Here is a 72,089-nt window from a genome sequence, read left to right on the forward strand (position 1 = left end):
GCTTACTCCTTTTTTTGAGTTCACAGCTAACAGTAATGATGGTGTGTGATAACCCGGAGTTGAATTGTTTTAAGCATTTGAAATAACCTGGAGACAGCCTGAAGTTAAAAGGTTTGTCTCAAACATTGTAAGCAAGCACATTGCCGCAAATGCTGACTCTGTGGTAACAAGTGCTGGGGAAAGTGGGAAGCAATGCAGATCAGTGCACTGTAACAGCCTCCTTAAGCTGCAGCTTGTGTAAAGTTGGTTGTTTGCTAATCTGAGCATGTGCAAAACAAAGCTCACATTTCGGTACCACCACGAACCCCCATTGAGCCCACTGACTCAAATGGGGAAGCTTCTAGAACTCTAAATTGCGCAAGTCCAAGTGAGTGACAGCCAGAGGCGGAGCCATCATGAGGGAAGAAGATAAAAGGCGGACAGGAAAAACGTGCACTCATCGACCCATCACCCACGGATCAAGAAAGAAACACCAGCGACAGAGACATGCGCCGACAATGCAGGATCCATGGGTGGTGATCTCTCTCTCTCTCTTTTTCTCTCTTTCTCTCTTTTCTCTTTTTCTCTCAAGTTCTCCTTCCTTCTCCTTGCCTCATGTGAATGTTTCTAGTAATGAATCTTGACCAAGGGTTTTAATGTTATTATAGAGTTAACCAAAATAAAACAGTAAATTGTTTACTTTGAGAGTGTTGCCTAACCACGCTGCACAGAGGATTGCAAAAGCACCTCTCCCTTCACCCCACTGAGTGGGATGGGACATGGTGGCAGCATGACCCACATTTTATGTAGTAGCTTGGATATTAAAGTACTTGACTAGAAAGGTGACAGATCTGAGTTTTAGCCACCCCCCCCCAATATCCCAATACTGAGGGGACTCAAAGTCATCTTCCAGGCAAATACTGTAATCCCCAGACTAGTCCTCCATACCTAAGTTTAGATATTAACTCTTCTATCCCTTTGGTTAAAAATATGCCACCATCTAGAAATGAATGCAAAATTCATGGATCCAGAGAGAGACCAAGCAAAAAAGGACATGATGCTGTTACCTAGAACTCAATTTTGAGTGTATGGGGGAAGTCTTATATTGATGTCATATATCTTGACTTCAAAAAAGCTTTTGCTCTGGTATCCCATGATCACCTCTTGGCCAAACTGCCCAGTTGTGGCCTTGGCTCCACCACGATCCGCTGGCTGGGAAACTGGCTCCATGGTCAGACACAGAGGGTTGTAATTGATGGCAGTCACTCATCGTGGTGCCCTGTGACCAGTGGGGTCCCTCAAGGCTCTGTCCTGGGACCCATCCTGTTCAACATCTTCATTAACGATGTGGACATTGGAGTCAGGAGTGGACTGGCCAAGTTTGCCGATGACACCAAACTTTGGGGCAAAGCATCCACGCCAGAAGATAGGCGGATGATCCAGGCTGACCTGGACAAGCTCAGCAAATGGGTGGATGAGAACCTGATGGTGTTTAACACCAAAAAATGCAAGGTTCTCCACCTTGGGAGGAAAAACCTGCAGCTTCTTTATAGGCTCGGCAGTGCTACGTTGGATAGCACTACAGAAGAAAGAGACTTGGGGATTGTCATTGACCACAAGATGAACATGAGCCTGAAACGCGATGCTGCGGCTAGTAAAGCGACCAAAACGCTGGCTTGCATCCATAGATGCTTCTCGAGCAAATCCCGGGACGTCATTCTCCCCTTATACTCAGCCTTGGTGAGGCCGCAGCTGGAGTACTGCGTCCAGTTTTGGGCTCCACAATTCAAAAAGGATGTGGAGAAGCTTGAGAGAGTCCAGAGGAGAGCCACGCGCATAATCAGGGGTCAGGAAAACAGATCTTACGATGACAGGCTGAGAGACATGGGACTCTTTAGCCTGGAAAAGCGCAGGCTCAGGGGTGATCTGATGGCCACCTATAAGTTTATCAGGGGTGACCACCAGGATCTGGGGGAACGTCTGTTCACCAGAGCGCCCCAAGGGATGACGAGGTCGAACGGTCACAAACTCTTGCAAGACCGTTTCAGGCTGGACATAAGGAAGAATTTCACTACTGTCCGAGCCCCCAAGGTCTGGAACAGTCTGCCAGCGGAGGTGGTTCAAGCACCTACATTAAACACCTTCAAGTGTAAATTGGATGCTTATCTTGCTGGGATCCTATGACCCCAGCTGACTTCCTGCCCTTTGGGCAGGGGGCTGGACTCGATGAGCTCCTGAGGTCCCTTCCAGCCCTGGTGTCTATGAAATCTATGAAATCTTATGTTTTATTTCCTGCTCATGCCAATATAAACTTTCAGTCAAGGACACCATGGGGGCAGCAGCCAGGGACTTTTAAAAAAATCTCTGAAGTGAATAAGAACTTTCTCTCTCTTTCTCTCAATGATTAGCATTCGGCACTACTTCCCTCCCCTCCTGTCTCTTCCCCTGCCCAGTGCAGCTGGAGGAGGGCTCCAGAGCCACTCCTGACTTCTCTAATGGTGCTCTGTGTGGAGCTGAGCTTAGCTAGGGACAGTGGCATCAGTGAGCAGGTCCTTCATCCCTTCCCAGTCCCTCTGGTGTTCTCTGTCAACCCTGGAGCAGGTGGGGAGAAAGGGAACCATCCTGGTGCCACCACTGTCTCTAGCTGACCCTGGTTCCATCTGCAGCCCAGCTCTAGTGGGGCAGAAATGGCTTTGGGGCCCCTCCCTTCTCCCCCATGTCAGTTAAGGATAGTGGCTATGCCAGCAGTAGATGGGAGCCGGGGAAATCAGGGGGGAGGGGAGAGAACACATGAGCATGGAAGGAAGGGGAGAGGGGAGGGAAGGTTCTTACCTGCTTGAGGGACATAAAAAAATCCTGTGCTGCTCCTCCAGCATGATCTGCCCAACCTGTGTACCATCTTTCTGAAATCCTGGATCCACCCATAAATCCTAACAATGTTACAGCAATATAGTTGCTAGAATTAAGGTGTTTCTGTAAATATATAATGATGGATATAACTTGTCCTCTTCTAAAGCCATGACTTGCACGGTTCCACAGAGATGCTTTTGATCCTCTATTCTTTTCAATATCTACATCAGATTATGTGCTCAGCTATTAAAGAGTATGCTCAAATATGTATTCCATTCTTAAGTGATGCAGTCATCACTTTGAATATGTCAGAATATTTTCAAGAAATAAGATATTGCATGAAAATCAACTGGTTCAAGCTGAATTTCAGGGAAACCAAAGTGATACTTCTGAGAAAGGGAAAATGCTTTCAACAGAAAACTGAAATGCTGGATCCACATTCCATCAAACTGTTTGTAGCACTGCTGTGGACCCTTTACTGGCTCTGAGACAACTGCTGATGTTCCATAAAGGTTTGGGTTCTAATTTTTAAAACAGTTAATTGATCAAACTGCAAATGCATAAGCAATTGTGATAGCTGAGTTCTGAGATCATCACAAAGCTTAGGACAAAGGATGGAGGACAAAACATATAGGGTCCAGCTATGGAACAAATTCAGGTAAAACCAGCCCCTGACCACCTTTGAAAAACCTGCTTTGAAAATGCCTTTCCACCATAAAAATGGTGACTGCATATACTAAAATCCTCTGCCAATCACTGAACCCCTACCAACAAATATAAAATGCCATATCTCCTCCAGAAATTTTGCCTCAAAAAATGAGAAGAGCTCAATTCCATGAAATTAACCTGAAACTTGGTCCTTACAATTATTACATGTAAGTTGCTTAGATACTATAAGAATGGGTGATGAGTTTGATATAAAATCCAAAGACAGATAAATGGATAGACCAGGGGTTCCCACATTGTGATATGCATGGCTTGGGGGGTACACAAGACCTCTCTGGGGGGTATGTGGGAGAAATTGTGTAATGGCAGATTTATTTTTTGTTTAATAATAATTGGCATTTAAGGGGTTAGAATATAAAATGCATGCTGGTAGGAGTACACAGTATGGCTGTACAAAACAGCACTGTTTCATTTTGATTTCTGTTTCACTGTTTCCATGGGACAGTGTTTCATTTTGAGTTTCGTTTCCTTTCAAAAGCACTGTTCCATCTCATTTAGTTGAAACTGTTTTGTTGTTTTGATGGTGTTTTGACATTTTGCCCATAGGCTATAATGGGGAAACAGAACTGCCTACAACTTTGTCATTTTTTGGCATATTTGGGTGAAAACAGCTGAATGGTAGTCCCTACTGAGGGCATGAAGCCTGCACTGTTTCGAGTGCGGGGGTTCTGGGAAACTGTACCTCGAAAGCTTGAAAGCAAAACTTGTAAGTGTATAGGCATGGGGGGAGGGGGAGGGTGAAAACAGAAGGCTTGGTAGCCTCTACTGAGCCCACAAAGCCTGTCAAGTTTCAAGATGATAGGTGCAGGGGTTTCCGTGACTTGTGTCACATGTGTGTGTTAAGGCACAGCAGGATGAAAACCGCAGGGATGATAGCCCCTTCTGAGGCTATGAAACCTGCCAGCTTTCAAGGAAATAGATGCATGGGTTTCTGGGAAACCACACCTCAAACTACTGAGAAGCAAAAATCATGACATGTTTGACTTTGTGTGTGTGTTAAGGTGCACACTCACTGGCGCTGGGGCCTCTACACAACATGGTAGTGTGTCCTAATGATGTCTCCTCCTCCCCTACAGCCTCATCTTAGTCCACCACTTTAAATGACAACAGGTAATACTAATAATAATGTAGTGAGCAGCACAGTAGCACCAGCGGCATATTAGGCTGCCGAACTGTGATGTAGCTTCTTCTCCAGCAGCTGCCAGAGAACTCTCTCTGCAGCCCCAGCCCTGGGGCTTAGATGTGCCCCCTTTGGTTCACACTGGGGCTGATTCCCTCTGAGCTCAGAGGATTGTCTCCTTAAGGAACAACCACCTGCCCTGGACTCCCATCTCATTGAGGCTCTGAGTCCCCATTGTGACTCTTACTAATCTCCTTAGCTCATTGAAGTTGGCCCTCGTGAAGTTGAGGACTTTTGCCTTACTACTTGTTTTCCCCACCCTGCACCAGTTAGTAAATTCCAGCAGATGATGGTCACTAATGCCTAGGTAGTCGAGCACCCTCAGATGCCTCACCAGGTCATCGCCTGTGGCAAGGATCAAGTCCAGCAAGGCATTTCCTCTGTTGGGATTGTGTACCTCCTGGGTTAGGTGTAGGTTCTGTATGCAGGCTAAAAACCTATGTGAGCATTCAGACCTGGCTGACTTATCCTCCAGAGCAGATGTCTGGGTAGTTTAGGTCACCCATGACAACCACATCCCTTGTCCTTACAGCCTCTGTGAACTGACTTGAAAATTCCAGGTCCAGCTCATCCCCCTGGTGAGGTGGTCTGTAGTAGATGCCCACAATTAAGTCCCTTTCTCCATGACCCCTTGCATTCTTACCCAGAGTACTTCAGTTTGCCCCTCTTCTGAACCCATCCTGATCATTGAGGTTGTGTACTGCTCTTTAGCATAGAGCTGTACCCCACTCTCCCTTTTTTCCCTACTCTATCCCATCTATACAACTTATAACCCTCGATGTCTACTGCCCAGTCATGGGTAGAATCCCACCAGGTTTCTGTAAGCCCAACCAGGTCTGGGTTTTTTCTAGCTAGCAGGAGGGCAAGTTCCTCCTGCTTATTCCTCATACTTCTGCATTTGTCTGGAGGCAATTGAGATCTCCTATGGGTGTTTATGCTGTCCTCTTGGTCCCAAGCTTGCCCAGGCCCTTGTCACCTACCTGGGTTATTCCCACTTCCATCACCTGGCTTGATGTCAAAGTGTCCTCCTGCACCACTGCATCTCCATCCCCCAGTGAACCTAGTTTAAAGCTTGCCATACAAGATAAGCCAACCTAGAAGAGAAAACACGCTTACCTTTCAGGGAGAGATGTAGTCCTTTCTGCCCTAGCATGTCTCCTGCATGGAAGTGTGGGTTGTGGTCGAAGAATCTGAAACCCTCCTGGTAACCAGATCCAAAGCTGCCAGTTGACCTCTCTGATGCAGGCCTCATAGCACTGTCCGTGTCTGCTCACTGGAAGAACCGATGAGAAAACCACCTGTCTCTCATGACACGGTCTGGACTACTCCCAGCTGTGACATTAGTGCCATTAGAGGACCGAGGGGTAGTGGATCAGAGTGCCAGATGGTAGTAGTAGCCTTTGTTGTCTAACACTCCTGAGCTTCTGAAAGACAGCTCAGTAACTGACCCCAAGGCAGAAAGCAGGCTACTTCAAACGATGCTGCCTTTTCTCCTGTTTTTCCATTCCTCCCCTAGAGCACTGGGACTGGAAGGGACCTCAGGAAAGGATGACAGTCACTGGTCAGCTACACAGTCAATATGGGAGTGGTCCTTCCCCTCTCTTCCCCCTCCCTCTCCTTACTTTCTGTTTCCCTGCAGGCAAGCCCAGCTTCAGCTTTGACACTTGGAACATTTTAAAACTTTTAAAACATTTCGTCTGGCCTCATTTGATTTTGAGGCTGTTTCAAAGCCCTTCATTTCATTTCGATTTTGCTTTTTCGAGCTCAAAACAAGTCAAAACAGCATGGAAATGAAACAGGCAGTGAAACTTCACACAGCCCTAGTACACAGGCAGCTGGTAAATCTGGAAGAGGGTATGCAAAAGGAAAAAGTTTAGGTACCTCTGGGATAGACAAAATGAGGAAAAACGCAATATATGAAGAAAAACTCATTTTAGCTGTACTTCTCCTTAAGAACACAGTGCAACAAGGTGAGTTTTATTTTTATATTTTTGTGTCCCAGCTCTTAAAAAACTTTTGGAACATCTTATGAAAATGAGTGAAAGGAATATAATTATTTTCCCATTTTTTTCAGAACTCATAAAAGAAGCAGATTTATGGAACCAGTCTGCTACTAATGTTGAAGAATTTATTGGAATTTCAGGTTACCTTCCAGTAGAGACTGGGGACAGTTAAACCAGGATCTTAGCATCTCTGCACTTCCAAATTATTCTAGACTATCATATGAACAGTGCTCTTGTTGCAAAAAAAAGGCAACAGCACATTGGGTTATATTAGCAGGAGTGTCATTAGCAAATTCAAGGAAGTGATTCTTCTACTCTATTCTGTTGAGGCCTCACCTAGAGTATTGTGTCCATGTTTGGGCTCCACATTTCTAGAAGCATGTGGATAGCTTTGAAAAGTCCAGGAGATGAACTTACTTTGAAGGGTAAAGGATTAGGAGCACTGGCCTCAAGCTGCAGCGGGGGAAACTGAGGTTGGAAATTAAGGGTACCTTTCTGATGATGAGCCTGGTTGAGCATTGGAACAGGCTATCTAGAGAAACTGTGGAATCTCCTTTCTTAGAAGTATTCAAAAGCTGTTCAAGGTTCCTGAAAAAGATAGAGACTTGAATCCTATCCATAAATGTGAATCAACTTAATCCCCTTCCACCTCTCAGAAAGAAGCAATATGGGGCTTTTCCACCAGTCAGCAGAAGAATATCCAGGGAATACAAGGATGGAAGGGGCCATGTAGGATTTTGCAAGTCATGGTGTGGGGGGAGAGTGGTAATTAAAACTAATGAAGTCAGTTCTTAGTTGGACACTTAGATGGATGGGAATGAAATAGAGTTATCTGAGGATAACTGAAATGTGATGTATAGATTTTAGGGTCAGAATGGATCATTAGATCTTCTCATTCTGACCTTCTGTGTACCTCCAATTATTAACTTTCACCAGCTTACCCTTGTATGCAGCTCAGCAACTTGTATTTGGCTACAATGCATCCCCCAGAATGGCATCTGGTATTGAATGAGGACAATAAGAGAAGGGAAAAACACCACTTCTCTTGATGATTTATTTTAGGGATTAAAAATGTGCGATTAAAATTTTAGAGGTTAAAAATGTGTGTCCTTATTTTCAGTTTGCATATCTCAGGATTCAGCTCTTAGTCACTGATTCTTGTTTTGCCTTTACCTCCTAATACAAAGAGCCATTTAGTAGATGGTCTTAACGCTTTATAAATGTACTTATACACATGGAAATCAAGTCTGATCTTCATCTACTTTTGACAAATGAAACAGATTGAGCTCTTTAAAATATCTCACCATGACTGACACATTTTCTCCAGTTCTCAGTTTTTTTGCGACCTTTTTCTGCACCTTCTCCAATTTTTGAACATCATTTTGAACTGTATACTGTATCCCACTATCATTTTCACTAGTGCCAGGTACAGGGATACAATTACCTCTCTATGCCTACTCACTGCAGTCTTGTTTATCAATCCAAGGATTTCTGTAATAGCCTTTTTACTGCAGCATCATACTGAGAACTCTTTAGCTGCTTGCCCCTCATGATTCTGAAATCCTTTTTAAAATCATTTCCATGCTATACATATGGCCTTCATTATTTATTCCTAAATGCATGACCTTACATTTTCCAGTGCTCAAATGGTTTTGGTTGTGCTTCTTTCAAATACACAAGAAGTGGAGAGTTGCACCTGTACATGCTGTAGTTTGGAGACCTGGGACTGAAGTCAGAGAGGAGCCCCAATAGGGAAATTGGACAGAACATTATTTTTACCTGAATAGCATGTTTGAGGGGGAATAAATATTTCTTGCCTCTAGGGGTTGGATTTTCAAAACAGGGAAAAGTCAGCAAGTTTCTGTTTCAGTGACACTGCAGCACTGGCACTAATTGAGTTTTCAGTGCAGTTAGCCAGGCTGCCACTGATGTTTTATTATGAAGATGCCCTAAATCTGATTTGAATCCCATTTGTCGAAATTAGATAATCTAATAGATTGCTCATATTTGTTACGCATTGTGAATATTCCCCCTCACTTGCTCATCATCGCCTCGTGTAACAATGACTAATTAAGTCCCTTTGATCAGATTAAAAAGAGAGTCAGCAGTTTAAGTCAATTTTCCAAATATTTTAGCAAGGGGCATTTCATCTTTTCCTTGCCAGGTTTTGTTCAATAAAAATGCATGCTCCTCTGAATACAGAGGACCAGTATGTATTTCCACAGGAGCATTTTATAATGCAGTAAGGTTCAACTTATTTTTCCCTTTGCTAGTATTTTATAATAGATAGATTATAAACAAGAAAGCTCCAAGATGACTCTGATACTATATACTGTAGTTATCTTCCCCTTTCATCGAAACATTAGAAATAGGACTGATAGTGTCAACCTGGATTACTGAATCAAGTCTTCTACTTTCAGAAATAACCACATCCACATCATAGAACGTCTTTCAAAATGGCCTTTTACTTGTTTTCAATTAATGTTAATAGCAATCGCCTATTGTGAGCAATATGAATTTTGCTAAAATTATGCTACTTTGTTTTTGGGGCGTTGGAGAAGATTATCAGCAGCTGTGTTTTAACAACATCTTTAGAGAAATTAGGGAGATCAGCATTGCTGTTGCCAGAGGGAAATTGTCCTCTTGTAACAAACAGAGGACAGAAGAGACTGAGAGAGAAGACAAATGTCCATGAAATTCTGAGCATTTAGCAGATTTTATTTTTTTTAGTGTCTGCAGTTTTTTCCTCTTTCCAGCTTGTTTCACTCTGTGCCCAGGAGGGATAAGCCGATTCATGATTAGAGGGAATGATCAGAATTATTCTGTTATGAATACTGCAGCTCCACCATTGGATGATAGAATGCGATACAGTATAGGGCCTTCACTGCTTTGGCACAATTATTCTGGAAGGTGTTCAGTCACTCACAGAGATCTGAATGGACCTGCATAATCCAAGAGAGAGCTGAAAATGCTACAGCTGCATGGACAAAGTATAAAGTGGATGAGAGTGTTTATTGACATGTACAAATGCAAATATAGCTCAGGAATAATATAATGGTTCAAACTTTGCCTATTATGTTGTGAGAGGCTTTTCCTTTGCAGGAATGTCTGTCTTTCCAGAACTTTATGCCTCATTGTTCTTATGTATGAATCACCACCTCAAAACACGCAGCGAACAAGCTCAAAGAAATACTTCGAGTCACTGATTGATCTGGAAAGGTTACAGCAGTGTATGGATATTACGCAAATGTGGTAACCTTTGTGAGCTATTTGCAAGCTGGAAGAGATGTCATTCAGTAGGACAGTCTAATTGCTTCAAAACTGTTTGATGCATTTCTGTGGCAAAGAAAGAACAAAGAGGGAGCTAATGGAAACTTCATTCTTTGAACAGTCCCACCCCCCTCCCGCAACACACACAACCAAGTAATAGAATTTTTAAGGTACTACTGAGAACATGCACTAAGCCCACTGCCGGATGTGACGGTGAAGCACTGCAGCAATGTTTATCCATGGGCACAGGAACTTCAATGTGAAAGAGAAAACTAGGGAGTACAGAGCCAATCCTATTTTTTCCTAGACAGCCTAATTATTGTTCTTTGTGGAAAAGGCAACATTAACTCCAAAGATTTTTTAAAGATAGTCTATTGTGTAATGAAATTAATACAGAGATTGCATATCAACCAAGAGGAGTCAATGCTTTGACAAGTATGTTACTTAATTCCATCTGGTGGCAGAAGCTCTTTAAAATTCCATGGCTTAAGGGAACTGGGAGATTTCAGATAGTGCAGCATTTTCTAATGATGATAGCAGTAGGGAATTCATTTTCAATATATTCTTGTGAAGAATTTACTGCATGGTGTCTTTATGCACTCTTATTCCCACTGCATATATGTTTCCTTTTCAATGGCAACCAAAGGAAACCATTAACTACAGTTATATTCCTGGACGTACATTTACTTCTGCATAAACACCTCACCCCCATTGCTGCTGAAGCAGATATATGTATAAAACCAAGTTTTTAAAAACATTTCCCAAAACATAGTCTCTTCACTTATTCATGAACTCGGGCAGGGAAGGAAGCAGAAATATAAATAAACTTGCAAATTTATCGGCATAACCACTATGTTTGTTGCTAAGAGAAATGTGAAAAGGAGATGGGTATTCTACAAAGATTGAGAGGGTGTGGGCTGATATCTTTTGTAATGACTTGGTGGAGGAGTCTGTTCTCCACTTAATGTGCTTTTTCCTGTATTGCACAGGGAAATAAATCAGCATGTGCATGCTCAGGCTGGGACAAACATAATAACAAGCACAAACCTATATATAAAAAGAAAGTATTTGGGGGTATTAAGGAATTTGTATATGAGCAATGCCTGCAGACATCTTATTAGGAAGAGCACATATCCTTTTTGGCAATCAGAATCAAGGTCTGGTTTTTGTCACTTTAGCAGAGCCACATGAGGAAGTCAGTAGAATGCAGCCAGGTATAGGTGATCGGAAACTGGCCTATACCCAAAGCAGAACAGAAGTTCAGCACACAGAAACTAATTTAAAAATTGCAGGACTCAGTCTGAAATTTGCGTCCCTATCCCCACCAAAGGGCAAATGTGTGTCCTGTTCACTTCCAATCTACACTATGCCATTCACAGAAAACCATGCAATGTAGATCGATTCTGCCTTGGGCTGTTTGAATGTCTGTTCATAGCCTGTATTTCCATATTGCTGACTAAGACCTGCCCTCAACTCAGCTGACTGCAAAAAGGAAAGAAAAGTGTGAGGGTGAATTTAGAGTGAGACTCCAAACCAAACTAATATGTGATTATTTTGGGCAAAATTCTGTTTGGCCTGTTATTCATATACACAGTTCTTGAATGTCTAAAAACAGCCAAATTCTATCCCGTCACCCCAGGGGCATAAGTGGTAATTTTTGTGCAGATTTTCACTTGGCACGTCTATGCGTTCATTAATGTGCCCTAATTACTGCACATTTAGTTTGGTACTTTCTTAATGAAGTGCTAATTGAATGTGTAGTATCTAGAGTTACTACGCTATAGCGCTGGTGCATGGTTCTTTTGTGACATTTATTGTGCATTAACCTAATAGGCTACTAGCATGGTTTTTAACCACCACGCTACTGTGCAGTGTTATTATGCTAATGCACAGTAAGTGTCTCATGTAGACATGCCCACTGTGTCTAAGAAATTTTCTTACTCTGAATCTGCTTGGAAAAGCACATCAATTGTACATCAGTCTCTGAAACTCTAGTTGGAAACACACCACGGAGAAGGAGGAGGATCTGTTCAGCTGCCTAGTGTTTAGGAACCCTCCAAAGAATCTGGACACCCAGATTCCAGGTTGCCTCTCAGCCAGAAGTGGTTTGACTTCCATGCAAAATATCCTAATCACCAGGCTGTGGGATATGCAAAAATAAAAGACTCTCTTAATGAAGCTAGCCCACCGATCAGCCAAGAGAACAAAGTATATGGAACCAGAAGGAGAGGAAGCCAGATTGATCAGAGTGAAGTGGACATTGTCTTGCCCCCCAGTGATGTTTATGCTTTTTATCCAATCACTAAACTTGATGCGTAATGTTTGAACAGTACTGGGAGCAGAAGGACCAGGGTACCCATGTTTCCAGACCACTGGCTTAAATGTATCTCCCAATTTGAAAACATTTTGAAAAAGTTTTAAAATTCTCAAAACATCCCATTTTGACATTTGCAAAATGCAAACATTCTTTTTCCTTTTTGAAACAACTTTTGTTTTGAAATTTCAATTCAGTTTTTCCAGAATCCCAGTGGACTAATCAAAATTGTATCCAGCTTGTAAGAGCTAAGAGCACTGGCTATCAGAGCCAGTCAGATCTAAAGATACATATCTTTAAAATTGAATTATGTATTTAGCATCTATAGATTATAGATATTCTATAGATCAAAAAGGATTCTATAGATCAAAAGTAATTATTTACTTCAGGCACAAGGATGATTAAAGGTGTACATGAATATCTAGAGGGATTTTTTAAAATAGTTTAAGCACTTGCTTAGTTGCTTTGGAAAAATATTAGTGGGCACTTCTGTGTCTTTAAGTGTAAATATCTTTAAAAATCTGGCCCTAATTGCTTAAGATTTTCTTTAAGAACTAGGTTGGTGTTGTAATACCTAGACTTTGTTAAAAGATGACAGATATCATGTTTTAATTTTTCTTAGACTGCTCATGGATAAAATGGCCCTGCCTAAATAATTATATATAGCCTTACATATTAAAGGTAGAAGTAGTTTTTGACACTAGTACTAAACAAGATTTAACTCATGCCTAAGGAAACTAGCAAGATACCATAACTATACTGTTATAAGACCCCTCAAAAATGTTTATAGGAATAAAATGTAGAAGGGGAGCTGATGAATCAAAATGGTTCTATAAAGCCTCTTAATTTTCTGATGTTAAAGCGCAAGATGCAGGGAAAGGATATCTCTAGTAAAGTTATATAGGAATAACTTCCTAATTCATTGCTTCTGAACTTCTTTGTCTTTCATGTCCTCTATGTCAGCAGCTGCACAGATGAGTGCTTTCAGTCAGACTGGGCACACAAAGCAGAAAAGGCAAACAAAAGTGGCAGGGCAGGTGCTACTGAAAGTCAATATAGTCCTGATTATTATTGTGATGACATAACCAGTTGCTTTGGTAGACAGAATGTAGAAACAGAAAGAGGATCCATCTGTCTCCCTGCATCAGCTGAGTGTTGCACTAGGCCAGGGGTGAGCTGTTGCTATTTTTAGTGTTTTTGCTGCTCAGCTCAGTTTGCCTGTGATTCACCTAATTTTTATGATTAGCAAATTAAATTACTTCTGTATTACAGGCTGCATGCATAGCTCTTCAGAACATATCAAGTGCCAGCTGTGAACTGAAATAGTTTATACTGACGCATCATTATTATTTATAGGGTGGCATAGGTGTATATGGTAACAGAACATTAGGAGAAAGGTGGCAGACAGATGTCTGACTGCAACAGGACTACTTTCACAGGGGAGACTTAAGCATTGCAACACTAAGCACTGGAACAGCTACCTCTCTGGCACTGTTGTGCCTAGTGCATTCAAAAACCTTATACAATGTATATGAGAGCTGGGCCATGCCAGTACAGTAAATTTTCCATGGGCAACAGCAGCATCCTGAAACAAATTATGTTGCTCTGCGCCAGCTGCCTCCTAAACTGGTAACAGTGTGACCACCTCCACCTAGTACCGGGGGCAGGGTACTCATCACTGCTGAATGTACCAGTTTGCCAGTTCCTGAGCTAACTAACCCACCTATGCAGGTTAACTGCTTCTGATTTAGGAGGCAACCCACCCAAAGCAATGCATGTGGGCAGTGCTGAAGGGGATGATAAGTTACCATAAAAGCATGGCCTCACACACTTAATGAATGAAATCCACCACAGTCAACACTCCAAGCAGGGAAATGTCTTTAAATTTAGCTTTGTGTTTCATTCTGGGAACTTTTGGTAGAGTGATTTTTTTTCAGTGAGTCCAGAATAGACTGCAGACTCCCTATTTCATGGAAGATGACCACTTACTTGGGAAACAACACTGTTGCTGGCCTTGAGGATCTATAGAATACTTTTTTTGGTTAGGAGATTAAGAGATGTTTGGAAGAGAACTGAAAGGCTCCTTACTCTCCTCTAAATGACACGTGGAGTTGATGCCACATTGCAGATTGTTAATTCATGTCTGGTAAAGGAAAGGAGGGGAGTGTATATCTCAGGTGCACTGAAACTAAGATAACAGCAACAATATACATATGGGAAAACACCATTAGCATCATCATGAAATAATTGTTCAAGGAAAACTTTTTCCCCCCAGATACTAGAAATGCTGATTCTTCCTCCCTCATTTTGTCTTTTAGTCCCACTCAACTGTCTTGGGACTTGCTGCTTCATTTATTTCTCTCACTGGCATCTTCTGTTTACAACCCAAGTTTGCTCATATCTTTTCTGACTGCTTCTGCCCATCTCATCCTTGGCCTTTCTCTTTTCCTTTTACCTTTAATTTTCATCTCCATCTCTCTTCCCACGATATTCAGTGTACAAGATATGTCCCTAGCCATCTCAGTGGGAGCATCTACATGTGCATTTGGCACAATGCAATAAACTCCAGTCCGGTTCATACTGCAGTTTATTCAGCCCAGGCACTATGTTTATGCATGCAACTAGGACCACAACACATTGAGCTAGAGTGAAGTGGCGGCCTGCTGGCAGAGGGCACTGGGGGTTCAGCCTGCCAGCCTAGGGCTGCTCCAACACAGCCAGTCATCTTCTAATGTCATTGTTTCTATGTCTGTTTCTCAGTTAAATGACCAATATCAGCCTTAGCATCCTCAACTCAGTTTGCTTAAGCACCTTTTCATTTTTCCCACTCCTCATTCAAATTTCCTCTCTGTAGTAACATCAGCCTTACCACTGTCGGGTAGATCTTTATCTTAATGTTCCATGACATATTATATCTTGCAGAAAATGAAGCTTCTTTCCATTTTCTTTCACCCTATTTTAATCTTCTTTCTTCTGCTTCACAGCTGCCTTTGTCATTTAATGACAATCACATGTACTTTAATGTCCCTACCTTGTTTAAGGTATTTTCTTTTCTATCCTTCACTATCATGTCTTCTCGTCTCCCTCTGCCACTCACCTTTACTTTAACTTGTCTTTTAATTTAGTTTTAGGTTTATGCTTCATCAGAGAAGGAGGCTGAGATGCAGCTGAAAATAACAGGAGTATTACAGAGTACACACAATTTTACCTGAGCAGCCCCCTACCTCATTACATTAAACTTACTGAAATGGGGCTGCATGACTTTGACTATTAGTAATGGAATATTTCTTTTATTTCTAGATCACTGATTTGGATCCACCTGTATTCACCAGCAGCCAAAAGTCATTATCTTTTGATTGCTGTTCACTGTATGTGAAATGAGTTGGTTGCCAGAGACCTGTTTCCAAAGGGCAGGTGTTCATATCACAAAATGATCACCATGGTCATTGCAATTGGCAGAAAGGCCAATGATTACCTCCCAGGCAGGGTTGTACATTAAAAGAAGATTGCAGGCAACTTTGCACTGTTACGGAAGTGTGAGTTTTAATGGCCCAATCTTCCACCACTGCTCTTTGGGTAGAACTTTGGTCTCCCAGGTTGTCAATCCAACACTTACTGAATATTAAGTTCATTTTAGAATAGAGGAAAAAAAAAATCTTTGGAGCTGAAAATATAAACTCTCCATTGCATGAAAGGCTAATGTAACCTAGAATTCATCTTTGACGTGGGACTGACAAAGGTAACCTAGTTAGTAAACTATTCCTCAAAGCATCAATTCATGTGTCTCTTTCTTTCATATTAACTCCCAAGTAAAAAAACAAAACAAAACAAAAGATACCAAGGGATTTTGTTGTTGTAAATTTGGGCAGCTGAACTGAGGTGTCAATGCTATTGTAATTTTGTGCTCAAAATACTTTTTTCTAACGTCCCTCATTCCAAACCAGAAGCATGTACCATATTGCTTCTTTTCTCTCTTGGCACATCTACACGTGCACCCGGCTGCATAATTCCAGCACTGTACAGGTTGTTTCCAACCCTACTGTGCAGTAGCAATGAGCAACTGCACAGTATAGCACTGCTAATGTGCAGTAATGGCGGAATTCACCTCCAAGGAGGATTATTCTGCACTGGTCCGGTCCTGCAGGGAGCAAACCAGGAAAGCCAAGGCTGCAACTGAACTCCAACTAGCTTCAAGCATCAAGGACAACAAAAAGTCCTTTTTCAGATATGTGGGGAGCCGGAGGTAAAGCAAGGGCAACGTTGAACCCCTGCTAAACCAGATGGGGCAACTGGCAACTGACACCCAGGAAAAAGCCAACCTATTAAATAGGTATTTTGCATCAGACTTTCATCAGTCCCATGGGACGCCCATGCCTGCTATGGGACAGGGAGATCCTGGTGATGGGAATCCCCTACCCTCCATCAATGCTGACCTCCTGAAGGAACACCTTGAGAAGCTGGATACCTTCAAGTCAGCCGGCCCTGACAATCTGCACCCCAGGGTACTCAAGGAGCTGGCGAGCATCATAGCCCAGCCCCTGGCACGGATCTTTGAAAACTCCTGGCGCTCTGGTGTAGTGCCCAAAGACTGGAAGAAGGCCAATGTGGTACCGATCTTCAAGAAAGGGAGGAGAGTGGATCCGGCTAACTACAGGCCCATTAGCCTGACTTCTGTCCTGGGGAAGATCTTAGAAAAGTTTATTAAGGAGGCCATCCTTGATGGACTGGCCCAGGCTAACATCCTAAGGGATAGCCAGCATGGGTTTGTTGCGGGTAGGTCTTGTTTGAGCAATCTCATTTCCTTCTATGACCAGGTGACCTATCACCTGGACAAGGGAGAAGAGATTGATGTCATATATCTTGACTTCAAAAAAGCTTTTGATCTGGTATCCCATGATCACCTCTTGGCCAAACTGGCCAGTTGTGACCTTGGCTCCACCATGATCCGCTGGCTGGGAAACTGGCTCTGTGGTCAGACACAGAGGGTTGTAATTGATGGCAGTCACTCATCGTGGTGCCCTGTGACCAGTGGGGTCCCTCAAGGCTCTGTCCTGGGACCCATCCTGTTCAACATCTTCATTAATGATGTGGACATTGGAGTCAGGAGTGGACTGGCCAAGTTCGCCGATGACACCAAACTTTGGGGCAAAGCATCCACGCCAGAAGATAGGCGGGTGATCCAGGCTGACCTGGACAAGCTCAGCAAATGGGCAGATGAGAACCTGATGGTGTTTAACACCGAAAAATGCAAGGTTCTCCACCTTGGGAGGAAAAACCTGCAGCATCCTTGTAGGCTCAGCAGTGCTACGTTGGATAGCACTACAGAAGAAAGAGACTTGGGGGTCATCATTGACCACAAGATGAACATGAGACTGCAACGCGACGCTGCGGCTAGTAAAGCGACCAAAACGCTGGCTTGCATCCATAGATACTTCTTGAGCAAATCCCGGGATGTCTTTCTCCCCTTGTACTCGGCCTTGGTGAGGCCGCAGCTGGAGTACTGCGTCCAGTTTTGGGCTCCACAATTCAAAAAGGATGTGGAGAAGCTTGAGAGAGTCCAGAGAAGAGCCACGCGCATGATCAGAGGTCAGGAAAACAGATCTTACGATGACAGGCTGAGAGCCATGGGACTCTTTAGCCTGGAAAAGCGCAGGCTCAGGGGTGATCTGATGGCCACCTATAAGTTTATCAGGGGTGACCACCAGGATCTGGAGGAACGTTTGTTCACCAGAGCGCCCCAAGGGATGACGAGGTCGAACGGTCACAAACTCCTGCAAGACCGTTTCAGGCTGGACATAAGGAAGAATTTCACTACTGTCCGAGCCCCCAAGGTCTGGAACAGTCTGCCGTCGGAGGTGGTTCAAGCACCTACATTGAACACCTTCAAGAGTAAATTGGATGCTTATCTTGCTGGGATCCTATGACCCCAGCTGACTTCCTGCCCTTTGGGCAGGGGGCTGGACTCGATGATCTCCCGAGGTCCCTTCCAGCCCTAATGTCTATGAAATCTATGAAATCACCGTTTGTGCCCACTGATGTTACATCACCATAGTGATGAGCTACATCAGTGCAGTTCATGACTAGGGCTGTGTGAAGCTTTGGTCGCTGATTCGATTCAGAGGAGTTCTGGCCTGATTCAGTGACTGAATCTTCAAATCTGAATTGAATTAGGAGACCCATTAATCTCTCCGAATCAAATCAGAAGCCTCTGACTTGATTTAGAAAGATTCAGAGAGATTAGACGATTCGGCCATAGACACAGTTTTATACGTTTTTTCTACATACCTCAAGATATCAGGTGGCTTGTGAATGCTGAGATGGTGAGGTGAATGGAGCATCCCTCAGGAGCATGGAGGGGGGGTCCCTAGTGCGCTCGGCGGTGGAAGTGCAAGTGAATCAGAAGGACTTCTGGTCCACTTATGGGTCTGTTGTGGGCCATGTGGGGGACCCTCCCGCACCCCATGGCTCAGTGACTGGTGCCTACTGGGTCTGGGGGGACACCCTAGGTTCTCCCATGGCTGATCACTGACCCGCGCTCCTGTGGGACACTCCATGTGCTTTACCATCTCAACATTCATGAGCCATGCCTGGTACCTTAGTCTATGATCGAATCGCTGACTCTCTGAATCAGATTCAAATCTTCAGATTTAGATTTGGCCAAATTGAATTGGCACAGTGATCCAAATCAGTGAATTGAATCACTGTCCCCCGAATTGGGCCAAATCTGAATCCCAATCAAATTGAATACGGCCCGCTTTGTACACCCCTACTTGTCACTACAGTGACATAACTTCTCATGTAGATGTACCCTCTGTACCTCATTTCTTGTGTATATGTGTCTTTTTCTCTGTGGGCATGTCTACATGTTCATTAATATGCTGTAGTTATTGTGCATTTATATTAGTGCTTCTACAGCAAAGTACTAAATCAATGTTCAGTAACTGGTGCTACTGAGCAGTAGAGCTGGTTCATGGCTCTTTAGTGATGCTAACTTCATAGTAGCCTAATACTATTGCACAATGGCATATTAGCATTTTTTTCTGTGACATGCTACTGCAGTATTATTAGGCTACTGAGCTGTGTTATTAAGTTAATGTAAACATGCTCTGTATGTAATATTCTTATTTTGTTTTCTGAAACAATAAATACGTTTTAAGTATAAAGGCTGGAGGGGGGAAGGAATCTTCCTCTGTAGCCTCCAAATTTTGCGTGCAAATTTCAAGTATAAAAGACAGGAAAATATTAATTCAGTTACCCTAAAGGGAGGTAAAGGGAAAGACCTGCACATTCTTCTCTAGATTGTCTCACACAGCCTGCTATGATATATTCTTTCAAAGAAAATGGAAAGCTAGTTATCACTGAAACCCTGCTGATCCACGACCTGTTGTTAGGCTATTCTTCTTCAATTCTAGCAGTAATAGGGGCACATTTAAGAATTCTACCTCTGTCAGATTCTGTGTGTGAGCTTTTCACACACATGGCAACAGAAATCCCAAGAAATCACATGCTGATATTGCTTCTACTTTCTGCAAAGAAACAACAGAATAAATTATCCCTATTTTCCATTAACAGAACAAGACCAAACAAAGGGAAGGTTTCTGTATGATGTGTATGACTGTTTCTGCAATAGGCTACACTGAAATACAAAGCAGCAGCTGCCTCTTGCAGCAAGGCAGAGGACTTCACATTGTCTAAAGGTACTGGATGTAAAAAATACAAATAAGAAGAGAAAAGCTATACACTTAAATTATAATCCTATTGCTAATATTTTTTTATCCAATAGAAAGAGTAAGATTGCAAAGTCAAGCACTTGAATTCAAACAATTCTGGTATTAAGATTATCTTTGTAACTAACATTAATTCCCTGTTGTGCATATATATTTTAAAATTATATTTAATTAATTAGCCACACACCCCACCAAACATTACCTGCTTATATTGTTGGATCATGGAGGAACAGACTCCATGAGACAGTTTATATTAAGTCCCATTGGGTGCGTCTATACCAGGGGTAGGCAATGTTTTTTGGCTGGAGTGCTGAAAAAACCACAATGTCTACCTTGGGGGATCCTGGTGTGCTGACATGCCAGAGCTGGGAGCAGCCATTTGCAGCCTCCCGGCTGGAGCCAGCCCATGGAGTCCAGTCTGCCTGCTGCGGGGTTTACCACCTCCCCGCTTGCTGGGAGCAGCCTTGGCTCTGTGGCTGGCAGTAGCTCTTTAAGAGTCCGGGCTGGTGGTAGTGTGCTGAGCAAAATGGCCTTGCATGCCATGCTCTACATGCGTGCTGGGGGTTGCTAACCCCTGGTTTACACATTCATGAATTCATAGTAATTACTTCGCATTTAGTTTAGTATTTGCTTAATGAAGTACTAACTAAATGAAGTGCTAACTAAATACTAACTAACTACAGTTACTACACAGTAGTGCCAGAACACAATTTTTTTTTGTGATGCTTACTGTGCAGTAGCATATTAGCATAGTTTTTGACCAGCACACTACTGCGCAGTGTTATGAGGCTACTGCACATTAAGCATCTCATGTAGATGCGCCCATTATCTAGATAAATTAGTATGAACAAGAACATTTCATGTATTACCAGCTCTCCAACAAAACTCCAGCTGAATGTTGTGCTTTGAATGTGGCTGTAAAATGGGTTGAACTGGAGCATTCAATGTGTATGCTGGCTATGGTCAGCTGTGCATCTGAATCAATGTGGGCTTGGTGACATGGGCTTAATCTCTTATTATTTCCTTTTTGTTTTATAATCACTCTCCAAAATAGATAGACTTTGTGTAGCCTATGGCTACACAGACTCTTCAGACATTTCCTGAGGATAAATGAGTTAGTGACAAGTCATTTCATATGCAGCATTTTTATTTATTTGCAAAATGAACTGCATAATAATCATCTCACACATGATTTATGCAGCTTTGCAATGACTGCCTAGTGAGTTGGAGTTCATTGTCTTAATGAAGCTTACCCCACATTTTAACCAAAAATATAAGATTTAATATTTTTTTAAAACATTCCTTTCCTACAAAAGTAAAGCCAGCCCTTCACTAAATCAGAAAGAAGAGACTTCAGTAGGAAACAATAGGAGAAACATACCTATAAATAAGAGACAGTTAACTGATATATCAACCATAACCCATAGCTGTTCCTAATCAATATTCATACACCAATATTCAAAACTCACAATGAAATCTCAAGAAACTGACTCTGGGCTATGTATGTCTGTAATAGCAGTGATGTGCTGCCAATATTTTAATAAGGGGAACTCACAAACGTGCACATTAGTTTTAACTATCTGTGTACTTGGGGCATGTGCACCATTTGCTGAAATCTGGTTCATGCCAGGGCATTTAGAGCTGCAGGGAAGAGTCATCTCTGGCGGAGATGCGTTAGCAATATCTGTAGTGGGCATGAATGCCATCTGAGGCACAGCTATCATCCCATTCTATCCTTCAATTTACTTAAGGAATATTAACAAAGCTGCTCAGGAGCCCCTGCAAGCTTCTTCCATCAATGCATAATAAGATTCGGAAACATCTTTCTCTGGTGGCCAGAAGCACCATGTAAAATTTATGTCTGAAGATTTTCCATTTTAATTCAGTGACACTGTTACATGTGAGTTAAGGAGCTAGTTTGTTTTGTGGAAGCAGAAAATATTTGACAACTTAGTTTTTATCTTTACATATATACTTTGGTTCCCAAATGTTTCTGTAGGCAATTACATTTTTGGCTCAGAACCCCATTTCCAAGTGCAGCCTTTTGTTGGTAAATCACTGAATTAGGATAAAACATTCTCAAAATAGGAAACCTTTGATTTAGATAATATTACAGATACAACAGGTTTTTTCTCATTTACTTTTTAGGGCTCATGAAAGCACATTCCAAATGCCTCTTAATGTCATCACAGCTTTCACTAATTTAAATGTGTTTGTCCTGTTAATGTAAATGTTATTTGCTAGGGACAGACATTATGCATAAACTAGTGTAAGTGATCAGAAATTGGTTTAATCCTGTAACAGAACAGACATGCAGTGCACATAAACCAGTTTGAAAATGGCTGAAACTGGTTTGAGATAAACCTAGTTGAATGTAGTATCAGACTTAAATGATTTGTGTCAAAGCAGCTTATGCAATGTCTGCCTCAGACCCCTTCCTGGTTTAAGTTTAATCAGATTCCCCCGACATCCCAGCATGCTCTTTGGGCTAGACCCTCCCCTCCACTTCCTGGCTAGAGCTCTGGCAGAGACTTGCAGGCACAGCAAGGTCTGCCTAGCTTCCCTGTGCCCCCTCCACCCCCCCACCCACTGCTTAAGCAGGGATCCCTTCCTCCTCTCTCCCTCCACACGGGTCATAGCCATCATGTCTTATGCTAGCTAATGCTGAGCGATGTCTGTGTAAGGAAGACAGGACAGTGTCCATATAGGGCTTTTTGGAGCTAATCAACAGGTCAGCTGGTAATGTCCATGTGTTCTTTCCTTTGAAAAAAGCTGTTTAAGAAGAGCTTGAACTAATGAGAAGGGCTTTGTTTCTGATGGGGTGCTAATAACAAAGCTGATAAATATTCTATTATCAAGGAAGGAGGGAAAACCCCTCCCTAATCAGAGCATCCTGCCGGGGGTTGGCCATGCTCCCCTCAGCTCATCCTTGAGGAAGGGAAGGGAGGGCTGCTCTAGCATTCCCCAGCTTCTAGCCTGAGCCACTGCAGGCACATGCAGTGAATTTCCTCAGTCCAGAGGGGATGTCTCTGTGGTCACAAACTGGTTTAGCCTAGACAGGTTAGACTAACCTACAAAGAATGAACCAATTCAGGCTCAAGCTTTTTGAATGTCTGCCCCTAGCCATTGGGATTAGACCCTTTAATTTCAAGTAAAGAGGTTAGCTATTGTTTCTTAAAATAAGTAATTCTTTATATGAAAAGGCCAGCTATAAATCATACAACTGTAATTTCTACAGATTCCAAACCATTTTTTAAAACTAAGTTAAATTACTAATCTCAAAATCAACACTGCTAAATTATATGATAAGCAGTGCCATAAATAATTGGCAACTCCCCTTTGCTGGTGAGTGTCTGATCAACTTTGTGAAATATGTAAGCTTTTAAAGTTGTAAACTATAAGGGTCAGGGATCAGTTGATACCTCTTGGTGCAACCGTAATATATTTACGTTAAATAATAATGAAGGCATGTATACAGTACAGATATTTGATTCCAACTCTGATTTTGTTTTATGCCCCAAATCCCAAAATGTTTTAATGAAAACATTTCAAATGCTTAGCTAGTAATAGAATGTGAAAGCTTCATTCCGTTTACACAAATAATTCTGTAATATAGTTTCTTCCAACTCCTGGTGACCAGTGCTGTGAAGTACATTTAGGAAATGTTAGGCAGTACTAGAAGGTGTAGTGCTTTGTTCATGTCTGTGTGTATGAGCATGTTTTTAAACACTTGCGTCAAAATTAAAGAGTAGAAACACACAAGCACACAGAATTTTCTGGCCTCACTTTACCCTTTTTATTTTACTATTTGATTGTTATGCTCATGAGAATGAATAAGTCTGGTCCCTTCTGCTCTGCTGCATAGAAATTCTATGAGGATGGAGCTGCAGGGAAATGTATGCCATTTCCTGAACCGAGAGGAAGATTAGGCAGGCTTGTTTCATCAATAATTCTGTGAAGGATCTCATTCCTAATTTCAAAGGAACTGGATGTCTGCTTGCTGTGTTGAATCCTTAGTGAAAAAGATGCTTTAAGGTCTGTAATACGAGAGAGTTTGATGGCTGATGAGCCCCTTAAGGGTACTTTGTAATGTCACAACAAATTTGTGAAGCTTTCCTGAGACCACTGAATTACTTACCTACTTAAATAATAACTTGTTTTCAAGTGCTTGGTGAACTTCCATGGAAAGCCATGCACAAGAGTTTGTTAAGCTTCTCTAGTGGGGACAGATATTGTGACATCACTAAAGCAGCTATTCCAGTCATAGATTGACAAAAGAATGCCTGTAGGTCTCACCTTGAGGTCTGAAAGGCAGAGATCATAAAATACTGATGGATTTTTCACTAGATCAAAGGGCAGGATACCTAACCTGATCTCAGGATACAGTTGTCAGTATCTTAAGTCCCCTAATGGGTCCCCTATGGATCCTATAGTGAACGGGGAGAAAGGATTAAGAGGAACATATTTATGTAATGCAGTAATTTTCATTCTTTTTTCATTTGCAGACCCCTAAAAATTTTTGAATGGAGGTGTGGACCCCTTCAGAAAATTTGAAGGGAGGTGTGGACCCCTTTGAATTGTAAATATGGGTATTCACATATTTTTTATTGATCATAGTCATCATTTTTGGAGCCCTTAGACATAGTCTGAAGACCTTCAGGGGCCCGTGGACTGACCACAGGTTGAAAACCCTGGTGTAAAGACAATTTTTGTTACATGCTTTACAGTACTTACACATATGAAGTGATATGTTCAGTTACTAATGGTTTATAATTAACCCATTAAAGTAACTTTATAGTGAAGTGAACGTGAAAATGTCATAGATCTCTTTATCTCATTCCTTTCTTCCTGTTTACTTTAAAGTGATGAAAACCCTTTTTGCCTACATAAATATTAATCATGTTTAAACTATACAAAATGATTCTTTTACATCAATTTTTGTCATGGTGTTATTACATTACTGATACTGATATAATATCAGAATCAGACACATGAACAAATGCCTCTACTCTCTCACTTGGCTGGGAAATGCTAACCCTCTACAGCAGCGGTGAGTAACTATACCAAGCTTGAAGTCTTAGACTTCAAAAACACAAATATTAATAAACTCAGGTCACTAGTAGAGAATGCCCTGAGAGACCAAGGACCACAGGTAAAGGGAGCATGAGAAGAAGGGTTGTTCCTTGAGGATACAATCCTTAAGGCTCAGATAAAATCCATTCTCTTATGGAGAAAAAGTAACAAAAGGGTCAAAAAACCCTCTTGGCTAAGCAGGAATGTTGCAGCCCTCCTAAAGAAAAAGAAAGAGGCATACAAACAATGGAAGCTTGGGACAGCCTCTAAGGAAGACTACTTGACAGTGACCTGCACTTGTAGAAAACAGATTAGGCAAGCTAGGGCAGAAACCAAACTAAAACTAGCTACAAGGATCAAGGGCAACAAGAAGTCCTTCTTTAGCTACATGGGGAGTAAAAGGAAAACTAATGGGAGTGTGGGGCTGCTGCTCAATGCCTCAGGATACCTGGTCACTACCACTCGGGAAAAAATGAAACTCCTCAAAGACTAATTTGCCTTGGACTTTCACAAGACCAAGGGGAACAACATGCCAGGTAGGGCACAGAACAAGCAGGGTGGGACTGACACCATTTCCACCATTACCATAGAACTGCTGTATGATCAATTAAAGGAATTAGATGTATATAAATAAGCAGGACCGGATGAACTCCACTCAAGAGTACTGAAAGAATTGGCTGAAGTAATTGCAAAACCCCTGGCAAAGGTCTTTCAAAAATCATGGGCCTCTAGAGAAATCCCAGAAGACTGGAAGAGGACCAATGTTGTGCCCATTTTCAAGAAGGGGAAGCAAGAAGACCCAGGAAACTACAGGGCAATTAGCTTAACTTGTATTCCAGGGAAAATCCTAGAGATATTTATCGAAGAGGCTATATGTGACAAACTTGCAGAAGTCATGATACTGAATGACAACCAGCATGGCTTTGTTGTGGGCAAGTCCTGTCTGACCAACCTCATTTTTTTTCTATGATCAGGTGACTCATCACATGGAAGAGAGAAAAGTGGTTTACATCATATACCTCGACTTCCAGAAAACCTTTGACCTGGTATCCCATGAGGTACTGATCAGAAAACTGGAAGCTATCGGTCTCAACTGCAGGACCATAAGGGGATGTGAAACTGGTTGCAGGGTAGGACACAGAGAGTCCAAATGAATTAATCAGTGTCATCCTGGTGAGATGTGGGCAGCAGCATACCCCAGGGGTTGGTACTTGGCCCAGTGTTGTTCGATATCTTCATCAATGACCTGGATGAGGGGGTGAAAAGCCCATTGGCCAAGTTCACAGATGACACCAAGATATGGGGTTCTGCAGACACACCCACAGATAGGCTGCAGATACAATCAGACCTAGACAGGATGGCATGTTGGGCAGAATGGAACCAGATGAGGTTCAACATAGAGAAATGCAAAGTGCTGCACCTGGGAAGGAAGAACCTCCAGCACACTTACAGGCTGGGCATCACTAACTTGACCAGCACTACAAATGAAAGGGACCTGGGGTAACAAGAGACCCCAGCATGAATATGAGCTGGCAATGTGATGTAGTAGCCACTAGGGCCAATAAAACTCTGGCATGCATCAATCGATGCATCTCCAGTAAATCCAAAGAAGTGATTCTCCCACTTTACTCAACATTGGTACAGCCACAGCTGGAGTATTGTGTCCAGTTCTGAGTGCTGCACTTCAACAAGGATGTGCTAAAGAGAGGGTCCAGAGAAGGGCGACCCACATGATCAGGAACTTGCATGGTGAGCCATATGAGGAGAGGCTGAGGGACCTGAATTTCCTGGACATCTGCTGGGAAGAGCAGTCAGCCAGGTCTGAATGCTCCCGCAGGTTCTTGGCCAGAGTGCAGGACCTCCATCTAAACCAGGAGGTGCACAGCTCCACCAGAGGGGACGCCTTTTTGGACTTAGTGCTGGCCACGGGTGATGACCTGGTGAGGGGGCTGCGAGTGCTGGACCACCTGGGTGACAGCGATCATTGCCTGCTGGAATTCACCATCCAGCACAAGGTGGCAAAGACATGCAGTAAGGCAGCGGCCCTAGATTTTAGGAGGGCAGACTTCAACGAGCTAAAGAGGATAGTTGGAGAAGCGCTGAGGTCCCGGTGGGGAAGGGAGCCAGGTGTCCAAGGAGAGTGGTTGCTCCTTAAGGAGACGATCCTCCAAGCCCAAAGGAAGGTAATCCCAACGAGGATCAAAGGGAGCAGGAGGGCACACAAGCCTCCGTGGCTCACCAGAAGCATCCGGGAATGTCTCCTTGCTAAAAAGGAGGCTTATACCCAGTGGAAAGAAGGGGTCATCACCAGGGAGGACTATTCTGTAGTTGCTCGGGGATGTAGGGGGGTAGTTAGGAAGGCCAAGGCAGAGATGGAACTGGGACTAGCTTCCCAGACTAAGGACAATAAGAAGTCTTTTTTTAAATACATAGCAGGTAAAAAGAAGGTCCCGGGTAATGTGGGGCCCTTGCAGGATGACATGGGTAACTTGGTCATCACACCAGACGGCAAAGCTAACATGTTTAATGATTTCTTTGCCTCTGTCTTCCTAAGTAGGGACCAGAACAGCCACCTCCCTGCTGGGCCCCCCTCGGGCCCCAGGGGAGGCACACATGGGCCACGGGTTAGCGAGGATTTAGTTAGGGAGCTTCTGGAGGGGTTGGACGTATTCAAGTCAGCCGGCCCGGATGATCTCCACCCTAGAGTTCTAAAGGAACTGGCCGGGGTCATTGCAAGTCCCCTGGCACAACTTTATGAGCACTCGTGGTGCTCTGGTGAGGTACCGGAGGACTGGAAGAGGGCCAACGTGGTCCCCATGTTCAAAAAAGGCAGGAAGGAGGATCTGGGAAACTATAGGCTGGTTAGTCTCACCTTGATCCTAGGCAAGCTGTTTGAGAAAATTACGCTGGCACACATCCAGGAGGGGCCAGCAGGGGACTGCATGCTTAGGGGCAACCAACATGGGTTCATCAGTGGTAGGTCCTGTCAGACCAACCTGGTGGCCTTTTATGATCAGATCACCAGATCGTTAGACGCAGGGGTAGCAGTAGATATAATCTTCCTGGACTTCCGGAAGGCTTTTGACACTGTCTCTCACCCGTTCTTATTAAGAAACTGGGGGGCTGTGGTGTAGACACCCACACAGTCAAATGGGTCACCAACTAGCTGGAGGGCCGCACCCAGAGGGTGGTAGTGGATGGGTCCTTCTCAACCTGGAAGGACGTGGGCAGTGGGGTTCCGCAGGGCTTGGTCCTCGGGCCCACACTGTTCAACATCTTCATCAGTGATTTGGATGAGGGGGTAAAAAGCACCCTGTTCAAATTTGCTTATGACACTAAGATGTGGGGGGACGTGGGTACATTGGAAGGATGCAACAGGCTACAATCAGACCTTGACAGGTTACAAGGGTGGGCGGACGAGAATAGGATGGGTTTCAACACAGACAAATGCAAGGTGATGCACCTCGGGAGGAACAACCAGCACCATACCTACAGGTTGGGGAACTCCCCTCTTGTCAGCACGGAGGCGGAAAGGGATCTGGAGGTCATCATTGACTCCAAGATGAACATGGGCCGGCAGTGTGGAGAGGCAGTCAGGAAGGCCAACCGCACCTTGGCATGCATCCACAGATGCATCTCGAGCAGGTCCAAGGAGGTGATCCTCCCCCTCTATGCAGCACTGGTCAGGCCGCAGCTGGAGTATTGCGTCCAATTCTGGGTGCCGCACTTCAAGAGGGATGTCGACAGCATGGAGAGGGTCCAGAGGAGGGCCACTCGTATGAACAGGGGACAACAGGGCAGGCCCTATGAGGACAGGTTGCGGGACCTGAACCTGTTCAGCGTCCAAAAGAGAAGGCTGAGGGGGGATCTTGTGGCCTGTTATAAACTAGTCAGGGGGGATCAGCAGGTATTGGGGAAGTCACTGTTTCCCCAAGTACCACCAGGAGTGACCAGGAATAACGGTCACAAGCTGGCAGAGGGCAGGTTTAGGTTAGATATCAGGAGGCGCTACTTCACAGTCAGGGCGGCTAGGGTTTGGAACCAGCTTCCAAGAGAAGTGGTGCAGGCTCCTACCCTGGGGGTGTTTAAGAGGAGGTTAGATGAACATCTTGCTGGGGTCATTTGACCCCAGTATTCTTTCCTGCCATGGCAGGGGGTCGGACTAGATGATCTGCTCAGGTCCCTTCCGACCCTACAAACTATGAAACTATGAAACCTTGCACTTTTCAGCCTAAAGAAAAGAAGTCTGAGAGGGGACCTGATTGTGGCTTACCGTTATATCAGAGGCATACATCAGGGGCTCGGTGAACAACTGTTCACCAGGATGCCCTGCGGGAAAACTAGAAACAACAGCCACAAACTCCTGGAAGATAGTTTCAGGCTGAACATTAGGAAAAACTTCTTTACAACTAGGGTGTCTAGAATATGCTCCCCTCAGAGGTAATGCAATCATCTACCCTAGAGGTCTTCAAGAGGAGACTGGATGGTTACCTGGCTGGGGTTGTCTGACCCCAGATGTCTGTCCTGCTCATGCAGAGGGCTGGACCCAATGATCCTTCAGGGTCCCTTTCATCCTTGTGATTCTATGATTTGGGCCTGTGGGCCACATAGGCAGTTTTGGGGAGCCCCGCCCCCTACAAGAGCCTCCTCCTCATCATTGCTACCACCACCATTGCCCAGAAACAGCTGATCACGCAACCACAGCCCACCTTGTGCCTGCTCTGGACTCACCCCAGCCAGTGAAGACCAGCTCTGGATCAGCTACGACCCGTGTGCACAGTCACAACCCCAGGCTGCCCCGTTCCAGCTCTGGTGCAGTGGTAGCAGCGGCTGGCCAGAAATTGCTGTTAGCCATGGGGGAAAAGCGGTTGTCTCCCCTTTGCCACTGCTGGGCCCTTCTTGCTGTAGCCTGCCAGAACCTCTGCCCGGGCTTTCCTGCAGCTCCTCTCCATTGTGACTGCTGCCCTCCTGGGCAGAATGGAGGTGGTGCTGGTGGCAGAGAGGAGCCACAGGACAGCCTGGATGCAGGCTCTGGGTGGCCACAGCAAGAAAGGATGGCAGCAGCAAGGGGGAGAAAGCTGCTTTTCCCCAGTGCCCAACAACCTCTTCTGCCCAGCCACTGCCACCACCATGCATCATGGGCAGGCCGTCCAACCATATGCACTGTTTTTACCATAACAGGGTAATAAGTCCTAGGTACAGCAGTCTGTAGGGTCAAGAAAGTCTAAAGGTCTTAAAGCAAACCAAAGGAACATTTCAGATTAGGTAAAATAGCAGAGTATAATTATCATATCATCATTTACTGCAATTCACCAAAGGATTCCAAGGAGCTATGAAAGAAGAAAGATCAAAGAAAGAGAGGAAAATTATTTTTTTTCCTGATTTGATCGAAAATCACTTCCCCTCCCTAATGCTGAAGAATATGGGAAGATGAATTTTTCTGCTCTGGTCAAAAGTACTGCTAAAATATTTATATCTTAACTGGTGAGAAGGAAATGATATTTCAATCAGATGGATACTTCTTAGCACCTGTTAAAACTTCCCACTGAAGGTCTTCTTTGTTTCTGGCAGAGCACCCCCCTGCAGCACAGGGCAGGGGGGTGAAGAGGGGATCACCTCCCCCTGCCTACCTGGCAGCAGATGGTGAGTGTGGGGTTTTGGGGTTTTTTTGTAAGAGCCGGGATGCTGGGGCCAGGTGGGGCAGCCATTGATGTGGCTGGGAGAGCGGGAGGGGGATGGGGGCTCATGGCAGAACCATTGTGCAGTGGGGGGCAGTGGAGGCAGCAGGGATCTCCCCCCAACACACACTTGGCAGGAGCTGGTGAGTGCGGGGCTTTTTTTTTTAAAAGAGCTGGGACATTGGGGCCAAGTGGGGCATGGTCATTGATGGGGCTGGGAGAGCAGGTGCGGGGAGAGGGCACGTTTGATTTGGAGACTGAGCTGATTTGGCAGTGGTCAAATCTCCAAATCAGATTCGGCCAAATCAATTCAGGACAGTGATTCAGTCACCAAATCAAATCACTGTCCCCTGCATCAGCCAAATCTGAATCCAAAGCTAATACTAACTGCTTCACACAGGCCTAACATAAAATGCTGTTTTGTGACTTAAATACTTAAATTCTACAGAAATGGCATATGGAAACCTTCATGAAAAGGTTGAATGTTTTGCACTAGGCATTAACAGTGTGTTAAAGTATTATAATCATCAGTTACTACATGAGTAGAAGTTTCTTTATCAAGATCAATTCTATATAAAAGTGAACGCGACTTTTTTGCAAGTGAGCTGTTACAAAAACATGCACTATAACAAATAGAAAAAAACATGCACTGTAACAAATAGAAAAAAACACCCATTGATTTCACTTTCTTGCTTAGAATTTAGGACCTTTTCTGGGTTCTAGCTAAGAGAAAAATTGTTTTCATGTTCTTTATTTTTAGGAGTTGCTGCTAGATCTAAAGCTTTCTCTTTAAGTTTTACTAAATTGTTCTTTTGTCCAGCTTACCTGCATGGGAAAGCAACAATTGCTGAGTCATCATTATCTAGCAATTGTTGAGACTTTGAAAATAAGAAAGTAAGGACTTCATTCTTTCTTTGGTTTCATATCTTATTTTGTGGGTGGATAATTTTGGAAATTATAGTGGAGGCTTGTTGTTTTCAAAATGCCAGGAGTCACCTGTTTCCATTTACTTCCTCATATAAATTGTGTTTAAAGCTACAGTATTGCTCATCTATATTACAATTCAGGATTTGTTTCTTTAGAAATACCTGTAACTTTTTTAGGTCTTTACTACATTGTCCTGCATCATGTATAGATCCTGAGGCCCCAGGTGTGTCCAAAAACAATCACAGGAAAAGGGAAGCAAAATTCTTCTAAAAGAAATATGAAGTAACAGTGTTTTATAATTCAGTTAGCAAAGCACGATCTCATAGAAATCTGGAGAAATAAGGATGTTTTGAATGCAGCCTGTATCCTGTATAGCATCCAAAATTTAGGTGCAGGCTAAATAATTGTTTGTGCCAGCTGTTCCCGCCACATTTCTTTTAGCCTTGTTCATTAATTATTAATGCATTTATTTTTCTTTGCCTTTGAGGGCAAAGAGGGCAGCACAGGTAGTGGTGGGAGTGGGAACATAGAGGATAGGGAACTCCATCAGGTATTTGTGATGGTCTTCCCTGAAGTCATCTTCCACAGACTGAACAGGTTGGCAATAGACTTGTGACAGTTGAGGTTTGCCAATTTCCAGATGGCTGTTACCACCTGCTTCTCCACTGTCAAGGGAACCAGGGAAACCAACCCGTTGGTACATCACTCTTGTTAACAGCTTTGCTTTCATAAAGAAGTAAGAGAAAAGCATTAACGATAAAATAAACCACTGTTTTGATATCCTTACATCATACTGGCCTTTAACTAAATAGTTTCAATATTTTAGCAAGGGAGAAGGAAAATGCTGAAGATGTATTTCTTACTTTCTCAATAAAAAGATAAAATGTGTGTATGCTAGTAAAGCTTTACAGTTAAATATAAATATAGGTACAAACACAGACATGCACACGTAAAACACTATAGCATGTATCAAATTAAAACTGATAGAAAATATTTATAGGATGGTGTCCTTTTCAGTCAAGAGATGCTTCCTTCTGTTTTATTGAATGCCTTTGTACATTGGTGCTTAATTAATAGTAGTACCCTACATATTCATGCTTTTATTGAAAATTGTTTTATATTATTAAATGTATTTGTTATTTTCATTCCACTGAATCGGGTATACATATACAAGACTTTCAGTTAAGACAGTTATATCAGGATGACTTATTTATTTATCTTACCTGTTCAGCAGTACATAATACTATGTTTTTATGTATTTAGTCTATATTATTTGATTTATTTGCTCTTGTAATATTTGTCCTTGCATGAAGAGACTGTCTCCTGGTTTCTCTTGTGAAAAAACGAGTTCTTATATCTAGAAAAATACTTCCTCTAAATTCAAAGTTTCATTCAAGAATTAATGGTATGTTGACTTTATTTGTATTTTATGGACTTCAGTAAATTCTCTCAGTCATCACCTATAATACTTGAATTGCATTCTTTGCATAACAGAAAAGGGAGACTGCTGTCTGTCTCATTCAATATTCAGTTTCTTAGGCCATGTATAATGAGAGGCATGTGTGCACAAGACTTTAAACTGGCTAAATGTTTTTGCACTGCTTTAATAGTGTCGGTGTTTGGATGCATCAGCAGCCTATTGCACATTAATTTCAGCCACTATAGGAAATTTGGTGGCAAAATGCACCTTAAATGACTTGGGGGCAGCAAACTAAAACTCCTTTAAAGAGTTTTAGTTTGCTGCCCCTAGAGCCAGGCTCCATGCAGCTCCACAGATCTGCAGGAAGTCCTGCAGGCAGCCTGGCAGCAGCCTGGGAAAGCAGGCTCTGCCCAAGAAAAGCTGTGAACCTGATTTTTTTTTCCACCTGGAGCCTGCCTGACTACCTGAGCTGCATGGGGGCCCAGTTCTTCTCTCTGCTCCAGTGCTCCCTGGGACCACCTGAGCTGGGTGCCTACACGCAAGGGCTTCCTGGGGGGGGGGGAGGTACTGCTGCTGCCATGGAGGGAAGCACCCCCCGCAGCCCAGGGACCACTGTGCTGGCTGGCAGCTTGCCCTCTCCTCCCTGCTGGAGCAGCAGGTTAAGTCAATGGGTTGTGTACATGACACGGGGGGGAGGGGGATGGTAATCAGCCCTAAAATGAAAAAGTGTTTATTAAAACCCACTTCTTCAATTTAGGCTTCCATTTCATCTACACAAGCCCTTATTCTTTTTCCTGTGACACTTCTTTTTTTTTTTCAGTGGCAGCTCTTTCCACCAACCTATCTATTGCTCTGTTTAATTTTTTTAATGCTCTTCTTATTTCCTGACAGTATTCCTGGAAATCCTTTCTGAAGTGTTTCATGTACAGACGGTAGCCACTTACCTTGTTAAAGTTCTTCATGCTTGCTTGCAGAGTTGGAACTAAATGCCTGGAATACCACAACAGGCAAAAAGGAATAAGACACCAATTCAGCAAAGCATTTAAGCATGATATTATCTTTAAGCCATGTGAAGCAACTGCTTCTTAAGATTATTTAGTGTTGTCAATTTATTTGCATTTCCTGCATATTTAAACCAGCATTTAAGCATCTACAGATTGATTAGGTGGGTGTGGTCTTTGGCATGAGTCCACAGCCCATGGCTTGATATCTCACTGCTTGACCTCACACCTCTGTAGTAAGATACCTTAACTCAGGAGTAGGCAATATTTTTGGCTAGAGTGCCCCAAAAGCCACAATATCTGTTTTGTAAGATGCCAGAGTGCTGACATGCCAGAAAAAGAAAACCGGGGTGAGGGGTACGTAGCAGGATGTCCTGCATATTAATACAGTTATTAAACATAAAAGTTGCCCTTTTAATTTTTTTACAGTAAATACCAGATTTTCTAAAAATTTGAAACCTGTTGACAATAAATAAAACTTCATATACTACCTTTGTTGTTATGTATTCTTTTTTTGTTAAGCACATTGCAATGAGAGAGAGAGAAAAAAGAAAGAAGAGAAAAAGAAAACAGAGAGAAAAAGAAAGAGGGAAAGAAAGAAAGAAAAAGAAAGAGAAAGAAAAAAGAGGAGAGACTTTTGACTTTTAAGAGATGCTTATTCTGGGGATGATGACAAATGGGGGGCAGTAGAGATCATGTACAGGCCACAAGGAGGAAGCATCGCATGATCATCATTGGCGACTCCATCCTGAGAGGTACGGAAGGCCCCATCTGTCGCCGGGACCCCTCGGCACGTGAGGTCTACTGCCTACCTGGAGCAAGGATTCAGGACATGAAATGGATGCTTCAGACCGTAATCTGGCCCACCGATTATTACCCCATGGTCCTAGTCCATGTGGGCACTAATGATGCAGCCAGGAGCACCCCTGATCACCTGATGGAGGACTACCATGCTCTGGGGCGTGTGCTGAGAGAGATGGGCGCACAGGTGGTTTTCTCTTCTATCCTGCCAGTGAGCGGATGAGGCAGACAGCATGAAATGTGCATCACGGAGACCAACTGGAGGCTACAGAAATGGTGCTTCAAGGCGGGCTTTGGCTTCCTCAGCCATGACTGGCACATCACGATGAGAGACATGCTTGGATGGGATGGGCTCCACCTTTCCCCTAAAGGTAAGCATGTGTTCTCTTCTAGGTTGGCAGAGCTCCTCTGGTGGGCTTTAAACTAGGCTCGTCGGGGGAAGGGGAAGATGAGGGTGGAGGAAACATCAGAGTGCCAGACCAACAACACCCACAACTACACCTCAGCCCAGAAGAACAAGCAAAATGAGCAAACAGGTAAGCAATGGGGGCCAGGGCAATGCTGGGACTAGGGGGGCAGTACACACATCCATGGGAGGCCTCAAATGCCTCTACACAAATGCTCATAGCATGAGAAACAAGCAGGAGGAACTCACCCTCCTGATGGCTGACACCAGCCTGGACATAGTGGGGATCACAGAAACGTGGTGGGACTCTATGCATGATTGGGCGGTGAATGTCAAGGGCTATAGGTTGTACAGAAGGGATAGGATAGGAAGGAGAGGTGGGGGTGTGGCACTCTATATCAAGGAGGAATACACATCCTCATTAATTAGCAAGGTGTCAGAGGAGGGGCACTCTGAGATGCTTTGGGTTAGAGTTGAGGGGTGAGAGATTTAATGGTGGGGGTCTACTACAGACCTCCCAACCAGGGAGAAGAGCTTGACCAGGAATTCTTAGGTCAACTCACAGAGGTAGTGAAGGCTAAAGATGTGGTAGTCATGGGGGACCTGAACTTCCTGGATATCTGCTGGGAGGAGCAGTCAGCCGGGTCTGACCCCTCACGTAGGTTCTTAGAGTGCAGGACCTCCATCTAACCCAGGAGGTGCACAGCCCCACCAGGGGGGATGCCGTGTTGGACCTAGTGCTGGCCACGGGTGATGACCTGGTGAGGGGGCTGCGAGTGCTCGACAACCTGGGCGACAGTGATCATTACCTGCTGGAATTTACCATCCAGCGCAAGGTGGCAAGGGAATGCAGTAAGGCAGCAGCCCTAGACTTTAGAAGGGCAAACTTCAGTGAGCTAAGGAGGATACTTGAGGATGCACTGAGGTCCCAGAGGGGAGGGGAGCCAGATGTCCAAGGCACAAAGGAAGGTAATTCCAATGAGGATCAAAGGGAGCAGGAGAGCACACAAGCTTCCGTGGCTCACCAGAAGCATCTGAGAATGTCTCCTTGCTAAAAAGCAGGCATATACCCAATGGAAGGAAGGAGTCATCATCAGGGATGACTATTCTGCAGTCGCTCGGAGTTGTAGGGGGGCAGTTAGGAAGGCCAAGGCAAAAATGGAACTGGGACTAGCTTCCCAGATTAAGGACAATAAGAAGTCCTTTTTTAAATACATAGGGGGGAAAAAGAAGGTCCTGGGTAATGTGGGGCCCTTGCAGGATGCATTGGGAAATTTGGTTGTGACACCATACGACAAAGCTAACATGTTTAACGATTTCTTTGCCTCTGTCTTCCTAAGTAGGGACCAGAACAGCCACCTCCCTCCTGGGTCCCCCTCGGGCCCCAGGGGAGGCACACCTGGGCCAAAGGTTAGCATGGAACTAGTTAGAAGGCTTCTGGAGGGGCTGGACTTGTTTAAGTCAGCCGGCCCAGACTATCTCCACCCTAGAGTCCTTAAGGAATTGGCCGAGGTCGTTGCAGGACAACTGGCACGGCTCTATGAGCACTCATGGTGCTCTGGTGTGGTCCCAGAGGACTGGAAGAGGGCCAACGTGGTTCCAATCTTCAAAAAGGGGAGGAAGGAGGACCCAGGAAACTATGGACCAGTCAGTCTTACCTCGATCCTAGACAAGCTGTTTGAGAAAATTATGTTGCCACAGACCCATGAGGGGCCAGGTGGGGACTGCATGCTTAGGGGCAACCAACACGGGTTCATCAGTGGCAGGTCCTGTCACACCAACCTGGTGGCCTTCTATGATCAGGTTACCAGATCATTAGATGTGGGAGTAGCAGTGGACATAGTCTTCCTGGACTTCTAGAAAGCATTCGACACTGTCTCTCACCCTGTTCTCATTAAGAAACTGGGGGGCTGTGGTGTCGATGCCCACACAGTCAATTGGGTCACCAATTGGCTGGAGGGCCACACCCAGAGGGTGGTAGTGGATGGGTCCTTCTCAACCTGGAAGGACGTGGGCAGTGGGGTCCCGCAGGGCTCAGTCCTCGGGCCCGCACTGTTCAACATCTTCATCAGTGATTTGGATGATGGGGTAAAAAGCACTGTGTTCTAATTTGCTGATGACACTAAGATGTGGGGGGATTAGGGCATGCTAGAAGGTAGCATCAGGCTTCAATCAGACCTAGACAGGCTATAAGGGTGGGGGAATGTGAATAGGATGGGATTCAAAACAGACAAGAGCAAGGTGATGCACCTGGGGAGGAAAAACTGGCACCATACCTACAGGTTGGGGAACTCCCCTCTTGTCAGCATGGAGGCGGAAAAGGATCTTGGAATCATAATTGACTCCAAAATGAACATGGGCCGGCAGTGTGGGGAGGCAGTCAGGAAGGCCAACCACACCTTGTCATGCATCCACAGATGCATCTCGAGCAGGTCCAAAGAGGTGATCCTCCCCCTCTATGCGGCACTGGTCAGGCCGCAACTGGAGCACTGCATCCACTTCTGGGCGCTGCACTTCAAGAGGGATGTGGACAGCATGGAGAGGGTCCAGAGGGGCCACTCGCATGATCAGGGGACAGCAGGGCGGGCCCTATGAGGAGAGGCTACGGGACCTGAACCTGTTCAGCGTCCAAAAGAGAAGGCTGAGGGGGGACCTTGTGGCCTGTTATAAACTAGTCAGGGGGGATCAGCAGGCATTGGGGAAGTCACTGTTCCCCCGAGCACCGCCAGGAGTGACCAGGAATAACGGTCACAAGCTGGCAGAGGGCAGGTTTAGGCTAGATATCAGGAAGCACTACTTCATGGTCATGGTGGCTAGGATCTGGAACCAACTTCCAAGACAGGTGGTCCTGGCTTCTACCGTGGGGGTTTTTAAGAGGAGGTTGGATGAACATCTTGCTGGTGTTGTTTGACCCCAGTATTATTTCCTGCCATGGCGGGGGGTCGGACTAGATGATCTACTCAGGTCCCTTCCAACCCTAGAAACTATGAAACTATGAAACTGTGGTCTGAGGATCTGAGCCTTAAGGACAAGGCCTGAGCTCACGGCCTGTAAGGCCTGCCTGCACACTCTAGACAAAAAAACCAAAAAAGACACAAAAAACAAAAGAAGTATTTACACATATACATATATACAGTTTTTGCCAGTGGAGACGCCCAGGGGGTCTCAGGACATCATGGGTCAGCCCACCTTGACAAAGCCCGAGGTCTCAGCTCACTGGATGTGCCTCTGCACCTTGAGAGGAGAGAGAGAGAAAAAAGAAAGAAGAGAGAGAGCCAGGTACATACACACACAGAGAGAACCATACGCAAACACATGCATGCACACAGAACCACATGTGCACAAACACAAAGAACCAGACACACACATACACAGAACAGACACATGCACACACACACAGTGAACCAGATACCTGTGTGCACACAAAGACACACAGAACCAGGAAGAGGCAGATAAGCACACAGAACCAGATGCGTGCATGCATGAAGCCAGGCTGGTGGGACACCAGAAAACTCCAAACCAACAATGCCCTGGGCCCATTGCAGCCCCTGTGTTTTTCCAGAGTGCCAGCTCCTGGGCCATAGCATGGCCTGCCCAGGCCCCATCCCACAGCCCATTCATCAGCCATCTGCAGGGGCAGCACTAAGGGGGGGCTTTGGGAAGGCTATTGCCATTCCAAAATTCACCTTAGCAACCTGTAGCCACCCCTCCCAGCACTGCCACCATCCACCCACACGGCACAGCTAAGCCCACAAAGGTATGGTGCTCCTGGCAGGGGCAGTGCAAGCCTATTCCCAGTGGAGGAGGGCACAGAGGCTGCGGGCTGGGCTCGAAGGGGGTGGGAGTAGGGCAGGCTCTGCTGTGCAGGGTGGGCAGGTGGCAGTGGTAGTGCTGGGAGGGGTGGAGTCTCCTGGCCCAGCCCCACCACTGGGACGCTTGCTCTGGAGCCCCAGTATCAGCTTCGTATTGGAGGGTGCATGCATGCCTCTGAATGGATGGTGTGGGAGGGGCCTGAGGCAGTGTAACCCTGGCTTCTCCCCCACTGTCCACTCAGTTGCTGACAGCACAGAGCTGATGATGGGGCTCCAGAGCCCAGCCCAGTCGTCTGTAGCTAGCCTGGGCTCAGGGCAGCTGCAGCAGGCAGTGGGCAGGCTGCAAACAGCTGCAGCAGGCTCCAAGGCCCTTGGCATCAGCTCCATGCTGGCAGTGACTGCACATGTACCTCAGAGTGGACACTGGTGGAGGGCTGCACTGCCTCAGACCCTATCCTCACTATCTGCTCTGAGGCTCATGTGCACCTGCTGGCAGAACAGAGCTGATGCAGGGGCTCCAGAGCCTGGAATAGCTGTTTGCATCCTCCCGGCTGCAGCTGCCCCAGGCTTCAGATAGCTGCTGCCAGCCGCAGAGCCCAGGCTGCTTGCAGCAGGGCTTGTAGCTTCCCAGCTTTCTTCTGGGAACAGCCCGGGCTCCGTGGCTGGTAGCAGCTGCCTAAAGCCTGGGCTGGGGGTGGCATGTCGAGCAAAATGGCCTTATGTGTCATGCTCGGTATGCATGCTAGTGGATGCTGACCTCTGTCTTAACTACTCTGCCATTAGGCCTTGTTTGGCCTTTTATTACTGTGGCCAGTTGCAACGCGTAGGGGGTACACCCCTGAGAGTGCTGTTGCACCCCCTGTCAGGCAGCATTCCCTGCTTAGGCAATGGGCAGAGGGGGCAGGCAGAAGCACTGGTGCCCCCCCAAGTGTGTCAGCTGGGGAGTGGGGCCACCAGGAGAAGCACCACTGGCACTTCCAGTCATGCCCCTGGCCCTTCCAGGCATGCTGCTGGCACTTCTGTGTCAGTGCAATTTGACGCAGGGGGACTCCCCCCGTCACTGACTGGCTGCTGTGGGGGCAAGTGCCCCCCTGACTCAGGAGGCATGAGTCACCCATGACCGTGTCAAAAATTCCAAAATATCACTCAGATTTCTTCCAGGACATGATTTCTCCACTGGTATACACTGTTTGTGTAATCATGACTTTCAAAGATAATTCCTAATTCCAACCTGAATTACTGACTGTGGCTGATTTTATACTGGGAGAGAATAAAATCAAGCAAATTTAAGAAATATATGGAATCTTAATGTTTCCTCTTTCAAACTGAGAGAAAGGAATCATGTCCTGTAATATTCCTATTAGATTCAAATTTTGTCCATTTTATGGAATTTTTTTTCAGTTTGTGTACAGACAACTTCAGTCCCATGTCACAAACAACATTCCAAAGTGTATATAAGGTATATGCAGAGCTACAGTGAGAAATAGGATAGAAAGAAACTTGCAAAAGAAACCAAAGAATGACCAAAAGCAAATTATTCAGATAAGGCTAGAAAGCCCACAATGTATTATTAACCCCTGCAAGTATAGTTTTTTACTTTCTGCATGAAATTACTGCCTTTATATTCAGCTTAAAGGGTGGCTTTTTTGATGCAATGTGTTATCCTAGAGGTTGCCAGTTGTCAGCAAACCCTTTCATAGATTTCGTAGATTTCATAGACATTAGGGCTGGAAGGGACCTCGGAAGATAGAGTCCAGCCACCGCCCGAAGGCCAGGAAGTCAGCTGGGGTCATAGGATCCCAGCAAAATAAGCATCCAATTTGCTCTTGAAGGTGTTCAATGTAGGTGCTTGAACCACCTCCGATGGCAGGCTGTTCCAGACCTTGGGGGCTCAGACAGTAAAGAAATTCTTCCTTATGTCCAGCCTGAAATGGTCTTGCAGGAGTTTATAACTGTTCAGCTTCACCTTCCCTTGGGGCACTCTGGTGATCAAACGTTCCTCCAGATCCTGGTGGTCATCCCTGATAAACTTATAAGTGGCCATCAGGTCACCTGCACTTTTCCAGGCTAAAGAGCCCCATGGCTCTCAGCCTGTCGTCATAAGGTCTGTTTTCCTGACCTCTGATCATGCACGTGGCTCTCCTCTGGACTCTCTCAAGCTTCTCCACATCCTTTTTGAATTGTGGGGCCCAAAACTGGACACAGTACTTCAGCTGCGGCCTCACCAAGGCCGAGTACAAGGGGAGAATGACATGCCGGGATTTGCTTGAGAAGCAAGCCAGTGTTTTGGTCACTTTACTTGCTGCAGCATCGCACTATGGGCTTATGTTCATCTTGTGGTCAATGATGAACCTCAAGTCTCTTTCTTCCGTAGTGCTAGCCAGCATAGCACTGCCGAGCCTATAAGGATGCTGCAGATTTTTCCTCCCAAGGTGGAGAACTTTGCATTTTTCAGCATTAAACACCATCAAGTTCTCGTCCACCCATTTGCTGAGCCTGTCCAGCTCAGCCTGGATCACCCACCTGTCTTCTGGTGTGGATGCTTTGCCCCAAAGTTTGGTTTCATCGGCGAACTTGGCCAGTCCACTTCTGACTCCAATGTCCAAATCATTAATGAAGATGTTGAACAATATGGGTCCAAGGACAGAGCCTTCAGGGACCCCACTGGTTACAGGGCACCATGATGATTGACTTTCATAAATTACTACTCTCTTGGTCTGACCATGGAGCCAATTTCCCAGCCAGCAGATCATGCTGGACCCAAGGTCACAGTCAACCAGTTTTGCCAAGAGGTGATCATGGGATACCAGATCGAAGGCTTTTTTGAAGTCAAGGTATATGACATCAACCTCTTCTCCCTTGTCCAGGTGATACGTGAATGCCACAAATTAACCCCCCCCCTAAGATTCAGAGATTCATAGATGTTTGGGTTGTGAGGGACCTCAGTAGATCATCAAGTCTGACCCCCTGCCCTGGGCAGGAAAGAGCACTGGGGTCAGATGACCCCAGCCAGATGCATGTCTAGCCTCCTCTTAAAGACCCCCAAGGTAGGGGAGACCACCACCTCCCTTGGAAGCCCATTCCAGATTCTGGCAACCCTTACCATAAAGTCATTATTCCTGATGTCTAATCTAAATCTGCTCTCCATCAGTTTGTGGCCATTGTTCCTAGTTACTCCAAGTGGTGCCTTGGTAAACAGAACACCTCCTATTCCTTGCTGCCCTCTCGCCTGCCCCACCCCCGAAGAATTTGTAGGTGGCCACAAGATCACCTCTCAGCCTTCTCTTGTGGAACCTGAAGTGATCCAGGTCCCTCAATCTCTCCTTGTAGGGCTTTGCCTGCAGGCCTCTAATCATACCAGTGGCCCTCCTCTCACCCTCTTGAGGTTGTCCACATCCTTCTTGAAGCACAGCACCCAAAACTGGATGCAGTACTCCAACTCCAGCCTGACCAGTGCTGCATAAAGGGGAAGTATTATCTCCTTGGACCTGTTTGTTATGCACTTGCTAATGCATGGTAAAGTGCAGTTAGCTTTACTGATCACTTTGTCACATTGACAACCCATGCTCATCTTGGAGTCAACTATGACTCTGAGATCCCTTTCCACTGCTGTGCTACTGAGAATGTCCTCCCGAAGCCTGTAAATGTGTTGATGATTCTTTCTCCCTAGATGCAGCACTTTGCACTTGTCTTTGTTGAACTGCATCCTATTTTGTTCTGCCCACTTTTCCAACCTGTCCAGATCCACCTGGATTCATTCCCTACCCTCTAGTGTGTTAACTTCACCCCATAATTTGGTATCATCCATAAATTTGGACAGAGTGCTTTCCACACTGTCATCTAAGTCACTGATGAGGACATTGAACAGCACAGGTCCAAGGACCAAGCCTTGTGGGACTCCAATGCCCACCTCTTTCCAGATCAATACTGACCCATCCACCACTACTCTCTGGGTGAGACCCCTAAGCCAATTTGCTACCCACCTGACCGCATAGTCATCTATGCCACAGCCACTCAGTTTATTTATAAGAATAGGATTAAGTTCTATTCCAGTGCCCATCCCTTATGCAATCTGCTTTTCTGCTTTCTTCTACCAGCCCAGTGTTCCCGCCCTGATGTGCTTTCTGCTTCCATCCCTGTACTCTCTCCCCATTTGTTACTTTCTGCTTCTTGCTCTATCTGTTGCTGTGCCGTGTATTTCTTTCCCAGTCTGCCACATGCCACACACAGAGGTTGCCTATGCCACTTGTGGCACCCATGCTGCAGGTTGGCCACCCTTGATCTAAAGCATCCCCTCCAGAAATTCATCTAGCCTTGATCTGACAAAACAAGAGATGGAAGGCCCATCAGATTCTTGATTTATTCCAGTGGTTATTCATTCTTACTGTGAAAAAATTGGGACTAACTTGGAACTACTGCCTTTCTCTACTAGATTAAAGAGCCTGAAATACTCTCATGTTTATAAATCCCAGGATTGCATTAGCCCTTTCTGCCATAGCACAACAACACTGATTAATCCTTTTCTGAAATATTGCTTTTCAGAATCCAGTTGCCCATTCTGTAAAGACAACCTTCATTCTTAAAGTTAGATGGCTGACTTGTGAATATATTGAAATAAATTTTGTTTTACTCTTCCAGGTTTGGCAAGCAATACAGATTGCTCTATATTGGGGTGGACAATTATTTTGGCTGGAGGGCTGTTTAATGAGTTTTACTGAGCTGTTGAGGGCTGTAAGGGTAGCCCCACCCCTTGACAGGTGCCCCACCCTCTGGTCACCATCTTTGGACCCGAAGTCCAACACCTGGCTGTAACACCTGGCCTTTGCCACTGGAAGTACCTCCCCTTGGCCCCAGAAGTACTCCTTTTGGGAGGTGGGGTTGTCATCTGAACCAGAAAGAAACCAAATCATATAGCAAAAGTTAAACATTTATTATAACATATTTTAATTGTATTGTAAAAAAAAAATTGTTTTGATTTCTATTTGTGTAGTGTATATAGAGGGGACTGCATAAGTCAAAATAAATTTTTACTCTTATATTTTGTGGGGGGGAGTGTGTGGGGTGTGGTTAGGTTCTGTGTCTGTGTATGTTGGGGTGGATGGAGCATCCCACAGGAGCATGGGGGGGCCTGCCACATGCTCAGCAGTGAACCTGAAAGTGTGTATAGTGGGGTGTGAGTGTGGGGCGGGCTGTGAGGGGGTTTGGCTGTGTGTGGGGGGGCAAAGGATATGTTGCAGGGGGGTATACATTTAGGGAGTGGGGGCACGGGGTGAGTTTGTGAGGTATGAGAAAAGGTGAGAGGTGTGGGGGCCCCCCCCATACACTCCTCCCTATGGCCCACAGCTCCTGCTGCTGGTGGCAGCAGCAGGCTTGGGGCACTCATGGCATTGCTGCCCAGCAGTGCATGGCTCCAGCCAGAGCAGCATATGTAAGCAAGAAGCGCAGCTTGCCCAGCCCCTCTCTATCATGAAAGGCTCCCCATGGCACACTTGTATCTCCTGGCACTTGTGCACCACTGATGGAAGCCCTGCATGATGGAGCTGGCCGCTGCCATGGACGTGGAAGGCAGGGCTCCCCACCACTTCTGACAGACTCCTGGCAGCTGCATGTAGTGGGGAAGGCAGCCGGATCCATTGCTCAGGGTTTTCCCTGGTAGTGCATGAAAGGCAGGTGCTGTAGGTGCATGTTGGGTGGCCCTGTGTGATAGAGGTAGGCCAGGCAGGCTTCATTTCTTGTTGCTATGTGCAGCTATGGCCAGAGCTGTGTGCTGTCCCCACACTCCCCACCCTCCCTCATACACACAGCCTGCCCACTCAAGCTATAACCGCCTGGGAATGGGCTCCACGTTCCAGCCCCAGTCCCATGCTCCCTGCCCCCACCCAGCTGCAGCTCCACCTTGCCACAGCTCTCCTCACACCCACTGCTTCTGTACCTCTTTCCTGGAGCAAGTGCTCAAGAAGGGAGACAAGGAGGAGCTGGTGGAGCTGGGGAAGCTGAGCAGGTCCCCTGGCAGCTGCAGTAGTGCCATCAGCAGCCCTGCCCAGAAGCTGCATGCTGGCTGGGCTGGGCCCTTCTACGCATCAGGATGGGAGTGAGATGCATAGGCTGGGTGGGGTGCAATTAATTGGTGGGTGCCTGTGGGCAATTGCCTGGCAGGCCACATCTGGCTCATAAGCCATATTTTGCCTGCCCCTGGTCTACAGGAATATTTCATAGATTTCATAGACATTTGGGCTGGAAGGGACCTCGGAAGTTCATCGAGTCCAGCCCCCCCGTCCAAAGGGCAGGAAATCAGTATCCCAGCAAGATAAGCATCCAATTTGCTCTTGAAGGTGTTCAGTATAGGTGCTCGAACCACCTCCGATGGCAGGCTGTTCCAGACCTTGGGGGTTCAGACAGTAAAGAAATTCTTCCTTATGTACAGCCTGAAATGGTCTCACAGTAGTTTATGACTGTTTGACCTCATCATCCCTTGGGGCACTCTGGTGATCAAACGTTCCCCCAGATCCTGGTGGTCACCCCTGATAAACTTATAGGTGGCCATCAGGTTACCCCTGAGCCTGCACTTTTCCAGGCTAAAGAGCCCTATGGCTCTCAGCCTGATGTCATAAGGTCTGTTTTCCTGACCTCTGATCAAACAGGGTCTTCCTTGTGCAAGGACCGGGACTTCACCGCTGTGATGCCAGACGGACTCGAGGGGAATGCCTCCAGAGCTCCGGTTGGGGAGGACCGGGTTAGAGAGCTTCTGGAGGGGCTGGACGTGTTCAAGTCAGTGGATCCAGATGCTCTCCAACCCAGGGTGTTGAGGGAGCTAGCAGGGGATATTGCAGGGCCCTTGGCATGGCTTTATGAGCACTTGTGGTGCTCAGGCCAGGTGCCAGATGACTGGAAGATAGCTAATGTGGTCCCCATCTTCAAAAAAGGGAAGAGAGAGGACCCGGGCAACTATAGGCCCGTCAGTCTTACCTCAATCCTAGGGAAACTCTTTGAGAAGATCCTCAAGAAGCACCTCTATGATGGGCCGGCTTCAGGGATGATGCTCAAGGGCAACTAGCACGGTTTCATTATGGGTAGGTCATGTCAGACCAACCTGATTGCCTTTTATGATCAGGTCACAAAGGCAATGGATGCAAATGTCGCCAAGGACGTAGTCTTTCTGGACTTCAGCAAGGCCTTTGACACCGTCTCCCACCCCATCCTCATTAAAAAATTAGGCGACTGTGGCATTGATGCCTACATAGTCAGATGGATTGCAGATTGGCTCAAGGGTTGTATTCAGAGGGTGGTGGTGGATGAGTCATATTCAACCTGGGGGGAAGTGGGCAGCAGAGTCCCCCAGGGCTCGGTCCTTGGGCCTGCACTGTTCAATTTCTTTATCAGCGATTTGGATGACAGGGTGAAAAGCAACCTGTTTAAATTTGCTGATGATACCAAAATGTGGGGTGAGGTGAGCTCACTCATAGGGAGGGAAAGATTGCAGCAAGATCTGGATAGGTTACAGGAGTGGGCTAACATAAACAGGATGTGTTTCAATACTGACAAATGCAAGCTGCTGCACTTAGGCAGTAGAAACCAGCAGCACACTTACAAAATGGGAAACTCCCTTCTTGAGAGCACGGAGGCAGAAAGGGATCTTGGAGTCATTATTGACACCAAGACGAACATGGGCCGACAATGCGAGGTCACTGTTGGCAGCGCTAACTGGACCTTGTCGTGCATCCACAGGTGCATCTCAAGTAGAGCCAGGGAGGTGATCCTCCCCCTCTATGTGATGCTGGTCAGGCCACAGCTGGAGTACTGTGTCCAGTTCTGTGTGCCTCATTTCAGGAGGGATGTGGACAGCATTGAAAGGGTCCAGAGGAGGGCCACCCGTATGATCCAGGGACAACAGGGCAGACCCTACAATGAAAGACTGCGGGACCTAAACCTGTTCAGCCTTCACAAGACAAGGCTGAGGGGAGACCTGGTGACTGTCTATAAACTCATGAGGGGGGACCAGAAGGATTTGGGGGATACACTGTTTCCCCTAGCGCCCCCTGGTATAACAAGGAATAATGGACACAAATTATTGGAGAATAGGTTTAGAATAGACATCCTCAAGAACTACTTCATAGTTAGGGCAGCTAGGAGCTGGAACCAACTTCCAAGGGAAGTAGTGCTGCCTTCTACCCTGGGGATCTTTAAGAACAGGCTTGATGCCTACCTGCCTGGACTCATTTGAGTCCAGTTTTTCTCCCACCCAGGCGGGGGGTCAGACTTGAAGATCTACAAGGTCCCTTCTGACCCTACTTCTATGATTCTATGATTCTATGCACGTGGCTCTTCTCTGGACTTTCTCAAGCTTCTCCATATCCTTTTTAATTGTGGAGCCCAAAACTGGACGCAGTACTCCAGCTGCGGCCTCACCATGGCCGAGTACAAGGGGAGAATGACGTCCCGGGATTTGCTTGAGAAGCATCTATAGATGCAAGGCACCATTTTGGTCGCTTTACTAGCCGCAGCATCGCATTGCAGGCTCATGTTCATCTTGTGGTCAATGATGACCCCCAGGTCTCTTTCTTCTGTAGTGCTAGCCTTATCATTATTAACCACTCTGTCAACCTTTGGGTCATTCACAAAGTTTACCTGTGTGTGGGCTTTGTTTCTATTACTTCTGTAGTGATTTTATGGCTACTTCTTTATTGTTAACGAAAAATTATCAGGCATAATAATGATTGTGGCAGAATCCCAGTAGAAGTGTCTCCATCCAGATATAAATTCCCACTGACAACTACTTGTGCGATCTATCAGTTAGACAGTTCTTAATCCATCTTATATTTTCTATTAATATCATATAATGCTAAATTTTAATCAGTATTCCATACAATGGCAAATAAAATGCTTTACAAAGGTCCATGTTTATTATATCTACACAGTCACCTTTATTGGCCAAACATATAATCTCCTCAAAGAATGAAATCGGATTTATTTTACAATACCTATTTTCCTTTAAAACCGTGTTAACTAGCATTAATTATATTTTGTTCCTTTAATCCATTATTAGCTTTATCCTGCATGAGCTTCTCCACTGTTTTTCCTGTAAGCAATGTCAGACTAAGCATCCTATATTATCTGGGTAATCCCTACTTGCTCTTTACCAATACTGATACAACATCAATCTTCCAGGCTCTGTAATTTCCCCATTATTCCACGATGATTACATGTTAATGTCAGTGAACCTGGGATCTCCTAAGAACATGCCTATGTTGCAAAATTTACTGTAATAGGCAGCACTCTCAAGCATAGTCCACTGCTCTGCAGTACATTCACATTTGTTAGTCCACATACCATGATGACTGACCACAGGTACCTGGCTTTCAGTTCAAGTGGTAGCCTGGGTATAGCAGATAGTATGGAGTGATAATGCACTGCCTGGCCTAGTAAGTCTATGGTGTAGACATGCCCTTTATCACTTCATTTAGGACTTATATTCAAGTCCAAAGATTTAAAAATGCTTATCTAGTTGATGCTGTCTAATATTTTCCTGACTTACTGAATGACTTCATTGTATTCTTGGTATGACTTTAATATATTATCCTGCTTCTTTCCTAATTAGTAGAGAAACATTTTTAACATGGCTGCATTTTCTGCATAAAAAAGCTATCTAAGAACTACAATTTGTATCCTCAATGCAGAGCCATCCTTAGGGAAAATGGTGCCCTGGGAGAAATTGTATTTTGGCACCTACTCAGGTGTTCTCCCCGAGACAATGGCACTGCTGCAGGCACAGGCAGACAGGGAAGCTGGAGTTGGGGGCAGTTGCTAAGAAGTGGGGGAAGCATGGCTGCCCGGGCAAGTGGCCCCATCCCTGGCTCATCAGCGTTCTAGCCACAGTGCTGTAGCCACCCGGCAGCAGTCAGCCCAGCCCACCACTGCCCGAGCATCACATGAAGCCACTGCTGAGGCCAGGAGCAAGTGCAACAACCCTGGTGCAGATGTTCAGCCAACCACATCCACATGGGAAGGGGGAGAAAGGCGGGGAGAGCATAGCTGCCTTGGCAAGTGGCTCCATCCCTGGCTTGGTACCCAGTGCTGTGGGCTTCTCCCAAGTCCATGATGGGGCCCAGGGAATATGCTGCCACAGTTGCCTGCACTGCCTGGCCTGGCCTCTCTTGAGTATCAACTGGAGGGGGTGGGGGCAGGGATCAGCCAGGGTAGGGTAAGGCAATGCAGGGGTAGAGTACTGCTGGGTGTGCGTGTGTGTGTGGCACCCCCCTGCCATGCTGCCTTGGGCAGTCATCCGTATCGCACACCCCTAAGGCTTGCTCTGCCTCAATCGTTTCCATTAAATAAGCCAAGTTGAGATCATTTAAAAATGAAGCCTAAATCTTATAGAAAAAATATCACTCTGACAGCAATGGTTGAAATATTGTGTTTTAAATTTCCAGTTTCTTGAAAATGATATTTTTCCCTAGAACCATAGAGATATAATAACATTCCCAAAACATGACCAAGAAAGAAAGAAATCTGGAAAAAAGCAAACCATCTAACTAATAACATGCCGAGGTTATGGTTAAAGAGGCCTCTGGTACTGGTTGAAACAGCAGTATGCTGTTCACAGAGGTTAAATAACTTAATAGTAACAATAGAACCCATTAAAGCTACTGTATTTTCTTATTTAGAATTTTGCTAGTGCTTCTTGTGGAATTTTTAAAGCTGTGAACTGTCTTCAAAGAGAAAAAGGGGAAACTAAGTGTTATCTTCTGTGTTTAGTTTCACAGAGGAAAACTCCTGTACACAGTAAAATGAGTCAGGCATATGCAGTTATGCTGTCTTCTGAAAATAAGAATGCATAATAGTCAGAGAAAATCAAAAATAAATTGCTTATACAAATGCCAGGGATAGTCAGCTGCAGGCACTGTCTCTGTAAGAGAAATCAATTCATGGGTTTGGATGCTATTAATATTAGAAAACTCTTCAATGAAAAATAGCTCCAGCAGCATTCACAATGCACTGTGCCAATTCACATGGCCCTCATTATTGTAAGAAAGCCTGGGTTAAGGATAAAAGAATGCCTGTTGGCTTGAGCTAGTGGAGATACTCCTTCAGCCTGAAGGCAGGGTAGATACCTAGAAAGCAAGAGATTAGAATTTAAGCCCTTTATTTATTTTCTATTTCTATTCCTGTCACATTTTTTTCCTTCCTGACTTGATCAGTGTATGTTCTAAAGATAAGCTGCAAAAAGCTTCAGGGAGATGACATCACTGTTGTCCATACTTGACCTAAAATGGTAGCATTTTAAAAGCAACCTACCTTAGATGCTCAATACATTTCCAAGGCCATTGAATTCAGCAGGCTCTCCATTAGATTTTTTTTACTATAAAACTTAAATCCCCTCTCACGTTTTTAGTCTTGCCAGAACTTTTCAGATCTTATTTTTGTAAGTTTTATGAAAGTTGGAATGTTTTACAAAATTTTCTTAAGCTACAGGATTTCTTAAAGCATGCAGAATTTCCCCATGGACAATGAATTAAAATGCAATTAAAGAAGGCTTTCTGGTTAGATTATGACATTGCAAATAAAATATTAATAACCTCTGATTTATACAGTGGGCCTGCTTTTGACCTGTAGCTCATATTTCCTTCATCTGCTTGGCTGAACATTTGCTTTCTTTTCTTGAATTTTCCTCCCTGTCTCGACATTCTGGTGTGTCCTCTTTTGCTTTGCTATACTAGTTACATTTCTGACTCTTTCTGACCCCTGGAGAATAACAGGCAGCCATCTTCACTGTCCTACTGGGACAGTCCTGTTGGGAACAATGGTATGTAAAAACTCTCTTTTTTAGGGACAGCCTCAGATCTACCTACAAAAGCTGTAAAGAAACAGTGATCTCCTTGGCTAATAATAGCTAAAGTGTCAGGCCCTCTGAGAACAATGGGCAATAGTAGTTATTTTTAACAAGAATCAAAATAATGAGAAAACCATCAGCTCTTGTTGCAAACACAAGCTGCTTTGAAATATGATCTGAAGTCATAAGACCTTGCAAGATTATCCCAGCATTGGCGAATCTGCTTTCCTACCTGAGTCTCCCTGAAAGGCATTCTCCTCTGTCTGACATTTCCATGAAAACAAATTAGCATGACATTCTCAAATTATTAACCCATCCTGTCATGACCAAACTATTTTTTTTTATTTCATCTCAGTGGTGAGCTGAAAGAGGAAGGGGTTTAAGCCTTCTGTTTTTTTTTATCTTTTGGAAGAAATGCTCATAGTCTTTGTCCTGCTTGTGTCTCATTTTTTTTCTTTCACTGTGATGCAAAGGCTTGAGTGGGCTGAGTTCTAGCCTGTAGTCCTTGTTGGGAACATTGTGGGAGAGGAAAGAGGGGGCACACAATGTAAGCATATGTTATTGTAAATAGTTTTATAGGCAGGACATCTTCATGTCCTTTCCACTCCAAGGGGGAGATGGTAGTCTGGACCTAGCAACAGGGTTTAGGGCAGGGGTGGACAATTATTTTGGCTAGAGGACCACTTGATGAGTTGTGGTGAGCTGTCAAGGGCAGCACACATAAAATCATTTAGAAGATGTATTTTTAACAAATTACAGAGAAAAAACAAATAATCAACTAAAAATCAAACATCTACTGTAACATGTTTTAATATATTTCAAAATAATTTTCATCCCGATTTATGCTTTTTTGAATAGCACATATAGAGGCAATTGCAAAATAGCTCAATGTAGCTTTTACTTTTGTACGTTGTGTGTGTGTGGGGGGGGGTTGTATATGTGAGGTGGGTGAGGGGCATGGGGGGTTTGTTAGTGTGCGTGCGTGCGTGCGTGTGTGTGTGCACCCACGCACTGGGTACTGGGAGCACAGTTGGGGGAGGGAGAGGAGACTGGGGCACATACAGCAGAGTTCATGCAGGTAGTGCAGGTGCAGGTGTAGGTGTGGTCCACCCCCGCCCTGTCTGGTCCACAGCTGCCCCTGTGGTGCTCCACATGAGTCTGAGCCCAGCCCGCTCCTTCCCAGAGCAGCCTTCACTGTGCTTCTTCCTCCACTCAGTGGCCCTGGCGGTGGCCCTGGCCCGAGCCAGCATGCACAGCTTCCCAGTGGGGCCTCTCCTCCTACCCCTACGACACCACTCCCGGCAGCGGGGAAGCTGCAGCTGAGCAGATCCTCTCCCTGTGTGAGGGGCTCCAGTTCCCTTCTGCCTTCCACCCACTCAGCCGCCTGTAGGTGGCTGCTCATCCTGCTGGGCAGGTGGAGTGGGTGCAAGGCAGCAAGGAGCTGCAGCGGGAGCCCTGTGTGCTGAGGCAGGAGCCACCTGGCTGGAGCTCCCCCACTCCTGGAGGAGTGTAACAGGGACAGGAGGAGGCGGGAGGGCAGGGGAAGCTGAGCAGGACCTAAGCAGCTGCAACTGCATGAGGAGCAGCCCCACGATGAAGCTGTGTGCATGGCACAAATGGGCACAGGCAGGAGCACACCGTGGGCTGCTTCAGGTGGGCCTCAGCCCCACATGGAGCGCTGTGGGGGCAGCTGTGGGCCACATCCAGTCAACCCGCTCACAGGCCAGATCCAAACAGTTGGTGGACTGGATCCAGCCTGTAAGCTAGTCATATTTTGCCCACCTCTGACCTAGAGACTCCTCCGTGATTGGTTTCTCATTCCTTTTGTTTTATTGTATTGGGTGAGTGTTGTCCCCGGGTTACTTTAGTTTTGTAACTGTCTGTTGCAAGCATGGATGACTGGGCCGGAAGGGAAAGAGTGAGGCTCCGAGAGAGCTGGAGAGAGGGTGGTCAGGTTGAAGACCAAGAGAAGGTCCCAGAGCAGACCAGGAGAAAAGGAATTGTCTCAGGGAGGACCGAATAAAGTCCATGTGAAGACAGAGTGAACTGAAATAACATAATAAAGAGTTTGTTTTGGAGCAGAGTCTGCTGTGTTATTTATGATGTCAGCACTTGGGTACTCTTCCTCTTTTAAAGAAGGAAACACTCTTCTTGTTTCTAGGCATTGACTAAAAAGAAAGAGCTCTCAAAGGTGAGGGTGCGACAGATTACTGGGGAAATCAGAAACTGAGAAAAGCTAGCGTCTCAAAGCCAGAGACTTGCTTTGATGCTGCAGAAGATCCCCTCAGGAAAAGTACTTCTCTTTGGGATGCCATGTTGGGGGACGCTGGAGAAAAAGCTTTTCCCTTCCCTTTGAATGGGTATTAGATCCCTCCATGACATTCATAAACCTTTCTTATTTATGCCTTCTGTGCGTTCTGTTCTTTACCTGAAGAATAGATAGTGACTTTTAAATGGAGAATTTTCAGGATTTTTTTCTTCCCATGTTTAGTTCCAGTTTTCCTCAAAGCCCATGTAAATGAGCCTGGTTCAGGTATCCTCTGTAGAGTTGGAGAAGAGTGAATCCTTACACCATTCTTGCTGAGCTTCTCTGTGGCTTTTCCATGCTAGTAAACCATTAAGATAATTGTTGGCATCTTGAGCGCTTGATCATCTGATCAGCAAATTTGAAGAATGTCTGTGACAACCCATGGAGCTGGCCTGCCTGGAAACCTTGGGGGCTGGCTGCCTCAGCTTGGATAGAGGTCAGACCAAGGATTCAGCTGTCAGTCTGGCCATTGTGGAGATAGGAAGCCCCAGTGTAGAAGTGTGAACTCTCCATTCACAAAACAGCTGAAAGCTGGCCCTGCTCACCAGGCCTTGATTAATGTAAGAACAAGTAAACACAGCTTGTCAGGAATTTCTGCTCTGAGTCCCTAGGTTTAGGTCTTGTGAGAATAAGCAGAAAGGATTTCTCACTCCTCATAAAGAGATGTGAGGTTTCTTGGGTTTAAAAAATCCACCAGGGGATCTTGCCACCAGTCTTCAGTGTGCACCTGTTTTGTCTGATGCTGGAACAGCAGGTGGCTGGTTGATTGGCTGCGAGGACCTAGAACCCTGCTGCTCATCTAGTGTTGCAGTACCCTCTGGCCAGATGAACACGCAATGATTGAAATGTGTAAGCTCTTTGGAGAAGGCTTTTCAAGTAATTGGGACAGGATGGAGACCAAATCTGAACTGCAGACCACATGCTGGGATTTTATTACCTTTGACTAACTTCCAGAACTGAGTAAGGGAAGGGTCAGGCTCCTCCAGCCAGCACAGGGACCCACAACATCAACATGTGGAGCACAGAGCAACTTGACAGCAAGAGGTCTTGTTTTCAAGACAGGGTTTACGTAGTCCCAGTCCCCTAGAGCCAACAAGCCTCATGGCTTCCCTTTTACTGGCTGAACTGTCTTAGTACATGGAGGAGGTGTGTTAAAGGTTGCATGTCCAGGACTTTGATACAAGTTCAGCAGTAAAGGGGAAAACCTGGGAGGATGCTCAGAAGCAAATTTGGCTAGAATGGTAGAGCCATCTTCCCACGGTGTGGAAAATCTGGTTGTTTACAGAACTTTAAAAGGCATTAGGGTGCAAAACTGATCCCAGACAGACAGCTGTTAGGTTCAATATCTAACTAGGAGGTTGTGCCCATACATGCAATTAATGTGACACAATGAACTCTGGTGCACATTGTGCCAGCCTTTATTGCTCCCAGGTGCCACTTTTACACATGTGCCTGGGACCACAGCATGTTGATCCAAGTCAGAGCATCCCCAGCTGGAAGTGGGTCCAGGGGGTCAACCTGCCAGCCCAGCTGCTCTGTCAGAACAGCCCTGGGCTGGCAGGCTGAACCCTCTGATCAGAGCAGCCTTGGACTGAGCTGGCAGGCAGATCCCCTAGACCCCTCCCAGCTGGGGCTGTTCAATGTGCTGTGGAGAGGTGGCATGAGGTGCATGAGGGTGCTCCAGTGTGGGGCTACCCAGCAGGTAAACCCTACACTAAAGCATGATCATGCCCCCAGCCAGCCCTGTCAGAATCAACGCATGCATTGCTGTGCACTAAATAACACCACCAAGGCTAGTACTTTTGTTTACAAGTACTAACCCACAGTGAAGTTAATTCATGTTCTGTGGCCTAATAGGACCACGTGTGTAGATGCTGAGACTTTACTGCGGAGCTACTTAATCAGTTCTGCAGTAAACATTTCATGTAGATGCACTTGGAGTGATCTAAATTCACTGGCCAATACCTAGTTTTTCCTGTCATCTCCAATGGATTTTATAATTGGTTTACTGAACACTGTTTCCCAGATGAATGCCAAACAGAAAGAAATCATTTAGGGCTGGCAACTGTACAACTTATATATATCCTTCCATCATCCAGATATAGTGATGGGTAGGAATGGGTTCAACATCCCTTTTGATAGAGTAAATGCTTCCAGTTCTCGAGATGGGCTCCTAAATACTCTGCAACCAGGGGATCATTACTGTTAAGATAAATAATGCTACTATATTCCTTCCCCTTTGTGCTAGACTTGGACTTGATCTTGCATTTCTGCAATGAACTATGAGGGGCACTGATAATGGATGTGTGTGAAGTTCAGAGTTTAGCATCTGCCTGGGGAGATGGAAAACCTAAACACAGATGCTAACCATACAAGAGAAAAGCAAAAAATCAAATCTGGAAGAAATACGTGACAGGGAAAACCACCACCTAGGAGCCAGGCCAGCTTTGCCAGGGGTTCCAGGTGAAGAATCATTGATTTGATGACTTTCATCTGCCTGGGAAGCTACCAAGGAAACAATTACCCAGTTCCACTGTAGCTTCCTGGCTCTTCAGCCTGCCTGGTAGGCTACTATAAGATTCGGTTTCCTATAAGCTTGTTAATGTTTGGCAGGACACTAAGTGAGCTGTCATAGACCAGGTGCTGCCCAGGCTCCCCTGCCTGCTTAGCTCCATGGTTCCAAAATTAATGGACTAACCATGCAGTCATCTCTGTATCTAGCCAGCTCCTTGTGCTCTCTTCAAGTCCTTTGATATGGCTAAAGATACTTTTTATATTTCTCCTTTGCCATTTACAGCTTGGCTTTTGGCAAGTCTTACTCTTAACAAAAGCCTTCTCACTTCCATAGTACAGATGTCTTTACTCATGTATCCTTTCCTCTCTTGCTTCCTGCCTTTCTCCTTAACTGTAATATCTTTGGATGCTAATTCTAGGTACCTTTTGCCCAAATAATTGCAAGCTTCCTCCACATTTAGGACCCTGAGTTCTCCAGTTTCCTGTTTTAGTCCCTACTTGGACTTCCCAGCTCACCAACTATCTGGTTCCTTTGTTACCCTGGTATCTGTGGTAGTCACTTCCCCTGCTAGCATGCTTCTTATGCAACCAAGTGGCTGGGTCCCTAGCTTATTTTCTCCCAAGGCCTGACTGCTAGCCTTCCTGCCTGTCACTTCACCTGACTCCCCAGGTCATCTGCATCTCAAACCTGTCAGAGCCAAAGGGCCTGAGCAGCCCAACACTCAGTAGACCCTCCTGTAACATCAGGGTGAGGCACCATTGAAAAGGTACTTTACAGATTACTAGCATGCCGGGAAGGCATGACTAGTCAGTGTTTGTGCTAGTTGCCTGTAATTGTTCTCTGTCATTAAAATATGGCCATGTACATGTTGCTAGGATGAAAACCAAAATGAACCTGACAAAAAATACCTGCTTGTATGATGAATGGTTACTTAACAATACCAGTGTTGGTTAGGTAGCAGGGTCAGGGCTAGGTTAAGCTGAAATGGAGCTGAATAAACTCTTGATAGAACAGACTTAATTGTTATATCTTTCTTGAACTTCTAAGAGGTGATACAATTCCTAGCAACCTTGTTGTATGTTGCAGCCTATAAAACTGGCTAGTACACCTTCATAGTGCAATGATGGTGCTTTAAGGATTCATCCTTACCATGCCCTTGTTATTCTGAGAAGCTGTAATTCATAACATTCCTGTGTATATGGGGAGCTGGGTTTACAGCTCCAGACTGGTTTGCTGTCTTCATACTTCCCATGTGGCTGGCTCTGTGGGGTGCCTATCTTACATTATGCAATGGCATGAGTGATCTGCCTTGTTTTGTCTGCCCCTCCACTCCTTCTTGGGTCTTCATGGAACTACAGGGCTGGGTCACTGAACTACTCAAAGAGTTCCCTCTATGACTAACTAGCTCTATGAACTGCCCAAGCAGTTTGGCAGTCATCCAACAAGCCAGCTGGGCAACCAGGGAGCTGGCCTGGAACATTTAAAAAAATCTGTTTCTGTTTTCCAAAATGGACATTTCTAAAACTCTCATTTCTGTAGGAATTTTTACATTTCCTATAATTCAGGACATATCATAATCTACTCCTTTTTTCTGTTTTCCTTGCCACTGGTTAAATGTTGCTTCTTGTCACTGAAGCTCATATTCTATTCCATTCCCAGCAGATCCGAATACTACATTCACCACTGTAGGGCACTAAGCAGTGTGATTAATATCTGCCATATGTATCTTCTCCACCATTTGACAAAAGTTGGAACTCTTTTGCTGATGAACAAAAGCTAGCACTTCAGTTATCTAGTGGGTATCAGGCAATTCAGTTTTTCCATTTCTTACAAACCTATTAATGAAGAATCCCAAAGTATCTTGAACTGTTTTTGTCTCCATAAATACATGGGAACTAAAATGAGAACTATCCTGATCTTTAAGCAGACTCTTCACATACAATGCAATTGAATCAAATCCCTGTCTTCACCTTGATGCTACCTGCACTTACTTACAGTTTTATATTACCTATTAAAAAACAAAATAACATGGGTCTTCTGATTTTCTATGGTAGGAGAAAGCTGCTAAAATGAATATGCTGTGAGAATTTATCTTCCTTCTAAAAGCTAAAACTCAGGTGGAAATTTTTGATTTCATATCATGTCCGAAATCTATGCAAAATCTGAATTTTTCATGCATCTAAATGGAAGTTCATGAGCTGTAATGCTCCCAGGGCTCATTATGCTGATAAAATGAAGTGGTTATTGAAAAAGATCAGAAATAAGTATAGTAGTTGCTGCCAGACATCTCTCTCCTCCCAGGGGATGTCACTACCACCAGTCTACAGAGTCCCTCTTACTCATGTTTCTTGCTTTCCTTTCAGCTTAGTGACTGAGCTTCAGCAGAAGGCATGGAAGGTACTCATATCCAGATTTTTGTTGAAGATTTCAGTTCTTAAACATAAGGGTCTACGGTTACTCTATACTGGTGGTTAAGACGCTCTTATGAGAAATGTGAGTTTGAATTCCCTGAGGCTGTGGAGGGAGATTTCCCAGATCCTGGATGAGTGTTCTAGTTACTAAGATAATATAAAAAAGTTGAGTACCATCACCTCATTCTCCGTCAGCCATGTTTTACAGATGGTGGCTGGTCTTCCTCTCTTTTTTTTTGTATTGAACTTGTGGTGGGTGGAAGTTAGATGTACTTCAAGCATGCTTAACAAAGTAGCTCGCTCTGAAGACTCTGGTAGTGCTTAGGTGCTGCCACCACTCCATTCTGGCTCACAATAGAACTGAGGTGGGAGCTGGACACCTAGACTGTTGACCTCAGACTACTGATCTTCTGGAAGCCCAGGGATCTTTTTAGGCCAAAATGTGGAGGCTGAAAGAATATAGCCATTTAAGGGGCCTAAGGGCCTCTGGAATAGAGTTGCTTTGGATGGCTCATTGTGACTGATGTATCTAAATTCTGTCGAATCCAATCTGGGCACCTAGGTCTAGATTCATGAAAGTGCTGAGCAGTGTTCCTGTTGCTATTTAGAGAGGTGTGCTAATAGACAGAGTTTAAAAGGAAGAGTTATGAGTTCTTGCACCATGTATAAAAGTATCTTATGTACATATATTATGGCAGGGATTTACCATAGTTTGAATGCTATGCAGAGGGTGCATAGAAAGGTACAGACCTAACTCTCTTCTGGAGCTGGATGGCATTCACAAGGTGGTCTGTAGCTGTGCATGTCTGACAGGTTAAAGCTGAATGGCATGAACCCCCATTTAAGCTGAACACATGCATTGATTCCTAGTCATTAAGGTAGAAATTTCTGCACCCCAGTTAATATTGATTACCTTCATCAATGAAGGTGAAGCAGAGCTCCAGTACTGAACTCTCTCCATTTAACTACCAAAAAGACCATAGCTGTCCTTTTTCATCAATATGTAGACTCTTGTAACTTCTGAAAGATTTGCATGTCTTTTCTGATTCTTGATTTGTTATACTTTTTCATTGATTCATTACCTCTTTGAGAAAAGAAAGTGCTCACATGGGACATATCTTGTCCAAGAGCAAACTTTAGTAAAATATATAGCTCAGTTATATATATATAAAGTGTATATCTACATCTATATAGTATATATTATGTAAGCAGCTGATATTACCCAAAGATTATAAAACAACCCTTGGTGTGAAATACGGCTATCTCAATATTTACAATGGGCTCTTTCCTTCTGTGTACCTTTTCCATTCAAATCCTCATGAGAAAGCACACCAGAAGGCTTGCAAATGTACCATAAACCATGAGAATGTTTATACAAGCATTTAAATCGGGGGTGAGTGCTAAGACACAAGAGTCTTGAAAACATTGAGTTTGTGAAGGTCACAACATGGTGTGACCAATAGGGCTGTGAGAAGCTTCAGTCACTGATTCGATTTGGTGGAGATTCGGCCTGATTTGGCAGTCAAATCTCCAAATCTGAACTGAATCAGGAGACCCTTTAATCTCTCCAAATTGAATTGGAACCCTCCCAATTGATGCAAAGAGATGCATAGAGATTTGATGATTCGGACATAGACACAGCTTTAAATGTTTTTTTTAACATATCTCAAGGTACCAGGTGGCTCATGAATGCTGAGATACTTTGGTGGATGGAGCATCCCATGGGAGCATGGGGGGTGGACCCAGAAGTGGACCAGAAGCACTTCCAGCCTACTTCTGTGTCCATCATGGAGCACGTGGGGGACCCCCTCCCTGCCCCCCCAACTCAGTAACTGTTGCCTCCTGGGTCTAGGTGGGCACCCGGGGTCCCCCTGTGGCTGATTGCTGAGCCCACGGGGGGCCCCTCTCACTCCTATGGGATGCTCCATCCACCCCACCAATCATGAGCATGTATGTGCCTGATACCTTGAGTTATATACAAAAACATTTAAAGCTGTGCCTATGGCCGAATCACTGTGTAACCTTCTGTGCCTCTCCCTGGTACATCGTGGGCAGGGGTGCCTCTTGGACTTTGCAGTGGCTTCTTGGGCCACCAAGCGACTTCAAGGTGGTTCCCCAGGGGGCCTTTGCTGCCACATCTTTGATGATTAATTGGTTTGAATCAGGAGGATAATGTTTGGTCCTGCCCCCCTGAAGCCTTCCCTTGGTCACTTCCTCCAGTCCCTTTTTGTGGAGCTCCACCTCCCCTACAGCCCGCCTACTGCTAACCATGACGTTACCACTCATGTCATTAAGGGTGATGTCCCGGATGGTCTTCAATGCTTGAGTTCGTAGGGTCTAATGGTCACAGTCAATCCATGGTGTTCCTTCTTTGAGCGTCTTTTGCAGCCCCCTTTTTCCTGTTTAGGTATCGTCTGTCCTTGGTTCTGTCTCATTCCCCATTGCATCATCCCTTCCTTGGATGGGGTCCTTACTGCCCACTGGCATCCATATTAAGTTGATGCTGGGTTGCACCGGACTCCAGTCTTCAGTGGTGCCCGTCAGTGCCCACTCTGGCTCTGTGGGCGACTCCCCTGGCTCAAGTTGGTCACGGATCCCTGGGGCTTCCCCTTCCTGTGGTGCCCACCAGGGCTCTTTCCTGGGACTGTGGGCATGCTCTTGCCCCTCTGGACCGGCTGAGGGTTTCTCTTCTGGCACCCCCTGCTGCTCTTCCACTGGGCCTTTTATCTTGGCCCTGGGTGTCCAGCCAGCCAATCGGCCCTGGCAGGCACGTAAAAAGCATGCACAGGCTGATGCAGGAGCCATCCCCGGCTCCTTCCAGCTTGTCTGTGTTTTTTCTCTTTGAAGTTCTGCCCGCCACAGTTTCACTTTTCCCACGCTCATCTTCTGGCGCAGCATCACGCCGCCTCCCAGCTTCAGCGGGTAAGTCTTTTCCACATGCTGATTCTCCAAATCAGCATCAAATCTTCAGATTTGGATTTGGCTGAATTGAATCAGGACAGTGATCCGAATCAACTAATCAGATTGCTGTTCCCCAAATCAGGCTGAATCCAAATCAAATGTGGCCCATTTTGCACAGCCTTAGTGACCGGTCATACTCTGAATACACTGAGGAATCGGGTCAGGCAATTACCTTTTAAATGTTTGTACCACTCATTGAATTCTAGCCTGCTTTGGGCTTATTTTAATGTATATTCACACACACCACAAACAAAATGGCATACAAAATATAAGCCTGCATTGACACTCATAAGTCTTCACATGAATATCAATATTTAAGTAATACTTTTATGATTTATGCATGAATTTATTCAAATGAGAGTAGCACACAGAAATACCATATGACTCTGGTCCTAGTTTACCATTCCAGATTGAACCTGTCTTTTTATCAGTCAGAGTCCCATTTCCCCACCTGTAACACTGCTTCTGTCTGTCTCCTCCGTTTAGGTTTTAAGCTCTCAGAAGCAGACATTTGGCACAGTGGCATCCTAATCTCAGTTGGGGCTGCTGCAGTAACATGAATAGAATTCTGTTTCATGTATGTAAATACCCTGTCATTACCCACCACCTGGTCCAACTTCACGATTTGTTCTTTACTACATCAAATGCTTTACCACATTACTTAGATCAAATCTTTTCTTGTCTAAAAATCAGTTATCTGTTCAGAGGAAGATACCAACATTAGCGTGGTACAATCTGCTTTTGGCAAACCCACACTAAATATTTATGTTCTTCCATGTCTTTATTTAGTCTTCTCTTCAACATTTGTTCTAAAACTTTGTATATTATTCAGATTTAACTAATGGTTTTTGATTTTCCAAGTCATTTTTTTCCATTCTCTCAAACAAAGGTAAATTTACAGTTCTCCAGCCATGCTGATTTTAAATATTTATTAGGAATCCGTGTTAGCAGAATTTCAATTTCATCTGCCAATTCCTTCTGTATTTTAGGATTGAGATCATCTTGTCTGACTTGAATTTATTGAGTCCTTTGAATTTTGTTTCCACAACAGAACTGGGATTTTCATTTCATTCATTTCCACCAGCCTGACTGCTTTTGTCCTCACAGTAGATTATCATCTGAAAACTGAGACAAAATATTCATTGATTTTTTGTGTTGGACTTAATTATCCTTAACTTTGACCCCATCCTTGCAGAATATCTTCCTTGCTTCTTCTTTCTTCTCGTCTTTTTATTTATATGGCTAAAGAGACTTTTTATATTTCTTTTTTGTTATTTATAGCTTGGCATCTGGCAAGTCTCACTCTTAACAAAAACCTTCTCACTTCCATGATACAGATGTCTTTACTTATGTATCCTTTCCTCTTTTCCTTTCTGCCTCTCTCCTCAACTCTAATACCTTCTGATGCTAATTCTAGATAACTTCTGCCCAAATACTTAGAATACTGCAAACTTCCTCCACATTTAGGACCTTGAGTTCTCCAGTTCAATTACCTTCACAAATTAGTATCCTGCAATTTTCAAAATCTTCCCTTCTGAAATGCAAAATATTAGCTATTGATCTCTTTTTATCTTTCAGTCTACCTTAAGCTGAATCATCCCATGATCCCTCAACCTACAGTTGTTTTCTGTAACTAGAACTAGCTCTTTTTGCTGTTCTCACTAATTACCAAAAAAAATAATGTAAGATACCCTCATCCCTTTTGGTTCAATAACTATTTTATGAAAAAGTCTGTCTGCTATTATATTCTGGACCTTACCATTATTAGTTGCATGTGCTCTTGTATCTATTTCTCAAAAATTATGTTTCCCATAACAACACAATTCCCCATAACATACAAGAAATGCAATAACAGTGCTTTGCAATGAAATTATAAATGCTATGAGCAAATATATCATTCACACACAGGCTACGATCACCTAGAAAAAATGTACAAACCCCTGAAAAATGACACTTGATTTTCCTACTCCTATATGATTCACAAGGAAGATACTGAAAGAGCAAAAATCATATAACTGAAGTCCTTTGGTTCGCATGATGATAGTATATGTACTTCACCAGAATTCAGCATTAATTTACTAAACATATAGAATGATTTATTGCATGATTTCATGGACACTATTATACATAAAATAATGAATTATTTATATTTTTCCAGCATTAGTATTTTAGCTTCTTGGCATAGACAGGTCAAGCCATAAATAAGACAGAAAATTGCAGAAAAATATAGACATGAAAGGTAATGGAAATAAAAGTTATTTGTGTGTGTAATAGTCTGCCATGCAAGATTACTAGAGCAAATGCACCGTGGACACATGTTCAAGAGTAAGAATTTGTCACGAAGACTGGATGCAGTCTATGTTGTTCAATTTACCTGAGGCAGGTTGCTAGCATTTACATTCTAATCTGTGCTTGTAATTGTTCAAGCCTTTCAAGCATAGAAGAGGCAGGAATTCCACAAGGTTGACACTGACTCTTTCAAGCTTTCTCTCCTTCTCACTCAGTGTTTCTTTCTTTTTAATTGATTTTTAAATGTAATTATATATATATATATATAAAAAGAATATATGAACTGTGCATATGCCTGTTACAATTAGTAATAAAGGGGGAAAGAAAAAGAGGAAGGAAGAGGGAGGGATAGAAGATGAACAGAGAAGTGCAAAAGGACTAATTTTTAATTACCAAAATAATTTGAGACTTCTTTCCAAATTACAGTTAACATTTCATAGAAGTTTAGCCTGATAAATATGACACTCTCCATAGATGCCAGCTGTGCCATCTCATCATACCAGACTGTTTTTTCTGGAGATGTTCTACTTTTTCAATGCATGCCACTAATAAGACCCACTGTAAGAGTGCAAGTGGGAAGGATTCTGTTTGAATTCCTTAAGAGTATACCCCAAAACAGATATATTTGTCAAAGATATCATTGCAGTATTCAAACAGTTTAAGATGGAAAGTATTATTTGTGTCTGAGATTTTTTCAAAATGACTATTTTGGGTGACAGTTTTTGGATATCCAAATTTGAGACAGTTCAGTCGGGCTCAGTTTTCAGAATGCAATGAACTAATGCTGTTTCAGTATCGAATCCCGTTGACAGTGCCAGCCTGGTGCAATGTCATTCTATTGCTCTTCCCAAGGAAAAAAAGGAAAAGCTTTAGGTTTCCTTTCATTTTATCTCAGCTGGCAGATTTTTTGTCCTTACATGTTTATGACCTGTAAATGGAGTTACAGGTCAAAGCTGTTGGATTTAAATGCTGATCCTGTGAAAAGGAAAATGGAAGACAACATACAACTTGTTTAATAGTTGAGCAGGTGATCAACACTTCCTATGTTCTTACAAATACTCAGTACTCCACATATTCTGTAAGAATCTACTTCTTGTTTCAAAGCTGATCCAGAATCTAAATTTTTAGTTCAAGATACTATGTTTCCTGTTCTCCATCTAAATGAAAACTCAATTTCCTTTTCCTCTTTTACAAAAAAGAAAAACATTGTGCAGCAAAGGTGTAAAGAATGAGCAATTACTATTTAATTGACTATATTGTCTATATTTCAGCAAATTTGCCCTTGCTAAATTCAACAGTAAGAATACCCCTGCAGATTGGTTGATGAAGCTTGATCATAGTAAGTGTATGTATATATGTAGCGATGTGACTGCTGGTTTTGGCCCTTACACATAGTTTGGAATCCAGCAGTCCCTGCACCAGCCCAATGCTTAGAAGGGCTGTAGTTCAGCTAAGCAGAGGAAATCCATAACTAAAAGTTGTTAGATGAAGGAGGAAGATGAAGATCCTTCCACATGCCATTGGCGAGGACATTTGTCCAGGAAATTGGACCTCACACAGTGTTGGTTTTAAAATCATATCAGCTATTTCCCAGCACAGTGCTTTATTAGGTTACAGACTAGGCAATGCCCAGAACCCCCTTTAGACTTCTTCTTGGAGATGACCTGCTGTACCTTATATTTAATATTCATTGGAGCAAATGGATTCACAGCACTGGGATGCTTCTGTCTCACTGGGAGCAAAGATCAGGGCAACAACCTAGGTCAGTACTTCTCAAAGTGGTGGCAGCGAGTTGCCAGGAAAGAAATATATTTGCTGGTCCACAGCGAGTTGCCAGGAAATAAAGAAATATATTTTCAGAAGCATAACAATGATGTGTCATAGCACCACAGTTTGTATGTTGAACACTCCAGGTGACGTCATGTCGTGCAAGGTGAGGAAAGAGAAAGAAACAGCCAGTTGCGCATTTGTGTAGCACTGTTACACTCAGTTGCTGCCACCGGCTAAACTGGGCACCGGTCCCTGGCCCACTGGAAAAAAAATTGCTGCTCTGCCACATCAGATAGTTGGAGACGCACTGACCTAGAGCATAGGAGCCAACTCCATTGGTGCTCCAGGGATCAAGCACACAGCAAAAATATAGTGGATGCTCAGAGCCCACAAGCCATACCAAGTGATCTGGGTTGAAGTAATGTACTGTTTTTTCTGGGCATGCAATGGGCTTGGCACAGGAACACACACACACACAAAAAGCACCCACCAGCAAAATCAAAGTCGGTGCCTATCACCTAGGGCTTCTCCTTTTCAGGGCAACATCCATCTCACTGATCCATCCCCTTGCCCCACATAGCTCTCTCTTTTAATTGCTTAGTGGGTCAACTTCAGGAAAAAATGTAGTGGTTAGAATACTTTCCTAGGAAGCAGGCAATACAAGTTCAAAACCCTCATAGTGACAAAGCCAAAACCTAAGTGCTCTGCTCCCTAGGTAAGCACCATACCACAAAGTTAGTCAGCTAAAAGGTGGGCTGGTTGTACTCTGTGAGCTGGGTAATTGTGTTTCCTCTCATGGAGGGTAAATAGAATCTGGCTGTGAGTGCTTTTGCACATAGTTGAGAAGTAACTAGCTTATAAATCCCATATTTTTAGAAAGATGTTATATAACAATATAGTGATGTTATACTTTGTCAAGAGTGGTATATTTTGGAGAATCAAATGTATGACCAACTGGTTTGTCAGTTTGCCAGTGAATGGGAAAATTCAGCACTTGTCTTAGGGCAGAAAATGTACAGCCTTGGAGTTCCAGATTAGAAAATACCCTGTTTGTATTGCTAAATGCAACTATGGGCTTTTAAAAAGTAGCACATTAATGAGCTTATTCTTTTTTTGCAGAAACAAAAACCACACACAGGCAGAATGCCTGAGTCTTTGAACACAGCCTCAAACTGCTATTTAGTATAAAAAAATCACTCCAGCTGGCAATGTTTGTCTGAGCCAATGTGTCTTCAGTTGGCTGTGGAGCTCTAACAATGATCTGTTAGCCGAGTGCTGAAATTTACTTCTTCTAATAATTCATAGGAATTAGGGGTGTGTGAAATGGTTCGTATTCGATTCAGATTCAGCCCAAATCGGGGACAGTGATTTGATTTATTGATTTGATCACTGTCCCTATTCCATTTGACCAAATCCAAATCTGAAGATTCGATGCTGATTCAGAGAATCATTGATTAGGCCATAGACACAGCTTTAAATGTTTTTTCTACATACCTCAACGTACCAGGTGCAGCTTGTGAACGCTGTGATGGTGGGGTGGATGGAGCATCCCACAGGAGCATGGGGGAGCTGCCACATGCTCAGCGGCAAACCCAGAAGTGGACCAGAAGTACTTTGGCCCACTTCCAGGTCCACTGCCAAGGGTGCAGGGAGCCCCCTCCATGCCCCCAGCTTGGTGAGCAGCTGTAGGAGGACCCCAGGTGCCCCCCCAGGCACCAGTTGCTGAGCCAGGGAGGGCAGGGGGAGCCCCTCAGTGGACTCTGAAGTGTACTGGAAGTTCTTCTGGTCCACTTGCAGGTCTGCTGCTGAGTGCACTTGTGACGGCCCCATCCCCCATGCACCTGTAGGATGCTCCATCCATTCCAGCATCTCAGCATTCACGAGCCGCCTAGTACCTTGAGGTACACAGAAAAAGCATTTAAAGCTGTGTCTATGTAACACAGCTTTAAATCTTTGAATCTTTCCAAATCTCTGAATTGATTTGGAGGGTTCCGATTTGATTTGGAGAGTAAAGGGTCTCCTCATTTGATTTGGATTTAGAGATCTGGCCACCAAATTGAGCTGAATCTCTGCTGAATTGAATCAGCAACCAAAGCTTTGCACAGCCCTAATAGAAATATATAAAAGCAACTGAATGAATGAGTGTTTCTGCAGCACATCACCCTGATCCCATATCACAGAGGTTGCAAAGTTATTTAGGTGTAAAAAGCAAAGGATGGCCTGATGATTTTTTTGGCCAAGTCTTTCAGTCTTTCTCCCCATCTGTATAGCCCTGCAATGCCATAACTTCACAGATACTCTGCTTATATACAACCAATTTTGATCATAAATTTTGTTCCTCGGAGTCTGCTCAGAAATAGAAAAAAGAAAACTCTTGTGCTCAGTTGTGAGCACTACTTTGAACCATTTATACTACTTTCTCTATAGAAACTGGTCAGAAAGCAGCTGGATCTCTCTAACTGGGAACTCCTTGGGTAATCTTCAGATGGTATAGTCAGATTAACTATCTTGCACATGTTCCTGATATCCACAGGATATCCTTGTGGTGTTCCTATAGAAAAAAAAAGAGCATGATCAAAGTATTATACACTCTAGGCAAGCACCGTTAAGAGCAGACTGTGGGCTTCTCTAAATTATATTATTTACACAGATGGTTTCCCTGTCAGATCTACCTAGTGGACACAGCTGACAGAGGCCCTATTACAGGATGTGTCACAAACTCACTGTCTTTTTACAAAGTAAACAAATCACCTCTCTGTGCCATACGAAAATTGAGAAAATAACTACAGATCAGCAAAAGTAACTAATTTTGTTCACTGAGGATTTTCATTTCTTTCATTCTACCCATTTTTCAGAGCCTCATGATTACAGAGCTATATGAACGATGCTGAAATTAAATGATGAATGTAAAGTTGCTCCAAAACAAAAAAAAATCTTGAATAAAGTAATTTCTTTTCAAAGAGAAATTCATCTTGTAGGGAAGCAGGTGTAATGTAGTAGCCATCTCAGAAATGTTTTTGTAGAGCTGGGAGCTGAAAGAAAAAGTGACAAGCTAGCAGAGAGGAGGCAAAGGGAGACATGTTCACATCCTCATCGACTTCCTGCCAAAGCCATTCATTTTCATCAGCATGAGCAACACAAAAACAGTATTCCCTCCATTCCAGATTGCCCATCAGCAGTCTTTTTCTTTCTGAGGATCAACTTAGGTACAGCTCCTGGCTCACTGAAGTCTGCCTGCTTTTTGTTGCTTTGACACAATTTCTATAGCTGGAAAATAACTTTCCCAGCAGCTGCTGTGTGAGATAGTCTGTACGAAGAATTTTTTGGGGGATTCAAACACATGGTAGGAAGAACTTTGCTCTTTGGCACAGCCCCTTTCTTCACCCCCTTCACAGAGATCCTTATTAAGCATTCCCTTAAGTATCTCTTCCACAGCTGCTGCTTTTACTTCCTCTCCATTTAATCTATATTATTTTAAAACCAAGCAACAAATTGACAAAAAGGGAGCACTTTATATAAACACAATAAAATATCAGAATAGAAGTTGCTCAGTTGGCATAAGACACACTGGCAAGGAGCCAGGGTTGCTCCCTTTATGTCAAGATTTGCTAGCAGTGTTGTGTAAGGTAAACTGATATATCTCATCTTTAATAATGCAATAATTATCATCATAATTAATAATGATGCTAAGATACCAGAAATGTCTCGACACAGCAAGTCCTAAGCAAAAGGGAGAATTTGAACAATGTTCCCTTTATACAACTTGTAAAGAAAGAAATAACTTTTTGAAATGGCTCTCAGAACTTGTACAAAAAAGAGCATGCCTTTAAAAATAGCTTCTGCTAAGGTTTCTGACCACTCAGAGGTAAATGATCCAATCAGGAATCTATAACACATGCCATGTGATCCCCAGTATCATGTGATCTGTTAGGAAAAACCCAGTATAATGTAAAATTCTGAAAAGAATGAAAATTTTATTTTGTATATGTAATAATATAAGCAGTTTTTAGAAGTCTCTTGAATTTTTCCATTATGCTGACCAACGTGCCCAGATCATAATCATATACCAAACTAAAACTGTCAAACATTGTATAAAAATATTCATTCTGGTCTAACAGTTGACTATGTAGTAGTGGTACCGTGAGACTTAAATCACTGAAGTTTCATTAATATCACTGATGTTTTAAGGGAAAATTAGGCCCCTTACTATTAATAATAGTAATAACAATATCTAGCTGTTATATAGCAGGATTTTTATCAGTAGGTCTTTCAGTGATCTACAAAGGTGTCCAGCACCTTTCACTTGAGTGGTTGGTTTTATTGTAGAGTGATTATTGTACAATGTATTTGCACATAATTGTAGGATCAGAAGACCCCTGTACTTTAGAAAGGGCCCTGAAGAATATTTTTATTTTTCCCTTCTCTGTTTAAAAAAAAAAAAAAGTTCTTCAAAAAACAGCCTCTTCTGCAGAGAGGTCTGTAGCAGCTAGGTAGTTTTCTGCTCCTGCTAGTTCTTTCAGCAACTGTCTGCTTAATAGCACTGCAGCTGCTCCCTTGCTCTCTAGTTTTCTTTAAAAGAGGTGTTATTACTTTGTATAACATTGCCATCTGTCCTTTTTTGAGTAACTAGGTAACTCCACTGAAAAATGTAGCGTGATTTTATAATTGTGATCATAATTGTCCACAAGTAAGATCTAGAAAAAGCCTGAGCTGCCAGGCTTCTGATTTGGGAACAGAGGATGGAGAAGTCACCATAAATCTTGCAAAAACAGCCTTCTTGTAGACATTTCCATTACTGTGCTCCTTGGCTGTAGCTGGGTCAGAAATATAGGGGAGAAAGAGCATGCATGTGCACAGACGCACACAATTTTTGCTTATTATATTTGCTGAGGACAGAAAATGCAAGACAGCATGAAGTCTGTCAATACTTAAAAATAAAATCCCCCAAGAAAACAGACAAATAATTTTCTGATCTTTGTCTTATAATTTCCTGTGTGTAATTCCAACAGGATGCTGTCACCTGTAGTCGCTTATATTATAAAATTATAAAAACAGCAGTTGATAAATGTTTGCTGAGACCACTGCTGAATTCTTTAAGAATCCTTCTGGCATCTTGCATTTGAAAAGCAGTATAACACTGGGACTGTTATACCCACCGCATTTAAGGTTTTCTACCCATTTCCATTATGATTCCAGGATGTGGGTATCTCAGGTATGTCAAAGCAGATGATGCCTGATTGCATTTTTATCCCAAAGAAACAGTAGTTGATTATGTTAATGATTACATTGTAATGTACATGACTAACATTTGCAGGATCATTTTGCCCTATAGAAGCTTAACTGTGGAATATATATATTTTTTATTAATACACTTAATTCTAAGGATGTAAGAAGAAATATTATGTGTATGCATTTAAAAATAATGACCCTGGCTCAGGAAACACAGTGCAGGCAAGAAACAAAATGGATGAACATGTGCTTCAGGAGTCTGTTCAATGCCAGTAAGACCTCTGGAGGCACAAAGCACACCATGCCCTTCATTGACAGCTGTCCCATATCCCTGAAAAGGACAGTGAGCAATTATGCTACCACTGGGCAAGCATGGCAGCAGATGGTAGAAGCCTCCCCCCTCAACGCAGCAGATGGTACATGAGGGCCCGTGAAGACAAGGTACCAGGGAAGACAAATCAGAAATCCAGGGACATAGGGGCATCAGGGTTTGTAGTGCAGCTGGATGTCATGGTCCCTCATGAGAAGCCCAGGGCCTCAGAGGTGGAGCAGACTCCTGCTGCACCCTGCCTGAACCGCCACAGCCCTCTCAGGGGGCCAGTGCGTCAAGAATCACTCACCTCTTCTCCACTTACACTGAGATGTTCCTGGTCTTCACGCTGGACTCAGGGACTTATGGCACTTGGACCTACCCCCTCTGCTCTCTCCCACATTGCCTCCCAGGTTCTATGGAGGATGCTGCCCCATTGGCAACTCCTCTGTTTCCTACCCTACCCATGCTCCCAAGTTACTTCATCCCTTCCCTTTGCTCCCACTTTAGTTCTGTAGCTTTGCAAAAAGGGAAGAGAGGCAGTTTTTAATTACTTTTATTGAAAATAAATGTTGCTACCAAAAAAAAGGTATACTAAGGCAGTCTCTTTCCGACACCATATCCTCTTGTATCTAGGTCCCTCCTCCAGTTTCCTTGACCTTGGCCCTTTCATGATGACCCAAGGAAAAGAGCAGTTCTGTTAACCCCGAGGTCACATAGCTCTTGGGTAGGTCAGCTTCTGAGCAAGGGATAGGGATCCATGGCAGGATGCAGACACAGGAACTGATGTGGCTGCAACGAAGAGAGTGGCCACACTCTGGACGGCTCTGAGCAGGGAGGAAGAATGGGCTTACTTTGAGTGGAAGTTCCCTGAAGGGATGTGGTCCAGCCACTCACTTGGCCACTCTCAGTAAACCCCAGCAGCCAGGGGAGCCCAGAGGATGTACTGGGAGGCTGGAGGCCATCACCAGCACAGGCTGAGCACCTCCAGCCCTAGATTTGAACACTTGTATAGTGCACTACTGGTTGGAGTTCCAACCACGCAAACTAAATTGCTTAACTTTCACTGGTTGATGTGAATGCTTGCACTCACTTACACTCCAAAATGACTCATTTAAGTGCATACACAAGTCACATGTGTAAAATTAAAGGTGTAAGCGTTTGTGTTTTTTTCTGAATTGGGATCATCTTGAGTATGTGAATAAATGGTTTCCTGCATTGAAACCTGTAATGTCATAGACTGGCCTTTAAAAGCCATGGAAGGAAGTTTACCAAGAAAGCAGGTATGTTGGGATACAACAC

The sequence above is a fragment of the Crocodylus siamensis genome, chromosome 1, assembly GCF_052110815.1.
Source record: "Crocodylus siamensis isolate JL-2025a chromosome 1, ASM5211081v1, whole genome shotgun sequence".
Classification (NCBI taxonomy): Eukaryota; Metazoa; Chordata; order Crocodylia; family Crocodylidae; genus Crocodylus; species Crocodylus siamensis.